This window comes from Triturus cristatus, chromosome 7, assembly GCF_964204655.1.
Source record: "Triturus cristatus chromosome 7, aTriCri1.1, whole genome shotgun sequence".
Taxonomy (NCBI): domain Eukaryota; kingdom Metazoa; phylum Chordata; class Amphibia; order Caudata; family Salamandridae; genus Triturus; species Triturus cristatus.
In genome coordinates, this window is record NC_140590.1 from 905,515,335 (window position 1) to 905,587,423 (window position 72,089).

A 72,089-nucleotide genomic window follows, 5' to 3' on the forward strand; every position below is an offset into this window, starting at 1 on the left:
TCAATAACAGTAATATTGTACTCACGAGCCATATCAGCAAAACCAGTTCTGAATACTTGGATGTCAGGCTTGACATCAAGAATAAGCAAATACACACCACTCTATACAGGAAAACCACAGCCGGCAATAGTGTCTTACATTCCCTCAGCAGTCATGCTGAGACGCTCAAATGGAGCATCCCATACGGAGAACTGCTGAGGGCAAAGAGGAACTGTAACACTGAAACTGCGTATCAAACAGAGAGCAAGGAGATGCTAGCCCGCTTCAAGATCAGAGGGTATCCAAATTGGGTGTTACGTAGAGCAAAAGAGAGGGCAGATGGGGTGCCCATATCTCTTACCATAGCTGACAAACAAGCAGATTCTTTAGAAGACAGTGAGAACAACACCAGAATAATTATGACATTGAATAGAAACTCTAACAACATCCGCAAAATACTTGCAAAAAACTGGGATATCCTGAAATGCAAGAACACGATTGGTGAAATCATTCCCAATAGACACAACATCATATAGGCAGCAACATCAGAGACATGTTAGTGCACAGTGATGTCACCATATACCCTACCAGGCATGAACATGGTCTGAAGGGAGTTTTCCTCTGCGGCCACTGCAAGGCCTGCAAAAACAGCACTTTCTTCAACAGGACCACTTACAATGGGGTCAGTAAAGAAATCAGTAAATTTTTGACATGTAGCACCACCTTCGTCATTTATGTGATTGAGTGCCCTTGTACACTCTGGTACATTGGTAGTACCAAGCTCTTGGCCAAGAAACGTGTACTTGAGCATTACAGGGCAATCACACACAATGACGAAAAATATCCAGTGGCTCACCACTTTAGGGACAAACATTATTCTAATCCAGCATTTTTTAGCTTTTTTATTCCGGAACAAATCACCAAGAACCCAAGGGGTGGTAATAGAGTGTTGAAATTGAGACAAAGGGAGTCACAATACATAGTTGACTTTCAGACCAAAGACCCGGGGGGCTTAAACCAAGATGAGGAATTAGCAATCCATCTTAGAGACTGTTAACATCATTCAATTCCTCATTCCATGTTTCTGTTTAACAGTATATCCAAGCCTTTTTTGACTCTTCGCTCTCCCATTTTGTAGATTTGTGCATATGAGTAATATTTCTACTGCATTGTTTTTAGACTTGTATTTTGTTTTTCATGTCTGTTTTATTTTTTCTTATTTGCAGGAGGAAAGGAAGGTGCCCAGACACAGGCAATCACTCTTCACGGGCAACCTACCCTTTTTTCCCCTCATCACCACTGATCACCTTTGACTGATGGGCACTTTGAGCATGAATGGCATAACACAATTGGATTGCAGAACCGTCTTGTCGTCGGACTTCTGTTTCAGATTTATATGGGCACTTGCCCAATATCCCTATTTGACATACATTATGATCACCGCCACTAGATTCCGCACATGATCACAGCCAGACTTCATAACATTATGTTTAAGATCAGGCACATGCTTTTTCTGTCTGGCTTCGCTCATAGCAAGTTATCTCACTGAGACACATTCGGCATTGTTACACTTGGGGGTCTCTAGTTGGCACAGGTATGCACTTGTGACAAATAGGGACCCTCGCCTCTAGTCAGGGTAAAGGGGTACACTCCTAAAATAACCCCTGCTCACCCCCATGGTAGCTTGGCACGAACAGACAGGCTTATCTCTGAGGCAGTGTGTAAAGCATTTGTGAACACATACAGTAATCAAGTGACAACTACAGATGGACACCACACAGGTTTTATATCAAAGATAAGTATCCTTTATCTAGATTTACCACAAGACCATTAAACGACAAAAATCCACAATACTGTTACTTTAAGATGGTAGAATTTAGCTTAGTTCTATTTAGTTATTAAATGCGACACTTTAAGTCAATGTACCTTTTAGATGCGACAGGTAGGGCAACGATGGCGGCACGCTTCTCTGTGGATGCGAGGCGCTTTAGTTGATGCAGTGCAATGCGTCAGCTACAGCGGCATCATCCAAGATGTGAAAGCAGTGGCTGCCACGGCAACATGCTTCTTCCTCAATGCGAGACTCTTTTCTTGATGCTGTGCAATGCGTCAGCTACGATGGCTGCGATGGCAACACGCTTCTTCGGCGTTGCGAGACACTTCTTCGAAGATGCGAGATGCTTCCGCTCAATGCAACAACTGCAGCGGCGACACCCTTTACGCGATGCGACGACAACAGCTCCAACAGCAGCACGCTTCTCCTCCTTGAGTCGCGCTTCCAGCTCCTTGCGACACGCAGTCCCTCAGAAGGCCCCAAAACAGTAGCAGGCACTTCCAAAGAACTCTGGGGAGCTGGGGGTTGAAGTCTGTTGTCCCTGAGACTTCAGCAGGAGGCAAGCTCTTTTCCAAGCCCTTGGAGATCCTTCACAAGTTGAGCAAAAGTACACACACAGTTCCTTTTTCCTCCCTTTGGCAGTAAGGCAACCACTGCAGGCCAATCCCCCAGTTTCAGGGATAGTTTCTCCTCAGCTTCTTCTTGGTTCCTCTCCTCAGCAGAGTTTTCTTCTTGTTCCCAAAGTGATCTAAATTCTTGGGATCAGGGTCCCAATACTTATACCCCAAAATCCTTTGTCCTCTGAGGGCAGAGGGGCCTTTGCCTTGTTTAAACCGGTTCTGGTCAGTCCTGGAGAAGTTTATTTACCTGACTCCTTCTTTCCTTTCAGAGTGCAGGGCAGAGACATCAGACGCACCACAAGGGGTGGAGCCAGCATTGTGGAGGGAAGGCACAGCCCAATTCAGGTCCCAGGTGCAACTCCTCCCTCCCATCTAGATCCAGATCTCTCTATTCACCACTGGGCCACCTCACCCTGTCTCCTGGAATTCCCCAGCCCTGTCACGCAAACTCCAGGCAGGGAATACACAGCCTAGCAGAGGCAGGTTTGAACGGTTAGACAAAAAATACCTACTTCTAAAAGTGGTATTTTCAAACACAGAATGTTAAAACCAACTTCACTAATAGATGTATTTTATTATTCTGAGTTCAGGCATACTAAATTCGAATTTCAATCATGTTCCCTTATTCAGTTAGGGTTATAAAATGTAATAATCAAACTGCCCATTCTGGCCTATGGAGATCAGGTAGCCTTGCAATAGTGAAAAACGAAAATGGCTGTAAATCACTATTAGAACATGCCACTCACACCAGGGCATGTCCTTCCTTATCCTTACAATGCACCCTGCCCTTGGGCCCACCATAGGGGTGTCTGATATGAAGAAGAGGGAAGGTTTAGGGACTGGCAAGTGGGTGCACTTGCCCAGTCAGCATGACAGTACCAGACTGCACGCATGCTCTGCAATGGCAGACCTTAGACACACTTTAACAGGCTGCTTCTGTGGGTGGCACAACCAGTGCTACAAGCCCACCTGCAGCATTTGGATTTACAAGCCCTGGTCACTCGTGGTGCACTGTACTAGGGTCTAACAGGTAAACCAAACCAACCAATCATGGAATCACAAATTCATATATTAATTTATAATAGGGAGCACTTGCACTGTGGCACTGGACAGCAGTGGCACAGTGCCCTGAGCAGCTAACACCAGCAAAAACACATAATGCAACAGCAAAAATGGAAGGGAGACCCATGCCAAGGTGCCAGGTCTAACAGGCATCCTCCATCGTGATCACGCTTTTTCACAGCGGCAAGTATACGCTTTATTATGAGTATATTTACCATTGTCATTTACTCGCATTATGCCGTAATTAATGACTACCCAGATTTTAAAAGCAGGTCACGCGGTTCTTCACTGCTAATAATTACAAGTGCCGTTTTTCATCTGTACTTACCATTGAAGCCGCGCAAAGTATTCTACTTGCACATCTTAGGAGTAACACGACATTCAAATATGTCTGCCGCTTGTCTTCAGTTGACTGCATTTTTTGCCATGAATGTCCATTGTCTATGTCTGCTGCCTAATGCTTTATCAGTCATGTTTTTGTGCACTGGTATTCACGTGAACAAGGCTTTGCAGTAAGCCGAAACGCGTAGTGAATAAAAACCCTTGGAACTTTGGGATTACCGTGGAGTCCGTTTTTCTGAGAGCGCACGTTGGTGTCTTTGGGCCATATTATCAAGGAACGGCGATAACATTATCGCCGCTTTAGCGGCAGGAAACTGCCGCTAAAACGGCAATAATGGGCTTGATAATATGCCCTTGTGAAGTCCCATAGAAGCCCAGGTTCTGGAGGCTGGGGGTGATTCATCAAGCGGGGCTGAGAAAAAAGGGGGGTCCCAAAACTCGTTTTCCCCATGTTAATTTCCATAGGAAATTTTGCGACGAGCTACAGCCCGAACTGCTGAACGGAATTACCCCAAATTTGGCAGAAAGGTAGCGCTTGGTTCAGAAAACAAGCTTTTTTTTAAATGGTGTAAATCCATTCAGTAGTTTTTGAGAAATTCAAAGAATAAGAGTCAACAAATAAATTTCCCATAGGAAACTTTGTGCAAAGTTAGGGCCGAAACTACTGAACGGAATTACTCCAAATTTGGCAACAAAGTAGTGTTTGGATCAGAAAGCAACCTTTTCTTAAATGGTGTAAATCTGTTCAGTAGTTACTGAGAAATTTGAAGAATAAAAGTTTCGATATCTGGGCGGAGCCTAAGTCCCGTGCACGAGCTTCACTGTGATTGGCTATCAACACTCCAATGCAAAAAGTTGGTGGACAGAACTGCCAAGCCAGGTCCTCCCTGGACTGGAACCAAGCAGAATGCAGAACAATGTCAAACATCCACTCCAGTACAGAGATCTGGGCCTAAATCCATAGTTTTTTTGCTCACCATGCCATTCCAGTTTGAACCCAGCTTTTTTCAAATCAGTCTTGACCCTGTGCCTCATGGGAACCGTCCAGCCCGAACTGCCAAGCCAGGTCCTCCCTGGACTGGAACCAAGCATCCTAGGACCTGTTTCGGGGTTTCACCCCTCTTCAGCCAGTATAGCTTGATTCCAGTGGCATGGAGAGCACGGGACTACCCGTCCCACTCTGGACTGGAACCATGCATCCTAGGCCCAGACGTGGGTCCCTTGCTCACTTTGCCACTGGATTCAAGATAGCCTGGCTGATGAGGGTTATGAACCCGAAACCAGTCCCAGGATGCTTGTTTCCGGTCCAGGGAAGACATAGCTTGGCAGTTCGGGCTAGACTGTTCCCATGAGGCACAGGGTCAGACTGATTTGCATATGGCCATGTCTGAACTGGGGCGGTGGAGTGAGCTAAAGAATGATGATGGATTAAACCCAGATCAGTTTACTGGGGGTGAGTGTTTGATTTGCTCAAACGCTCCGTCCATCATTCCCTTTGGTATCGCTTTGTTCGCCCTAAGATGTCAAGTTATGCCGAGACGTGGGTCCCTTGCTCACTTTGCCACTGGATTCAAGATAGCCTGGCTGATGAGGGTTATGAACCCAAAACCGGTCCTAGAATGCTTTTATCTGGCTTTAATTTCGGCAATGCACACTCAGGCTGCTGCAGCCCATCCACTCCCACTGCTCAGAGGTGTCTGTGCACTCTTGTGCGCCCAGTCTGCTGCACACTATCCACTCCCACCACCCATAGGTGACTGCCCGCTGCTGTGGAAAGAAGCCTCTCTGCTCACCTTCTGCCACCGACGTTTGTGTAAGAGGGTGCACCACGTGTCGAAGCAACTTTCTGAGGTGTTGTCGGGATGGCCACGCATATTTGCAGGTTGTACACGCGTTCAGTTGTGGCGGTGTTGGGGGGATGTCGATTCATGAATCACAGCCTGTTAAAGCAAGATATGATTGTGTGTCATGCGTCTATCAAAGGAGAGAGACAGAGAGAGAGAGAGAGAGAGAAAGAAATCGTGAGAGGAAGACAGAGAGCACAAGAAAGACAGAGTGAGAGGAAGACAGAGAGAAAGAGAGAAACACTGAGACTGAGAGGAAGAGAGAAAAAGAAAGAAAGAGTGAGAGGAAGGCAGAGAGAAAGAGATGAAGAGAGAGAGAAACAGTGAGAGAGAGGAAGAGAGAGAGGGCGAGAGAGGAAGAGAGAGAGAGAGAAAAAGGGAGAGAGAGGAATAGAGAGAGAAAGAGCGAGATAAAGGAAGAGAGAGAGAGAAAGAGTGAGAGAGAGGAAGACAGAGAAAGAGAGAAAGAGTGAGTTACAATGAAGAGAGAAAGAGAAAAACAGTGTAATAGAGGAAGAGAGAGAGAAACAGTGTGAGAGAGAGAAAGAGTGCGCGAGAGGAAGACAGTGAAAGAAAGAATGAGAGAGAGAGGAAGAGACAGAGAAAGAGAGAAAGAGTGTGAGAGAGACAAAGGAAGAGATAGAGAGTGAGAGAAAGAGAAACAATGTGAGTGGCAGAAAGGAAGAGATGGAGAGGGAGAGTGAGTGTTGACACTGTGGAGAAAATCCTCACAATTCACCTTTCTGCCACCTGCGTGTGTTGAAGAGGGTCCACCACATGCCGAAGAAACCTCCACACCCATTGTGTACATGCGGAGCAGCGGAGCTCACAATTTAGTTTGAGTGTTGAATGCAGGATGGCCACGCATCTTCGCAGGCCTGCTAGACAAAAAGCAAGATAAGATTGTGCGTCATGAGTCCATTAAAGGAGAGAGAAAGAGAGATAGAGAGAGATGTGTCGAGAAGGCCCACGGTCATGGGGGCAGCCACATGGCAGGGTGAGGGCCGCCGCTCTGGCAGACACGTTGGCCTTCACACAAGTGAACCACACCCAGAGCCCCGGCCTATTTATTCACACATCTACACTACAGTTGGATCATCCCACTGCGCTTCCGCTTACAGGGGAAGACGACACAGGTACATGACCAAGATCTTACCCACTGTCTGAGGTAACATGGATGCGCCCACTGTCCACAACACTACAAGCACCAGCAGTATATGTACACATGGAGAGGTTTGTGCTCTGCATAGTGAGGTCTGTCTAGCACATCACCGCTACACCTGGTATTGTGTGTATTATTATTGGTGGGTGACTTGCGTCCTTCACACATGTTTGGTTGCCACATCACGCAAAATTCAGCTATTGTGTGGCTGAGGAGCCATGCCGTTTTTGGACGGTTCGCTGTCCTGTTGTGCGATGCCTCGGTGATAGTAGGGGGGGTGGTCTGGGGGGAGGTCCTGCGGGTGGTGGCAGTGGGTTTTGTGGCCTTCTTGGGTGTGGGAGGTGCATGATCAGTAGCTCTATGACATGAGTTGCTCTTCAGATGTGATTCTGGGCTGGGCTCCCTTTCAGACTGTAGGTAGTCCTCCTACTTTACACCAGTAAAAGGCACATGTTACATTCCTACTGCTAACGCAGCTTATCGCCTGTTTTATTATTATTATTATTATTAGCGTCAGATGTTGCTCTCATTTGTGGTGATTTTCTTTTGCGGAAGCTATTGCTGGAAAACTGGCGATATCGGCTGTTTTCACCAGGTTGAGAATGGAATGATAATTTAAAATCACTGAAAAAACCATAGGTTTAATGAACATTATAATTAGAAATTAGCATTTAAAAAAACATTTGAAATTCAATTAAAAAACCATAGGTTTCAGGGACATTATAGTTACAAATTATCATTTAAAAAATGTTTGAAATTCACTGAAAAAACCATAGGTTTCAGGGACATTATAGTTAGTTGAACATTTCACTTGTACAAAGCCAAAGAAATTCGGCCGTTATAGTTAATTGATCGAACTATAACTCAAGCCCCCGCAATGCACTGCTGATGACGTCACATATTACATCATTTATAAAATGGTCAGTGACATCACTAATGACATCACTGATGACATCTCAAATTACATCACTGATTACATCATCCACCTGATGCACCTCCTCATACCTTAATAAAACCTTTGATACACCCACTCTAAAATACAGACTACCATTTTCGAAACAATAGAGACACCATTGCCAGTTAGTACATACTCACACACTGATTCATAGGTTTACACACACATCCACTCATTCACCCATACAGTCTCATACATGCAGTGACTCATCAATACAAAACTATTATAGGCATTCATACACCTATACAAACACTCACATACCGCCACTCATCCAGAGTTACTCACACATCTAGTCAGTCATGCAAAGAATCAATCACACTTCTATTTACTCAACTCTACAGTTATACACACATAACCTCACTTATTCATAGTGATACTAACATATACTTACTCTCTTATACAATCACTGATACAAGTACACACTCATCCATACAGCACTCTCACAATCACTGACTCTCACGTATAGTCATTTATATACTCCAACTCTCTCATGCACTGCATTTTACATATGTAGTTACTTGGACATGTGGCACTGAGATATCCATTCACTCACCAACACACCCATACACACACTCACACACCCAGACAGCTGTTTCCACATGCAGTCTTGATCCCATACACCCAGTGAAAAAAGAACTCACATATCTATGCACAAAGTCACACTCCTCCCACCCACCCACACACACACTCAGGCACCCATACAAATACTCAGGCTACCAATCAATAACCCATATAGACACTCATGTAGCTACTAGTCAACCAATGCAGCAGCTTACACAGCAATAGACAGACTGATACAGACATTCTCACAGTTTAGTCACTAACCCATGAATTCAGTAAGACGCATTTAATCACTCACTTGTACAGTCAGTCACACACCTACTAAATCCTACATCCACACACCTATACACCCACTCATTTTTCACTATACCTTGGCCAATTATTTATAAAACATATTTGACTTGGCTGAAAGAGGTTAATGAGCTTCAGGACTTTGGGGCTTGGGACCTTATAGGTATTTCGCAATTGGGAGATGTATGGATGGGGGACCACATGCGATCCTTCGATGACTTCAGACCAGATTCTCCCTGCACCAATCACTATTCTATAGGTATCTACAACTGCGGCACGCCCTACATGCACACCTTACAACAGGTACAGGTCTTCCTGATCACAGCCTGAAGCTCAGATTATGTTTGGAGACCTGGGGAAGGGTGGCATTTCCTGCATTTATCGTACACTGATCAACAATACCCCTACTTCCCTAGACCATCTGCGTGCACAATGGGAGGACTGGGTGGGCCCCTTGGAAGAGGAGGACTGGCGTGACGCCCTTATGGCCTCCAGAATGGTCACTACATCCGCGAGACTGCGCTTGGTGCAACTCTACTACTTACACATCGCATACCTCACTCCGGTGCGCCTTCATCGGGCGGGGCTCAGTCCGACCTCAGCCTGTACCAGGTGTGGCCATACCCGAGCTGACTTCCTTCATATGGTATGGACCTGCCCCCATCTGGCACGGTTCTGGAGGGACATCGAGGAAGAGCTTAAAGAAATCTTAGGGTGGGAGGTCCCCCATGACCCAAATCACACAATCCTGGGTATCACTGATGGGTTGGATTGGTCTCATAATGAGAAATTGTTTTTTACTACAGCTATGGTGGTAGCCAAGAGAGACATTGCGGCTTCCTGGAAATGCCGTGAACCCCTGAGTGTGGGGCGATGGCTGACTGGGGTGGACTGGTGTGCCACACAGGAGAAAGTCATTTACGTGGCATGTGGGTGCCCCAAGAAATATCGCAGAGACTGGGGGAAATGGTTGGGGGGAGGTCTAATCCTTAAGGGATTTTCCGATTTCTTTCTATTTTGTTTTATTAATGTATGGATACAAGGGAGCGCAAATTTGTGTACGTTATCCTATATTATTATGGTGTGGTACTGATTGGCTGGTGCATTCCTTTTATAAATCAATAAAAATGTGTTTATCCAAAAAAAAAACATATTTAAACTTTACAGAAACACACAGTCACTGGATAGTGATGTCATCAGTGATGTCATTTGAGATGTCATCAGTGATGTCATCAGTGATGTCACTGACCATGTCATGAATGATGTAATATGTGATGTCATCAGCAGTGCATTGCGGGGGCATGAGTTATAGTTCAACTAACTATAACGGACAAATTTCTATGGTTTTGTACAAGTGAAATGTGCAACTAACTATAACATCCTTGAAACCTATGTTTTTTTCATTGGATTTCTAAGGTTTTTTAAATGCTAATTTGCAACTATAACGTCCCAGAAACCTATGGTTTTTTCAGTGAATATATATATATATATATATATTTATATTACCTACTGGCGGTCGCCAGTAGGTAGTTATAGTTAGGACCCTGTTTCCATAGGAAAACCGCAACATTCTATTTGGAATAACTTTGGCGCCGGTCGACGAATCCTCGCGAAATTTTCAAAACTAATGGGGCGCTACGCTCCGCTCCTACCCTGAAAGTCTCGGGGGGATTCGTCAAGCGGGGGCTGAGATAAAAGGGGGGTCCCAAAACGCGTTTTTCCCATGCATTTTTCCATAGGACCTTTAGACACAGCTACAGCCCGAACGGCTGAACAGAGTTCCTTGAAATTTGGCAGAGAGGTAGTCTACAGGTCAAGGAAGTGCCTTTTGTAGGTTTGGTGTAAATCTGTTCAGTAGATTCTGAGAAAATAGCCTTTAAATCAATATATATATCTGAGCCAGCTTACGGTGCGCTTACGGTGCGCTTACCGTACGCGCACGCCGCCGTGCGCGAGCGCGATTCTGATTGGCTGTTAGATCTTAGTAAACATTCGAATCGGTCGAAACCAGGAAGCGGCGGCCGCCATTTTCTCTCTCGCAGTCTGAGAGGGGGTTAAAAAACAAAGGCCAAAAAAATGTAAAGATGCTGTTTAGACAGCTCCTAAGCACCCAGCCATGTTGAGGGAGTCCTCAAAGACCCCCCAAGGCCAAAAACGGAATTTTAATTTTTTCGCTAATTTCGCCGATTACGCTTACCGTACGCGTACGGTAAAAATTAATAAAAAAAAAAATATATCCATACTCTCCCCACCCCATGTGCAAATGGAGCCCGAAGTGCTCCATTTGTGCATGGCATATAACAGCTGTGAAAAACTAAAATATTACCTTTCACAACGAAGCGCATCATATGTCCTCCATGTGCGCACGGTGCACGGAACGAACTGCGTTAAGTGGGCGTGCACGCCACGAATGGCGTAAAGTAACTTAGCATTTAAAAAACCGTACAAATTCACTGAAAAAACCATAGGTTTCACACACGTTATAGTTAGGAATTAGCATTTAAAAAACCTTGCAAATTCAGTGAAAAAACCATAGGTTTCACACATGTTATAGTTAGCTGGAAATTTTACTGATAAAAAACCAATGAAATTCCCCCATTATAGTTAGTGCAGGCAACTATAACTCACGCGACCGCAATCTTCTGCTGATGCTAATACTGTATTTAGACACTTATTTGCCCATGTCTTCTTCCATTAAATTTTAGCTATACATATATTACAAATATTTTTTTTTCATAAAGACACATATGTCATCAGCAGAGGATTGCGGTCGCGTGAGTTATAGTTGCCTGCACTAACTATAACGGGGGAATTTCATTGGTTTTTTATCAGTAAAATTTCCAGCTAACTATAACATGTGTGAAACCTATGGTTTTTTCACTGAATATATATATATATATATATATATATATATATATATATATATATATATATATATATCACTGAAAAAACCATAGGTTTCAGGGGTGTTATAGTTAGCTGGACATTTCCCTCATACAAAACCCTAGAAATTCCCCTGTTATAGTTAGTTCAGCTAACTATAACTTGCGCCCTCGCAATGCACTGCTGATGACATCACATATTACATCACTCATGACATGGTCAGTGACATCATTGATGACATCTCAAATTACATCACTGATGACATCACTGATGACGTCATCCATGTGATAAATTAGTGCATCTTCTCACACCCTAATATAACCTTTGATACACCGACTCAAAATTTCAGACGGCCATTTTGAAAACCATAGATACTCCAATACGAATAACTACATACCCACTCATTAACTCTTAGGTCTACATACACCTCCACTCACTCACCTGTACAGTCACTCATTCTTACAGTCACTCCGTACAAGACTATCATATGCATTTATACACCTACATAGACACTCACACACCACCAATCATCCATAGAGGTACTCTCACACCTAGTCAGTCATTCAAATAATTAATCACACTCTCATTTACTAATCTACGCAGTTAAACACACTCAAGTTCACTTACTCATAAAAATAGCACCACATTCTTGATCATTGATACAAGCACACACTCATCCATACAGCCACTCTCACAATCACACACTCTCACATATACCCTCTTATATACTCTTACACGCATATATACTGCCTTTCACATACATAGTTAGTCACACATGTACCACTGAGATATACATTCAATCCCTAACACACCCATACATAGAGTCACTCAACCATACCGTTTATCACAGATGCACTCTTAAAACCATGCACCCATAGAATCACCCACTCACACATCTATGCATAGAGTCACACACACCCTACCCACACAAACACTCAGGCACCCATACAGATACTCAGACAACCAATCAATAACCCATATAGACACTCATATAGCTATTTACAAAACCATGCAGCCACTTATACACCTACACACAGACACATACAGACATTCACACAGTTTAGTCACTAGTCTGCAGTAAGATACATTTAATGACTCACTTATGGAGTCAGTTGCGCACCTAGAAAATCATCCATTCACACACTTGTACACCCACTCATTCTTCCACAGGCCTTTCACTATAAATATATAAAACATATTTAAACTTTACAGAAACACACAGTCACTGGATGACGTCATCAGTGATGTCATCAGTGATGTCATTTGAGATGTCATCAGTGATGTCATCAGTGATGTCACTGACCATGTCATGAGTGATGTAATATGTGACGTCATCAGCAGTGCATTGCGGGGGCGCGAGTTATAGTTAGCTGAACTAACTATAACAGGGGAATTTCTAGCGTTTTGTTCGAGGGAAATGTCCAGCTAACTATATCACCCCTGAAACCTATGGTTTTTTCAGTGAATTTCAAAGGTTTTTAAATGCCAATTCCTAACTATAACGTTCATGAAACCTATGTTTTTTTCAGGGAATTTCAAAGGTTTTTCAAATGCTAATTCATATCTATAACTTATCTCTGAAGATATCATGTTTAATGATTTTGATTGGATTTCTATATTTTTCAAATTCAGTGTGTCAATTTCATTAATTACATTTTTTTTAAATACTTTTTTATCACCCTTTTTTAAACTTATTTTTTCAATTAATTCTTTTAAAAATTAAAAAATATTATTTGAACTTAATGGGTTTTTCAAACATATTTTTTTATATTTTTCAAAATATTTTTTTAACTATATGTGCAAAACTTTATTTTATGTATATATTTTTTCAATGTTTTTGGATGCGCGCACCCTATGCGCACCGTTCTCGATCCCTACGTGATAGCATCCGCGCATGGTACGAGTTGGGTATGTGTTTAGTGCACGATCGCAATGCGACCGGTACGCGACTCCCAGCCTATACGCCACAAGTTCGATGTACGTAACGCGACGTTTACGCGCCTCCGCGACGCGTCATCTGCGTCTATGACACGGTAGGTGCGCGTATCCCGCGAAATATTTAACATTTAAAAAAACATATATATATGTATTTCATGTGAATATTACTTGAAGACAAACTCTAAACTAGTCTTAAAACTAATATATTTTTACATCTAATCCTATATTTCTTTTTAATTCAATTTCGCAGATGCGCGCTGGGTGCGTGCTGCGTACGCGCAGGGTGCGCGGATTCCATGTGACCTGCAAAAAAAGAGATTTGATTGGTTCATTACACTTCCTATTCTAACTATTGAAAGACCCCACCCATTTCAATCATTCTTCTTTGACCTTCTTTAGAACACCATCATTTTTTAGACTAAGTTTACGCTTAGCTCTAACTTTTTTCAACCAAAAATGGCTTCAGGGCAGCAGGCATCACCTGCATCACCTCATAACTCTGGGGATGAATTTTTGCCGGAGGCACCACTCCAAAAACGTTTTTCTTCAGTGGTGTGGAAATTTTTTACTTTTCCCGAGGGGCAGAATAAGACCAATGCCACCTTGGCCACGTGCTAGATTTGCAAAAGAGTCCTATCGAGCGGGGATCCTAACAAGAAATACTCTTGCGGCACGGCAAGTATGATGAAGCACATGAGGACCCTTCATCCAAACAATCTTGCGCCATCCACCTCATCGCAGCCGAGCACATCAAGAGTGCATCCATCAGCCCAAACCTTGGACATCCGTCCTCAATTTCAATTTTTAAAAGTGCTCCGCACTAAGTGCACTGCAACTTTGTGCTATGGTGAGCAGTCGATCGATCTGATCTGCCGCCGCCAAGAAAGTCACATTTGCTATTTTGTTTATTTTTTTTTATTGTTCCCTGAAGTTCATTGTTTGGTTTCTCCTGTTTTTTTTGTTTTTTTTTTGCAGAAAAACCAAAAAAAATTACAAATTGTTCAGAAAACCCCCAAAAAATTATAAAAGAAGAAAGAAGAAAAAAAAAGTTCTTGTAAGAACTAACTTTCCTGGATTAAAAAAAGAGCTACATTTCTTTGTTAGTGTTAGTGAATGTATGTGTAGTATGTAATTGTCTGAATGAATGCATTAGTAGCGTATGGTGAATGTTTAAGTGCAGAACTATGAGGAAGTGCTGCAGCATCACACAGTAACCTCTTTAACTGCAGTGTGCTGTAGTACTTCCGAAGCACAGGGATGCAACATATGTACATAAATATGTTGCAAATCTATGCTTCTCTCTGCACGGCTGCTTAAACTGCAGCCATGTGGTGACACAGGCAGCCTTGCACCATACTGCAAGGATATCTGTGTCATGTGCTGTTTGTTTTTCTGCAGGAAGACACACCTTCCTACACAAAAACAATGAGAAAATGCATTTTTGTCCTACAATGTATGCTAAACATTTCAGCATGCATTGAAGATATAAAAATGTGGAGAAATGAAAACAATTCTCCTTGTTGTACTTTCCTACACCAATTTTAGAATGGTGCAGCATTCACACACATATCGAGATGTATGATTTATGATAAATCTAGACATGTGTCTTGTTCTATGAGTATTAAGTGCAATCATGCACAGCAACACTTATAGAACACCCTTTCAACACAAAGTGGTATGCATGATGAGGTTATATTTACATGGAGTATAAAAAGTGCCCAGAGTGCCTTTTCCTCTCTTTGTAAATATAAAAGAGTATCTTGCACAATAATTATGTTACAAAAAGTGACATATTTCCGTTTTTAAATTTCCTTGCAAGTGATAGAAGGTAAGCACAGAGTTTTGTCTGCAAAGATGTTCAAAGAAGAATGATTGAAATAATTGCGGTCCTTCAACAGCTAAAAAGGTGAAATATTATGAACCCCTCAAATCTCTTTTTTTTGCAGGTCACATGATATCTGATTATGGTCAGATTTCTAAACTACATAAACAGAGTGTTTTTAGAAACGTGTTTCAACTTTGTAGCTTCTTGCAGGCCTCTTCATTCTGCATATTGAGACTTAGTTAAACTTACCTTCACAGTAATAGGAATAAAAAATGGTATACATTTTTTTCTGTTTTTCATTCAAATATAAATTCATATAAATTGCTTATTTTAAAATTTGGATCTGTGAAAGAAAAGGAAAAAAAATTATAACATGTAATAAAACATTTTATACAACACAGCATATTTTCCACAAAGTAATTTTTTTGCCTTTTTTGCTGTTCTCAGAATATATTAAATTTCACTAAAAATAGTGATTTCAATAGTACTCATCACTTAACAGCGGGCAAAAATCTCAAAGATTGTTAAAAAACCCAACATGCCATTCTCAAAATACAAATCACAGAAAAATAAAATGCACACAGCTAACAACATTTTTTAACTTTAACTCACAAAAACTGTAAATGATGTCGCTATAAAATATTCACCAAATCTAAAGTTGAATTTTTGGAGGATGCACCACGCCCACAACGTTTTCCTTTAGTGATGTGGAAATTTTCTACTTTTCTCGAGGGGCAAACAAAGACCAATACCACCTTTCTCATGCACAAGATTTTCAAAAGAGTTCTGTTACGAGGAGATCCTAACAAAAAATACTCATGCGGCACAGCAAGTATGATGAAACACCTAAGGACCCTTCAGCCAAACAATCTTGCACGAGAAGAGTGCAAACAGATGAGAAACACTCCTGTTCTGCATCTGTAAAAAAGAATCAAAAATAAATGTATAATAATAACTTTCAAAATTATACTATTCCATTACTGTACAAACACATTTTATATAAATACTGACTAAGAAACTATGTCCCTGAACCACAAGTGTGACGATGGTTAAAACACTACATGCATAGTGCATACTACTTTGAAGGTGTTCATGCCCTAAAGCCTACCTCACTAAAACTCTACATGCTAACTGACTAAATGATTACAGTACTATAAGGAGACACACTGGGTGAGTGACAGGGTGTTTGCTAGAAGAGTATGAATACTAACTAGGGAATTGAAGGTGTGAAACACAACTGTGTAGGTGATTAGAGGACTGCATCCATACTGCATAGGCATTTAAAGCAGTACATGTTCTAAGGTCTGGCTCACTGCATCACTACTTGGGTACTGAATGAATGATTAGAGTATAGCAAGGAGAGTGCCTAGGTGAATTTATAAGTGCTAGGCTTTTCGCACAGGGAATGGATTAGTACTTGGTACTGGATGGGTCACTAGAGGAGTGCAAAGGCAGTGACAAGATGTTTGCTGGACTGTATGGATACTGACTAGGAAATTGAAAGTGTGAAAGACAAGTGTCTAGGTGGTTAGAAGACTGCATGCATAGTGGATAGGGGTTTGAAGCAGTCCATGTGCTAAGAACTGGCTCAGTGCATGAATACTTAGCCACTGACTGAATGATTAGAGTACTGCAAAGATAGTATCTTGGTGAATTTATAAGTGTTTGGGTTTTGGCACAGTGAATGGATTAGTACATAGTGTTGAATGGGTCACTAGAAGACTGCAAAGGGAGTGACAGGGTGTTTCCTGGAAGTGTATGGATACTGACTAGGGAATTGAAGGTGTAAAAGACAAGTGTATAGTATGTTAGAACACTACATGCATACTGCATAGACATTTGAAGCAATCTATTTGGTACTTAGAAACTGACTAAATAATCAGACTACTTCTAGGACAGTGCTTAGGTAAAACTTTTACATTTTCAGTCCTGCCACAGTGAACAGAATAGTACATGGTACTGCACCTTAGTGTCAAACCCTGACTCATTTTATCAATGCATAAGCAAAGGCTAGCTTCTAATGCTACTAAAACTTGACAACATGACAGGTTTTAAAAGAGTTATCTGCTAAAAAATACACGATGTTACCAAATGTTTCTCTCACAGTGGTTCCCAAATGCACCCAGACTCACAGTGTGATTCTAGACAAGCACCACTATCCCTAGGAGTTTACCAAAACTCATTCACTACAGTGCAAGTGGTAAGGGAACTGCACACAATCTACATATTTCAGGACTGCACTTTTCTGTCAAAGCCTAACTCATTTAATCAAATCCTAAGCCATAACTGTCTTCTAATGCTACTAAAACTTCACAACATGACAGGTTAAAACAGTTATCTGTCAGCAAATACACGATGTTACCAAATGCTTCTCTCACAGTGGTTCCCAAATGCACACAGACTCACTGTGTGATTCTAGACAAACAACACTATCCCTTGCACTATACCAAAACACATTTCTTCATCTAGAAGGAGTACTACATTTTAGTGTAGAAACATAACTCATTACACAAATTCATAAACAATGACTGGTTTCTAATTCTACCAAAATATAAAAACAGCACAGTTATCTGTCTGCAAACACATGAAAAACACAAATGCTTATCACAGAATGGTTTCTACATGCACACACACTGTCAATAAGATTGTAGAGAAAAAAAGTACTCCCTACACTTTAACAGGAGAAATACATTAGTCTTATTAAAATCAAAATAGTCTACATACATCCCCTCACAATTAAATAACTGACCTTTTTGTAGATTAAGAAGTATATCAGTCACACACCAGATTTTCTTTTACAGAATATCTGCACTGTGCACCTCTCAGCAAAATCAAAGAATGGAAAAGATTCCCTTTCATTTTCCACACATATACATGTAAACATCAAATCACAATCCTTCACACATAAATTCAAAAGCAAACACACATTTCTATTGGTTAAACATTTCAACCCTTTGCAAATGAAATACATTTCAACCCTTCCCCCAATCTGCCTTCTGCCTGTTACCATAGAAACAGGTCATGGAACACTGCACTGAGCACACAGGTCACAAGTTCAGCACACAATGTTGCTAAACAAGACAGCAAGTGTGCTTGACTTTTCAACATATCAGCTTATCATGTATAATGTTCCTTACAAACTGTTTTTGTTAACCAATAAGAATCATGCCTTTAACAGAAATATACACCCTACCTTTCAATGTAGAAAGTTGTAATACAACCAATGATTTCTTGTCTTTTTTCAATTTTTTTCCCTTGGATCCGCGCACCCAACGCGAGAGAATGCGTGCACCCAACGCAATAGGATGCGTGCACCCTGCACGCAATTCGCTGTTTAAAAAAAAAAAAAGGGGGGCCCCAGGGGGTCCTTCTGGGACACCCTAAGCACCTCTAGAGGGTCAGTGTATTTCCACTCTGCCCCCTTTATATATTTTACACACTTATTCCCCTTCCTTCTTCAGCCTCGCTTCTACCATGGCAGAAAATGGCCACCAACAGTTCCTGGTTTAGAATGTAGACAAGACACTCAATAGCCAATTAGCATTCAGCGCGCGATCGGGAGGCTGCACGCTCGGTTCGGGGAGGGTGCGCTTACGGTGCAGGTAGGGTCCGCGGATCCTCCCCGGCCATAGATATATATGTACTTTTAACTCTAATTTTCTCAGGAACTACTGAACGGATTTACACCATTTATGCAAAAGGCACAAGTCTGAACTGAGGACTACCTCTTTGCCAAATTTGGTGTCATTCCGTTTAGCGGTTCAGGCTGTAGCTGCGACAACAGATCCTATGGGAAATTGCATGGGGAAAACACGTTTTGGGACCCCCCTTTTTTCTCGGCCCCCGCTTGACGAATCACCACAAAACTTTCAGGGTAGGAACGGAGCGGAGCTGGCCAAAACTTTGGATAATTTCGTGAGGATTCATTAACCGGCGCCAGACTTATTGGGAACAGAATGTTGCGGATTTCCTTGGAAAATAGGTCCTAACTATAACTATCTACTGGCGACCGCCAGTAGATAATATACATATATATATATATATAGATATATATATATATATATACATATATATATATATGTAAGTGATCATGTGCATTAACCCCTCATTGCTTTCCATTACAATGTGTTGCTAGACTGCTAGACTAGTAATCTTCATTCTCATTTGATGGTAACTTTTGCAAGCCATGTTAATATATCTATATTTACATTTTCATATTGTTTGAATTTGGCATTTGGGAAAGCCGTTTTTTTTAGAGTGTTGCACAAATAAAACATCATGCTTTATTCTGAAAACGGTCTTTTGATGTGCCTCATTTTAAGAGAGTGAAATCCCTTTACATGTGTTTTTATTACTTTGCTGTGTGTGTACCCACTTGTGGGAGAGCTGTACTTTCTACTATTTTGGAGGGCGAAGCAATACACTGAGACACATCAAAGCCAGTCAGAATCCACAGTTCAAAATAGGAGTACAATACACTTGTCTGATAACCTGTGCTTACCCTCAGGTAGCATGATACCGAGCAGTCAGGCTTATCCTCAGGGCTCGAGTGTAAAGTATTGGCACAACAACAACCCTTGCAACACACTGTGTTAGCTGCAAAAAACACACACGCTGAAATCAAAACTAGATACACATTGTATGTAAACTCTATAGTTAAACACAATTGTCAAACTTCTCTTAATGAAATCAAAACAAAACACACGTTGTATATGCACTTTACAGTTATATGCAATTATCGGACTTTCCCATTACAAAAAGGTCAAATAGTCACCAGTCTGTGACTACGCCTCACGACCAAGCCCCTCAATCCTTGAACTACACCAGCCAACTATACAAGTTGCCCCGACTGGTGCCCTGTTGACTAGACAGTCGGAAGTACTTAACAATGGAATAAACAGTTATTTACTTGCGTCCATCTGGATTAGACCTCTAGACACCTGACAGCACATGCAGATGCGTGATGCAAGATCTCTATCTCCCATAGACAAAAGGTTGTGACCGAGGACGCTGGCGTGCTTCCACGTTTGGAGAACAATTTTACCCTCAAGAGGTGTCGTATATTTCCTACACATCTAAATAGGATCTGCACATTTAGACACCACAAACTAAGGGATTGGTGTCCAGACTGATTCCAGACACCCCCAAAGTAAATGTTAGGCTTTAGACCAGCTAGCACACAGAGACACCATAAGCCCCCTCACCTTACCAAGGTGATAATAGTTTCTGGCAACTATCGAACATGACAACCCTTGATCCTTCAGGGATCCTGGAAACAGTACAGTACTTTTTGTTCAGTAACTCGTGCATCTTCTCAGAGAGATATACAGACTAAACGACGGGGACATTTTCATTAAGCATTTATTGAATCAGTGTCATTCTGGTATAAAATACGTGTGCTGCGACAAACATTAGACTGAAACAGATATATACGATTGCAAGCACCGACAAAGTGAATAAAAGGTAGAATTCTATCATGGTGCTAAAACAATGAATGTATGTAGGCATATTGATACATAGCAATAATCAAGGGTACTCCTAAGATACGAACCCTAGCTAGGTGTACCTAAGTGTATCTAGCATGTATGTAGGTGTGAAGCCAAGAATCTCCCTAGGAAAGAGCCAACTTCATTACATGATGAGAAAGAACTAAGGACCCGATCTTGGTCTTGAGTTAGACACCCAGCAAGGGATGTCAGACCATTGCATGCTGGAGTTTCTGTGTGTAGGGACTCCAGAGTATCATGTGTCAGCATGGAAGCTTCTCCTCTGGTTCACCCAGCGAAGATGTGGTACCCAAAAGGTACCCTCAGGGGTTCTACCTAGATGTGTCCTCCAAGGATGACGATAGCGGTGACTTTTGTACAGAGTTATTAGACAGAAGATGGTAATACTGCTGTGTGGTACTAAGAATCCTCATGCATAATAAATGCAGTTACTTTTAAAAGAAAACCACACAACATTTATTCGGCACATAACTAGGCAAAAGGTCAGTGCCAGAGCTGTTATGTAGAGCAAGGTAGGACAAATGTAGGTAAATGGTCCTGCAGCTACCTAGGCCTATATTTGGGTACATTGTGGCTCATAACAGCGGAGGTATGACCTACCATAGCACTGACAGTCAATGACTGGTGTGGGGAAGTCTGGTCGTGTTAGGAAAGCTGTGGCCAACGCAATTAAAAAAGAAGTGAAATCACTTTGCGGTTTGGAAGCATCTCTCGTACAAACGGAGGAAGATATTTAATCCATTATTGTGAATGGAGAGTGCGAAAGTGACAATGACGTGGCAGAAATGCCAAAGAAGGTATTAACAGCAGGGAAAAGGAAAAGGAGCAAGAGAAATGAAGAAACCTTACACAGCAACATTGGAGATGACTATCCCATAGACATTTGGCTGATGCTTGCCTCCTATATACGCCCAGAATATATCGTGAAATTTGCTCTTATTTGTAAGAATGCCTGGACTGTTACTTGCACTGCAGCATTTTGGATGAGATTGTACAAAAGGCACTATCAAATTACTGCTCTGCTTCCAGTCCGCTTGAGGCCAGAGTGCATTGAAAAACTGCGATGTCTGCGAGCATGTGTGATCCGTTCATTGTTTCATATGTATGAGCCGTTTACTTCTTGACTGGGAAAAAGACCTACAATCCCGGAATCGAGCTTATTCTAAATGGTTACTTTTCTGGTGCAGAAAGACTATTGGGATTCGGCAAGAACCAATGTGGGAGTTTAACTTCAAGTTCCAAAAGCAGTTTCCTAGATCCAAGGAAAACAGTCATCATGTACTGCGTCCTCCATCTAGATATGAGGAAGTGCGTACTAACCCAGATCAGGACTGCTGCCTGCTGCAAGTCACCATCCTCAATTTTATATTCATACCAGTTGTCATGGGCATGACATTATCCTGTCTCCCCCTGTTCTTTCTGAATCTTGAAACTCGTCCGGCGGAGCCCGAACCGCATGGCCGATTCCCGGTGGAGCTGCACCGACAGCTATAGGGAAGACTGGCCATGGCACACCGCTTTGGCCGTCACCTACCCAGCCGGACTTCAGACATTTGTCTTGCCTTTTTCTACGCCGATGTCTCCTTCCAATGGACTCCCAGCTCCCCCTGTTCTTTTTGAATCTTGAAACTCATCCGGCAGAGCCCGAACCGCATGGCCGATTCCCGGTGGAGCTGCACCGACAGCTATAGGGGAGACTGGCCCTGGCACACCGCTTTGGCCTTCACCTATCCAGCCGGACTTCTGACATATGTCTCGCCTTTCTCTCTGCCGCTGTCTCCTCCCAGCTCACTCTGTTCTTTTTGAATCCTGACACTCGTCCTGCCAATAACTCCTGTATTGAGTTTGTAATTGTTCCGTAATTAATGTGAATTTTTCAGTAACTGGTAACACGCTGTTTCCTTATGTAAAGCGCTCTGATGCCTCCGGGTCTAGCTAGTGCTACATAAAACTCTCTAAATAAAATAAATAAATAAATGACCTCAGACAAAGGCCACAATATCAGGCACTGTGGTACTCCTGATCAGTAGTCTGAAGACAGTCTCAGATCCCATCTCAGGTTCTCCAAACATCCCTTGGGCACCACATGCTATGGAGCACAAGCGAGCACGGGTCTCCTGATTGTAAGTATGGGTCCCTCACACTCTGCAAGCTTCCCCATGCACTCCTCAAACTCCTCCCATCCCGGAACCTCAGATGACTGCTGATCTTTGTGTACACACTCCTCTTGCACTGCGAGATGATGGTGTTTGTCAGGATGGTCCTTTTCCCAACCACAATCCCTTCCATTTGTCTACATCACACCCAGTGTAGTGAGACCCTTTTTGTCCCTGGGATCTTGTGGATAGGAGGCCAGCTCACCGGCCCTTGGAGAGTACTTCGAGACCCAGGCCATGACAGTTGGCATTTAGCTGGCAGCCAGAAATGTCCAGGCAAAATCCACTGAGTGATAGACCTCTTCTTGGAGAACGACAAGCTCCAAGCCACCACAAGTCTTCGGATAGTCCAGTTGCAGTCCCTCCTGCACTAATGATTCCTTGTGTCAAGGTCCCAGTTTCAAACCAGAGTAGTATGGTTCCAAATCCAAAAGTGTCTCTTCTTTCAGAGGCCGAAGCCCCAGTAGTTATACCCACTATGGCCTTTGAAGATATGATGAGATCAAAAGGCCACCTTTGAAATGCACAGGCCATCTCTAAATTGTGTCCTGTCTGCCATCCCACACCGGGAGGTTTGCTCACAATCTTTAGTGGGATAAAGACCCTGCCCCTTTGAATGCAGGTGCCAATTCCACCCCCACCTAACCACCACAGAAAAGCCCCTCAGAGTGAGAAGTCTGCAGTTTCCTGTGAACCCCTAGTTTATGGCCCTCTATTAGGAATGCACAGATGTGGCTACCCCTAGCTCCCAATTGTCAATTAGGAGACCAGCTGCCAGGGACACAGAGCCAAGCACAACAAATTGTTCACTTTCCCAAAGTGATATTTCCATCACCATAATGTTCAACCCCCTATTACTACCAGAGAGGGTTCGCAGTTAATAACTCATCAAAACCAAAAACGATACTGTTACTATTCTGCCTGTAGGAACTAATGCTCGACAACTTTTCCCTACACCACCTCCGCTAATCCAATGCAAGAAGCATTGTACCGAACACACCATATGGTGTAATTCACGACTCGTGCAAGTAATGCATACACACCTTCTTGTGCAACCTCTTTCCAACACCTCACCCTGTCACCAGGGAGAACTCCAATATAGCAGGAGGTATGCAGATCCTTGGGGCGGAGCTTTCTAAATGCCAAACCGAGGAACAGTAACCAGTGCACAAAGACCCCACCAGGCGCAAACCATTTGGCACAATCAATGAGCTACCTCCATGGATGGCACAACCGAGTCAACAGGCCCACGGAGGCACATTCGAGGTACATGCCCCTGGTATAGGTCTTACCCCATGACAAGGGACTTACAGCTAACTCCAATCAGCCAATCATATATGCACTGCTACACAGTATGTATATAATGAGCACAGCGTTTTGACACTGCACAGCAGTGCCAGACGCGCTCATGTCCTAAGGCTAGCATCCGGATCAGCAGGAAACTGGGAAAGAGAAAAGTCAAGGGAAAGCACCCTGGAAAGGTCAATCTCCAACAATTTCTGACAGGTAAGGGTCTTGAAGTCTCTGATGAAGGGCATTCCACTTAAGACACAAGCCTTAAAAACATTGCCTTTCACAACTTATGGCTAGCTATGGTAACAAAGCACCTCCAAGCCCTCAGGTTCACAATCAATACATTTTAGACATGCTCTATAACTAAAATAATCTTGCCCATGGTAATTTCTACAATAATGTCTGGGCATGGCTATGCTTCTACATTGGGCACAGGGCATGGCTGATGCCCTTTTCCTCCTACTAGCTCCCAGAAACGGGTACTTCCTGCCTCTGCGCTCAGAGGGCAGTAGACATAGAGCATGGTCTGCACTCTATGCTCAGTAATCCTGCACGGACTACAAATTGGGCCCTATACACTGCTAATGTTGCTATCAATTAGACTTCACATGACTAAATGACTTCTTAGACTTGTCAAAAAACGACCTATGCTGTAAGTGTGTGAAACAGCAGAGCTTCCTTTGTTGATATCTGCTCACACCACATCCATCTTCTTAGCCCTGAGATGCTCCGTCAAGGGCCCTGCCAGATGCCGGCCTGGCCGGGCCTTTTAACATGATACATTAAAGCCCATTCAGTTAATGGGCCACACAAATTACTTTGCACCCCTCAGAATTTGATTGAAAAGGAAAATAATGTTCTTTATGTTAGAGAAAATTCCTGTGCGCACCTGACTTTCTTTCACAAAGTAACTAGCTATGATATGTAAACGTCAGTCGTTCGCTAGTTATATGTCAGGTTTTGTGACTAGCTCTGTTCATGATTCAGCCCAAAAATCTAAAAATGGAACAAAATACATCAACGAATGTTCCAGTGAATCACTTCTCCCGAATTTCAATGACACAGTGAAAGAAAAAGGTTTGCATCTATTTAAAATAAATGCAAAATGTACTGAAAATGGGTGCGCTTCTCACCGAAGTTGCTTTCCTAATGTACCAGGCGACCTTGTCTTCGGCTTAAAAGTGCCCGTTGAAAAACGCTCTGTGAGTCAGCATTGCGCATCTATGGCCTGCAGAAGGGAAGGCCCTCCTGACCGTCGTTTTCTGTGGGTGTATCTGTTTGTTTTACAACTTGAAAGCATAATCTACCTTTTTGAAATTCAAAGAATATATTTAGTAGATGAAGCTCAATTATTTAACTGAACGTTGCTGCAGGACCAATGATGTAAAAAAAAATATGTCTAAGAATAATTATTTAATTGGAACACTTAGACTACATTTTCAAGGGCTTTAACTCCCAGATTGCTCACAAATGTTTCACCATTATGTAAAAGGTGTCTGCTACATGGTACACACAATGAAAGGTATACATACAACGTTTACAAGGATGAAAGTCCATTGAGAGTGTGCAGTCCTACACCCAGGAAGCAATGGTGAGCTGTATTGGAAGCTGCTATGACATAGGGGCTCTCCATTAAATGTTGGAAGTAAGTGGAAAGAGAGAGCCCAGGCAAAGGTAAAGCATTGGGGGTGTGAAGCAGAGAGGGAGGGTAGTACAGTTAAACGCAGATTAGTATTCCAAAATAGGTTTATTCTTACAGCTTAAAGCCCAGCAAAGGGGACAGCATAACCATGGACTGCTTCGGTTAAATCCTATACAAGGAATCCCCCCCATAATACTCTTATCACTAAACTCTAAGGGGCAGATTTATGTTGCACTTGCGCCACTTTGGCGCCGCTGTTGCGTCACTTTTGTGACGCAACAGCGGCGCAAATCCTGCGCCATGGTGCGGGGTATTTACAACGTGACGCATCTGGGAGATGCGTCACGTTGTAAAGCCCTGCGCCACATGTAGGCGTTCCAGGGCAGGTGGGGGCGTTCCGGCGCAGGAACGCCTCCTAAAAGTGGCTGAGTGAAATCTACAAGATTTCACTCAGTCACTTTTAGGCCCATGCTGCGTCAAAACCCTGCGCCTGCTTGAAGCAGGCGTAAGGATTGACGCAGCATTTTAAAGATAGGGCCCCCCAGATCATTGCTGGAGCTGCGTCGCGCTTGCGACGCAACTCCAGCAATGCGCCACTTTTCGGCACAGATGCGTCACGCATCTGTGCCGTTTTTGCCCCATGGTGCGCCGCATTATAAATGCGGCGCATCCATGGTGGCGCAGCTGTGGCGCATAATAACTGGCGCATCCCTGCTGATATGCAGGGATGCGCCAGTCGTCATAAATCTGCCCCTAAGTTCTAGTTCAATTAACACTATGGGGGAATAATGGGATTCAAATTTTGTTCAAGGTATAACATTCAAATGCAACACATATTTTCCCTTGCAATAAATGAAACAAAATAAAACTATAACAATGTTTAAAAACATAGGCTTAAAAAATGTTGACACAATCAACAACAAACGTAGTCCTGAAACCTAAGGGGTTGTTTGATAACTCGCCCAGGTCTTCTTCCCTTTACTTCTATATGTTCATGTGAATCTGCTTTATATATTAAGAACCTCTCTAAGTTTTGCATCATGTTCACTTTTGGACTCCCCCATTACTAGGATATCATCCTGAAAGAATATTACCTTTTTTACTACCCTGAACAATTCAAACATTAATTGTTGGAACATGGCGGCAGTGGACGCAAGTCCAAATGGTACCCTAAAGAATTGAAAACACCCAAAAGACGCGATGAATGCTGCCAATCTACGACTGTCTGAATCTGGTGATATGCAGATGTAAGGTCGATATTGGTAATCCATTAGAGTATAAAACTGTAACCAGAAGGAGTTTCTATTAGAAGTATTTGGCATTAAGGAGGAGGAGGGTAATGGTAAGGGTAGGGGAAGGGGAAGGGGATAGAGAACATTTCTTGGTAGGATGTTAGGGGCATGTAGAGTGTATGGCTAAACCAAATGATAATGTATTCTGGGCTCTGCTAACGACCCAATAAAGTGGCCTTTTTCTAAATACCAGGGGGCATATTTACAATAACTGGCGCATCCCTGCATATCAGCAGGGATGCGCCAGTTATTGTGCGCCACAGCTCCGCCACCATGGATGCGCCGCATTTACAATGCGGCGCACTATGGGGCAAAAATGGCACAGATGCGTGACGCATCTGTGCCGCAAAAGTGGCGCATTGCTGGATTTGTGTCGCAAGCGCGACACAGCTCCAGCAATGGTCTGGGGGGCACTATCTTGCTAATGCTGCGTCAATCCTTACGCCTGCTTCAGGCAGGCGCAGGGTTTTGACGCAGCATGGACCTAACAGTGACTGAGTGAAATCTTGCAGATTTCACTCAGCCACTTTTAGGAGGCGTTCCTGCGCCGGAACGCCCCCCCTGCGCAGGAACGCCTACATGTGGCGTGGGGCTTTACAATGTGACGCATCTCCTAGATGCGTCACGTTGTAAGAACCGCGCACCATGGCGCAGCATTTGCGCTGCCGCTGCGTCACAAAAGTGACGCAATGGCGGCGTAAATGAGGCGCAAGGGGCTTGTAAATCTGCCCCCAGGAGAGTAAGAAGCTGTTCCTTCCCATCTGTCTAAGGACAGATATCCACTGTCATGAAAATTGACACAGACCGTTGCACGACAGGGTTGCCAACAGTCATTATCTTTTGGAAATCTTAGACAAGTAATATTTGTACAAAAGTGCTTGCTCGCTTTCAGTGGAATCCAGTGGAAATTGCTTTGGTTTCAGGGTTTCATTAAGATTTGATTCAGATTCTGGATTCGTATTTGCGATTATTTTTGCCCCAAGGACCTATGAAAAGGAGAGCATCAAATATTGTGCAGCTCCTGGTTTGGCGGAAGTCACGTTTCTGTATAGGTGGCGGCCTGATAGTTATTAAATACACACACTTAACTTCAGCATCGACCTCAGCCAAAATGAGTGAAAGGAAGATGGATAGTGAGCCAACAAGGGCGCTGCTTATTGTACACACTGGTTGCTGGTTTCCATTGGTTGGTCCTTTATAGTCGAGGTCTTATGTAAACTTTCTGACTCAAATTGTCCAGCGTGGGACTGGCAACTGTTGGCAATGAAGGGGGAAACAAATTCCTCCGTCCTTAATGAAGAAGAGTTTTGAAAATGAGTAGTCTTGAGTGCTGAAAGGAACATTTAACATGACACCTTCTCCAAGCCATAATGAAGAAGAGGTAGTCCAAAGGCATCTGGGAAGTTGCATAACTCAAAGTGCATCATTCAATAGGAATGGCTCGAATCTAGCCTACAACTGGTTTGAGAATGGTTGGACTTGGACCTTTTTGCAGGGTTATCGCTAAACTTTTTCCTTCTTCCTCCTATTTTTTCCTGACTTGTGTTAGAATAAAAAATGCCTTAGCTGTGTCCTTTATATATTGTTCTGCATAAGTTAGCATTTGCAGCACCATTTTATGTGTGGCATCCATTTTGATCCATGAGTAAGACCTCCGACCCTCAGTCTAGGTCCACTCTCTCCCCGCAGCTCCGATGTGCCGTCTCTTGCCTCCAGACCCTGACCTCCTCATTGGGAGGTTCGAGGCTGCTGCCTGCTCCTGCGCCTGCTGCCCACTCCAACTGGGACAAGACTGCCTGCAACCACCGTAACCTTTCTCAGCCATTTTTTTTTCTTCTTAATTTTTCCCTGTTGTGCCACTGTTATTGTGCCCATCTGTGTCTTGCTCTAATTCCACCACTATTTTTATTTTCTCGTGCCTGCCTGTTCCTTTCGCCTTTCACCGCTACTGCCCCTGTGGCCTCTCCCCCAGAATTCCCCCGCTCCCATCTACCAGCCTCTCCTCTCTCCCACCTCCCATACTTAATGGCAGCCGCTGCGTGGTTGTGCAGCGGGCACCCACAGCGGGCGCACCAAAGGCAAGCCCGTCTGCGTCTGTCTGTGACCCGACCGTGGCCAGCGCGAGGAACCATGGACCTCCCACTACCTATCGCTACGACACAACCACCCTCCTCGCACTTAACCCTAGAAGACTTAGAGAATGCCAACAGGCCTACCCGAACACGACCCCTGGCCAGTTCTCCTGCCTCCACTGCCGCCAGACCCTCACCACCAACCCGGCCTCCAACACCGCCGATGCCAGCACTGGTGATATAGTTATAGAATACCAGAATAAAGGCAGGACAATTGCCAATAAGCTGGGAAGTCAGGATTCAGCTTGCCTGACCTTGAAATGGCGGCCGCTGCTGACGACCAGAGCAAAAGAAACTGAGCATTAAGGAGGAATATTCTTTGGGGACAATCAGAAATCAGACAATTGTACCTTTTATCTGTACCTTTTGACCTGATGCGTTGTTTCATCGCTGCCTGGACGACCTGGGCATTTCTAGAGCTCGGAGAGGCTCCATAATGAAAAACTAATCCACAAAATGGAAGGTCCAAAAGGAAAGGGGAAGGGAAAGAGGACTAGGAAGTAGAAACAGACAAGGGCACCCTGCCCTCAGATGTGCTTGGTAGCTAATACAGCGGCCATATTGGACTGTCTAATTTTTAACATCATTGAAGGGAAAAGAGGATTGGCAGGGAAAATTAATATTTTGAACAATAATCTTGCTATTTGATCTAAACCAAAATCAAAAGAATAAACCAAACCTTCCTAGTCAAGCTGACCAGATATATAGCCGGAATAGATAATAACAGCTAAGGGAGAATTAACACTAAAGCACCTCACACCAACATGCAAACATGGCCGTTAACAAGCTAGAAATAGTGGGCATAAACGCACACGCAATAAAGTATCCTAACATCCTATCAAAGAATGCAGCCAAAAAATTCAAACACAAACTATTAAGAACTAACCCGGACACGCTGATATCTGACCCCTCCGTTAATCTAGTCAATGGCACTATTGTAAATGACCTGATCTTCTTTACCAGAAAAACAGTTAAATGGCGGATTGCCATCACAGAGATGCTTAACATAAACTCAACGAGGAATATACCACACGGCACAAGACTTATGATCACACCGTCAACAAGACTTAGAGCGAACCTATGCATAACAATTTACAAGAACGGAATTGTGCTCATACAAGCAGCCAACAACGAATTAGAAAAATTCGACAACATGTTCCTAACCTTAAAAGAACATGTAGAGACATCAAACTCGCAACAACACCAAACTCCACAAATAGCCAACTTAGGCAACACCAACACTTCCACCACAGACATCACAATACCCAGAGACCTTCAGGAACCCCAACACAAAATACAACAAAAAGACACTATTGTGACAGGAGGCTCAATGGAAGGAAAGGATAAAGAAACAACAGAAATATCCACACGCTATACCGAATCTGATCCGTCGACGCTACGGAGAGAAGAACTAACATCTCCCTCACATGCTGGGACACCGTCTACGAGTAGGCCAATCCTCGGGAATCTGGAATCAAACGACAGGGTAGATATCACCCCGTCCATATCCCTCTCTACTACAACACAAATGACACCGAGGTCTACGCGGAAATTATACCCCACGAACATGGTATTAAGATCACAATACACAGAGTACACATCTCACACTGCTTGTAGAGGAAGTACAGTCAACCGAACTAAAGACAAAAAGAACAGGAAGTCGGAAACATTAACGGATCGAAAACGATGGGACGCAAACCACGAATCCCGAAATAATAAACGGCTGAGCACGCCCAATATTTCACCCCAGATACAGAGGGAAACTGAAGACCTTCAAATACAAATAAGCAATATGTCACAAAACATTTTAAGCACACTGCAAGTGATGGAAAAGATACTTGAAATTACTGTTAGCACGCACTACAAAGTTGAACTCATCCAAAAATCAGTACATAAATTACATGAAAAGAGCAGCAAGACGGCCATGCCTTTATCAAATAGGCATAATAGACCTGAAAGATATCTGAAACATTATCTTTACTCCAAACATATGAAGCCACAGACCACAGCAGAGGGGGGAAAATTAAGACAGTCTGTAGTGTTCTAGGTTAAAAGAGGGAGGTGATGTAACATTCTAGAGTGGGTATATGTCACCTGGCTATGTCATGCTGGGTGATTGTATTCTAGTATGGAATGTACTTGTGAGAATGTTACTCCTTGAACACTGTGTCAGTTGCTCTTGGGAGTTGAAGGATGGGGTCTCTTGGATACCTTCTACAATAAAGAACCTGCAATCTTTTCTTCATTGGTCTTACCTTGTTTCTGGATGTCCAATTCCTCATTTTGGCGACGAGGGTGGGATCAACAAGAGACCCCAACTCACTACCGCTGTGTTTCCAGTACCCAGACGATCTTTTCAAAGAGTCTGATCCTGTTCAAGCTTGGATCGCTTCTCATCACCGCTGCGTGTGTTACAGCCATTCAACGCTTTTCTTCTGTTGGCGCCTGGCTTTCCCGACGACCGAAGGCACGAGTAAAGTTTTATTTTTTTTTATTTTTTTTCGTTTCTTCTGAAGCCTTCGCACTGTTGCCTAGCAACCAACGAGCTGCTCACGTTCCTCTACGCTCTCCTGCAACGTCATTTTCAAGCGAGTGCGCAGTCTCAACGGCCTTCGCGCTGTTGCCTAGCAACCAACGAGCTACTCACGTTCCTCTACGCTCTGCTGCAACGTCATTTTCAAGCGAGTGCGCAGTCTCCACGGCCTCCTACATGGTTGCCTGGCAACCCATTTCGCCTTAAGTCCAGCGTGGTGTCTTCGCTTCCTCCGGTTTCCTGACAACCGAGTGAGCATTCTCCACAACTTCTTGCAGTGTGCTCACCTTCCTATGATGCCAGGAATAATCTCAAGGTACTGTTGAGCGTTTTATTTGCTTTGGTAACGCTGATCTGCACAGCTTTACAGTCTTTCACTGCAGATCTGTTTCGTGATAGTTATCAGCAACGCTGATCTGCACAGCATGGTTGTCTTTCTCAACGCTGATCTGCTCAGCTGATTGTTTTTTTTTACTTCTTCATTTGCAGATCATTTTCTGTTGTATGTGTGTTGGGTCTTTTCCTAATTAGTGGCTCAGGTCACGAGGTGTTATTTACAATTACCTTATTGTACATGGATGGAGACATTCACGATTGCTTGTGGTGTATGAAAGAGAGGTAGTGTTGTGTGACTACCCATTTTATATTTTATTTTGGTTATTTGCTTTTCATTTCTTCTTGCGACCATGCAAAACGTCACTGCTCCTCCTTTCTTTCTATCTTCTCCTGGTGATCCGACCATACCATGGATAAAATGGAAAAAGGTTTTTGCCAATTATGCCAGGGTTTGTGGTACATCTCTGAGTGCAGAGAGAAAGTCAGCTCTTTTCTTACATTGCCTAGGCTCAGAGGGCCAAGAAGTCTTTGAACACCTTCCAGACCTACCTGATGGGGACTCCCTCAATGAGTATGAAATTTGTATTAAGAAAATGGACTTACATTATCTACCAAAAATGAGCATGGTTTTAGAAAGATATCATTTTGGCAAGCGAGTTCAAAGGCATGATGAAACTGTGGAGCAGTATGTTACATCATTGCGCAAGTTGGCTTCCACTTGCTCGTTCGCTGGTAGTTTGGAGGAAAGACTTAGAGATCAACTTATGTTGGGTTCTTCGATTGAGAAGGCGAAAGATGCTCTTTGGCAGAAAGATAATCCACCTTTGGAAGAAGTTATCACCACATTGAAAATGCACGAACATTCTAAAGCATGTTCGGAAGCCATAAAAAAGGGTTCGGACACTGACAAAAATGCTAACACTGATGTCAAAGAGATCAAAACAAAGTCTTCTGACAATTCCGACAAATTGGTCAAGTCATCTTTACAATCTGGTTCAGGTTCCTCTAAAGTCATACCTCAAAACTGGAATCCTAAATTTTCAGTGAAGTGCTTTCGGTGTGGAAATGCAGGACATGTAGCTAATTTCAAAGACTGTCCTGGATGGAAAGCAACATGTTCCATTTGTAAAAGAAAGGGTCATTTTTCTAAGTGCTGTAGGTCTAGCAAAAATACAAAAAATGTGAGAGAGGTAGACATCTATGAGCAAGATGAGGGTGATCTGATCGTATCTCAAGTATGCGATCAGGCAACAGATGGACCTATAGAGAAGGTGTTGATTAATGACAATCTTGTAGATATGTTGTTCGATTCTGGGGCCAAGATCACTTTGGTGCCAAAAACTTTCTATGAAAAATATCTAACCACCAAAGTGAAACTGTTTAAACCAGATATTATCCCTAGAGGTTATGGTGGTCAAGTTATAAATCTTTTGGGATATTTTTTGGGAACAATAGATTTTAAAGGGAGGATCACAGCAGGGAAGATTTATGTCTCAATGAAAGGGGACTCTTTAATCAGTTGGTTACACCAACGTGATCTTGGGGTTTATTTAGATCCCAATGAATCTCCTTCGGTGTGTTTGAGGGATCTATCCACTGTTGCTTCCATTTCTGATAACAGTGTATGGATAAGTAAGTTTCCTAAAGTCTTTGAAAAGAAACTAGGGTGCCTTGCAAAGTATGTACATCTCATTAAACTAAAAAAGGATTCTAATCCTGTGGTGGCTAAAGTCAGGAATGTTCCTTTATTAGTAAGAGGCAAAATGAAGGACGAGCTAAAAAAATTGCTGGATAGTGGGGTCATTGAAGAAATTGAAGCTACGGAGTGGGTTTCTCCGGTGGTTATGGCCCAGAAGGCCAACGGAGAGGCCAGGCTATGTATTGATTTGAGAGAACTAAATAAAGCTGTGGTTGTAGATCATTATCCTCTTCCAAACATTACGGAAATGTTATCCTCGTTAGGTGGGGCCACACACTTTTCTACACTAGACCTATCTTCGGCCTACCATCAGGTCAGACTCCATCCCTCGTGCCAAGATTTGACGGCCTTCATCACGCCGTTTGGCACTTTCAAATTTCTTAGAATGCCCTTTGGTTTAATATCGGCTGCATCAGTGTTTCAAAGGGTGATGGAGAATACTTTACGGGATGTTGCTGGAGTCAAAATCTATCAGGATGATATCCTTGTTTATGGGTCAAGTTTGGGAGAACATAATGAAAGGGTAAATCAAGTTCTCTCTAGGTTGGAAGATTCTGGTCTCACCCTCAGGTTGGATAAGTGCAAATTTGATGTAAAACAGATTGAGTATCTGGGGCATGTAATTTCTGGGTCAGGGATCAAGCCAAAACCCTCTCTGGTAGAGGCCATTTGTAAGTTGAATTATCCTACAAGTAGAGATGAACTCACAAAATTCTTAGGGATGGCAGAGTTTTATAACAAATTTGTCCCTGGTTTTGCTCAAAATACTGAAAAGATCAGGGCGTTACTAAAGAAAGGTTGTGAATTCATATGGGATGAATCTTGTAGTGCTGAGTTTGACTTGATTAAGGGTTGTCTGAATAGAGCTCCTAATCTTTCCAGTTTTGATCCTACTAAAGATTCCTATGTTATGACTGATGCTAGCTCCAAAGGACTGGGTGCGGTGTTGCTACAGCCTGGTGAAGTAGGGGACAATACCATTTTGTTTATATCTAGGCCTCTTAGAGGGGCAGAGTGTAACTACTCGGTGGTTGAGAAAGAGGCCCTAGCTGTGTATTGGGCGGTTCGTAAACTGAGGAAATTTTTGTGGGGTAAAGAGTTTGTTGTAGTCTCTGACCACAAACCATTGAAGGAGGTTTTCGGTAATAAAGGTATTGACCGTGTGTCACATAGGATAAGGAGATGGGTTGTAGCGTTGCAAGACTTTGAATTTGATGTTCATTATTTGCCAGGGGCTAACAATATTCTCGCAGATTGTTTGTCAAGGCTTGGTGGCTCCACAGTTTCTGATGAAGGTGATGATGAGGAAGATTATTTTCTTGGTGAATATTCTGGAGAAGAATGGAGTGTGTGTTTAGTCACCCAGGGGGTGGTTAGTGAGGAAGAATGGAGTGCTGAAATGAGGGTTGATGCTGTTCTTCAACGTGTTGTAAGTTTTGTCCGTGATGGGTGGTGTGAGAAACGTTTGTGTGATGAGGAGATTAAGGGTTTTTGGAATGTTAGAGAAGAGTTGTCTTTTTCAAATGGGCTTCTCTTTAGAGGTAGTAGACTGGTTGTTCCTGGTGCAGTGCGCCAAAAGTTAGTTGAGAATGCACACTCCAGTCATATGGGCATTGCGAAGACGAAGGAAAGATTGAGGGAAGTTTATTGGTGGCCTGCAATGGACACTATGGTTGAAAGATTGGTGCGCTCGTGCCCTCAGTGTGCGGTGAGTGACAAAGTTCTTAAATGTAGGACTCAACCCATGGTTATCAGGAAGCAAGCAAATGGTCCTTGGACAGATATAGCCGTTGATATTCTTGGGCCGGTTAAGGTGAAGTCTCGTGATCAGTATGTTTTGGTCTGTGTGGACATGTTCTCGAGGTGGCCAGTCATTAAAATAGTAAACAGTGTTGATTCGGCTGCAGTTATTAAGTTTCTTGATGATCTATTTGCTGGTGAGGGTTTGCCAGCATCTGTGTTGACAGACAATGGTGTGCAGTTTGTGTCCAGGATTGTGGAGGAATTTTTCAGTGAAAGAGGGATTACACATAAACGGGCTGCTTTGTACCATCCCGAGTGTAATGGTGTTGTTGAGAGGTTTGTGAGGGTGCTCATGCAGTTGGCATTAATATCTGAATATGACTGGGAGGAAGCAGTCAATAAAAAAGTATATGAGTATAGGGTCACGCCTCATTCCTCTACTGGTGTATCTCCTTTTACTTTGTTTAGAGGAAGGGTGCCTAGCACGCAGGTGAATCCTCTTTGGGTGACATCCAGAAGGTTGGAAGTGGGTGGTGCTATTGACAAAACTGAAGGTTGGAAGGATCGTGAAATGGATAAAATGATAAAGAGAAAGGAGTTGTATGACACTAGAAAGGGTGTAAAAAAAACGGTTATTCAGGTTGGTGATTGGGTCAGGGTAAAGCTGCCTGAAAGGAAATTTGGTAGGTCAAAATTCGGTCAACCAATTAAAGTAATCAGACTTCTAGGTAATGCTGTCAGAACCCAAGATCATAGAGTTTGGAATCTTAACAGGGTTGCAAAATGTCCTTCTAAATGTGTGGAGGAAAGCTTGTCTTTTGCTTTACCAGTTCCTTCTCTTCCTTCACCTCCTGTGTCGTCAAGGCCAGTCAGGTTGAGGAGAGTTCCTCAAAGATTTCAAGATTAAGGCTTATTATTTGTTGCTGTGCATTTTTATTTTGTGTATTGGGTTTGTTGTGTTGGTAAAGAGGGAGGTGATGTAGTGTTCTAGGTTAAAAGAGGGAGGTGATGTAACATTCTAGAGTGGGTATATGTCACCTGGCTATGTCATGCTGGGTTATTGTATTCTAGTATGGAATGTACTTGTGAGAATGTTACTCCTTGAACACTGTGTCAGTTGCTCTTGGGAGTTGAAGGATGGGGTCTCTTGGATACCTTCTACAATAAAGAACCTGCAATCTTTTCTTCATTGGTCTTACCTTGTTTCTGGATGTCCAATTCCTCACAGTCCCAATTGATTCGAACAGAACATCCAGACATAAGGAAAGGAAACCCAATCCTAACAACCTTCAACAAATTCAGCTTACCAACAACTCACAAGAGATTAACCCTAATAACTTAGGGAAGCCTATGAAATGCCTACTGCTCAATTGTCGGTCCGCAGTAAAACATGCATCAGACATAGCTGCTCACATTGCTAGCCAGGAAATTGACCTAACTATACTTACAGAAACCTGGCTTTCAGAATCCTCTTCTCCAGTCATGGATCTCCTGGTGCCCCCACAGTATAACATCGTTAGATTAGATAGACAAAAAAAGACTGGAGGTGGTATTGCATGCATCCATCGATCGGATATAGAGGTCAGCAGTTTTCATTCTGACCCACTCGAATCCTGTGAATATCTAGGTCTCAAAATAAGATCGGCAGAAAATCAAAGATGCAACATGCATGCGCTTTACCACCCACCAGGTATTAACAATGTCACCTTCATAGACCAGCTAATGGAGATCATCACGGCGAACTCTAACTCTCACTCTAATAACATTTTCCTAGGCGATTTTAATCTACATTGGGACGATAATAATGACAAACACGTCAACGCATTTAAAGACTTTTTAAATGATCTAAACCTTACCCAAGCCTGCACACTGCCAACACACTCGAAAGGAGCAACGCTAGACTGGATAATATCGCGAAACAAGGAAACATCAATACGCTCAATTGTACCATGCGACTGGTCAGATCACCATGCCATTACCTTCCTAATACCCTCCATGAAAAAGAACAAAACCACGCAGCCCACCAAAACCAAGAAGTGGATTCGGGACACCAGAGACTCTAATACCGATAGTCTAATAGAAAGATGTGAGAAGGACTTAATGCCGCCAAACAAACTGCACAATGTGAATGATCTAACGGAACACTACACTACATCAATAACGAACATAGTCAATTCGACCATGCCACTAAAATTGAAAAGTGTCACTGAGAAAGAAAAAAATCCATGGTTTAATGGAGCATTAAATGAAGATAGGCGAAAATTAAGACTTGCTGAAAGAATCTGGAGACAGCACCCGTCATCCCCCACGTTGAAATCTCTCAGAAAAATCAGAAACGAGTACAACAAAAAGATCATGAACTCGAAAAAGGAATTTATTAGATCGGAACTGGACAACACCAAAAACAGGCCACGGAAATTATTCGAGATCTTAAAGCAACAGTCTAATAAGCTGGCAAAATCGTCCCATGACTCTACTAAAACACAGTTGAGTTGTGAAGAATTCTCAACTTTCTTCACCGAAAAGGCCAACACACTTGAAAGAGAGCTCAGGACAGAAGCCAACAACCTTCCCAATCAACCACCCACGATGAACAATGCCATCACATCAATCAAAAATGAATGGTCAAAAAACAAAGCACAATGGGATACCTTCAAGCTCTACGACCAGAATACCATCGCCAAAACGCTATCGGATATCAAACCTAATAACCACTATAATGACCTACTCCCCCATAAATGCCTAAAATCAATCAGCCACATAGTCATCCCAATATGGACAAAAATAATAAATGCCTCTTTATCTCAAGGGATCCTTCCAGAATGCCTTAAAACAGGCCAAGTCGTCCCCATCATCAAAAAACCCACAGCGGACCCAGAAGAACCAAACAACTTCCGCCCAGTAACCAATATTCCTATACTAGCCAAACTAATTGAGAAATGTGTACAAAATCAACTGAACCATCACATCGCAAATTTCAAGCTGCTAGACGACTGCCAGTCTGGATTCAGAACAGGCCACAGCACGGAAACAGCGATCCTTCATATTGTAGACGATGCGCTACAGGCCCTAGATCACAATAGAACATGCCTACTAATCCTTCTTGACCTGTCATCAGCTTTTGACACTGTAAATCATGAAAAACTACTAGCCAGGCTGCATGACAGGATGGGGTTATCAGGAATTGTGCTGAAATGGTTTGAATCCTTCCTCCAGAACAGAACGCAAAGATTCCTGGTCAACCAGACACTATCCAAATCATGCCCAAACTCAATTGGCGTCCCTTAAGGATCCACACTCTCTCCATCGCTCTTCAACCTGTATGTCGAACCCCTTACAGAAATTCTCAGAGATGCAAGAATAGCGTACCACATGTATGCGGACGATACGCAGATATACATAAAGATCAAGTCGCTGGAAGACATCAAATTAATGAATGAGGCCTTAAAAATGTCTTTACGTTGGTTAACTAGCAATCATCTGAAGATAAATGCACAAAAAACTGAATTCCTATTAATCTCACCACCAAAGAATCAGACAGAAACGAAAGAATGGACAGAAACGATCACAGCACTAAACTGCAAACCTACGCTAGTCGACTCAGCGAAATCACTAGGAATCACACTGGACAAGAACTTAGACATGAAAGCCCACATTAAAGCAATGGCAAAAAGTGCTCGATTTCACTTGAACTACATTAGAAAAGTGAAACCATTCATTTCTATGACAGACCTCAAATTGGCAGTCCAGTCATTAGTTATTTCAAGGATTGAATATGGATGTACAACCTTAGCAGGTCTACCTAAAACTTCCACAGCACCACTAAAAGCATGTCTTAATGCAGCCGCAAGACTTATAACCGGATCGAGGAAATTTGACCACATTTCCCCACACCTAAAAGCATTAAACTGGTTACCTTACGAAGCCAGAATTCAACTTAAAATGGCATGTATTACACACAAAGCGCTCCACTTTGGAACACCAAAATATTTGGCCAAGAAAATTGAACTATCGGGGGGAAACAGACCTGCCAGGAGTGCTAAGGAGATGCTGCTGAGACCACCGATCTTCCGGAAGAAGAAAACATATGGCAGAGCTTTCTCCGGAGCAGCCCCCAGAATTTGGAATTCACTCCCTCCAAACATTAGGAAGATTCCTAACACAGCAACATTTAAGAGGGAAGCGAAGATCTTCCTGATGAGTAAGTTCCTTTCGTAAATAAGACGGCTCATCAGAGCACTATGATATAGATGCTTTCACAACAGTCATTCGGAATATGTAAAGATAAGCTCATATACGCATATGATTCAATTCCTATTGAAGCGCACAGACGTAGAACGCTCAGAAAAAGACGCTTCGAATCATGCGTATTTGGATATCCCAGTTCACTTGTACAATAAGCAGTTTCCAATACGTGATTGGGAAAATTGAAGTTAATCGTTCAGGGAAATAACAATATATATGTGATTACTGACAACACACGGTAACCTAATCCTGTCATTGTATTTTTCTTTCTTTTGCTTGTTAAATAATGTATAGTTACATACCTAAGCTACCTCATAGCCGTGTAAATCGTCCTGCTACTCATATTGTATTCGTGCTCAATTTACCTTTTGTTATTGTGAAGCGCTCTGATACCCAAGGGTCACGTTCGCGCTATATAAAACTATATAAATAAAAAATAAATAAACCTAAAATACAGCCTCCTCAACTTACGATCCGTACACAAACACGCCATGGAAATCTGGAACCTACTCGACTCTCTCTCGCCCGACATCGCCTTCTTCACAGAGACCTGGACCAACGCGTTCTCCGCCCCCGACATAAGCACCGCCATCCCAGACGGATACAAGATCCAGAGGAAAGACTGCCACAACCACCCAGGAGGGGGCCTCGCCATTGCCCACAAGAGTACCCTCCACCTCACCACCTCTAGCGAAACCTTCCCTCTGCCGGACACCTGCATTTTCAGATCCAGACCACCCCCAACGCCACACTCCGAAGAACCCTCATCTACAGACCCCACAGCCCCAGAAAACCCTTCACCACCACCATCACTGACTTCATCACACCCCACACCATCGCCTCAACAAACTACATACTCATTCACCTCAGCAACCCCAACTCCACTATCCTTTGTGACAACCTCGCCAGCATCGGACTTAAACAACTCGTCAACACACTGACCCACAGAGCAGGACACACCCTCGACCCCATCTTCGCGGCAGGAAACAGTGTCCAATTCACCCACACAATGCAGCCGCCATGGACCGACCACTACTGCGTACACTTCGCCATCAACAAACCCAAGGCACTAAAACCAGCCCCACGCCCACCATGAAGGAACTGGAGCAAGGTTACAGATGAGCAACTTAACTCAACCCTCACCCGAGACAACCATACCTGGGCACCCGACGCAAACGATGCAGCCAGAGAACTCCACGCCTGGATCTCCAACTGCACAGACTAGCTCGCCCCGCTACGCAACCCCGACAGACAACGCCCCAGGAAAGTTGCCTGGTTCACCACCACTCTCCAAGAAGCCAGACGCACCTGCAGACGCCTGGAGAAGCACCATGACAACCGGAAACCACACCTCCTACAAGGACGCCATGATGGATTACCACAACCAGATCAGAGCCACCAAGAGGAACTTCATCCACAACAAAATCCTGGCCAACTCCACCAACTCCAAGGAACTTTTCAGTGTCATTCAAAAATTCACCAACCCACGCAGCGAAGCCACAGACATCACCCCATCCCAAGACCTCTGCAACAAGCTTGGAACCTATTATCATCTCAAGATCAAAAACCTCTATGACAACTTCATCCACCATCTGCCAGGCACCACAGACGGCCCCCCGCCCCCCAGAAACACCAGCCAGCCCACCATCTCCAACTGGACACCGATCACGGCAGAAAACACCGCCTCAACCATGAAAAGCATCCACTCGGGGGCCCCACTGACACCTGCCCCCTCACATCTACCACAAAGCCATGGCCGCCATCACACCCGAACTACAACGCACCATCAAAACCACCTTCAAAACAGGCACCTTCCCAGACGAATGGAGGTGTGCAGAAGTCAGACCCCTGGTCAAGAAGCCCACAGCTCACCCCACCGACCTCAAGAACTATCGTCCCATCTCGCTCCTTCCCTTCGCAGCCAAAGTTTCAAAGAAAACAGTCAACAGGAAACTGACACGATTCATTGAAGAGAATGCCGTCCTCGACCCGTCCCAATCCGGATTCCGAAGCAACCACAGCACAGAGACCACCCTACTTGCCACAACAGACGACATCTGCACCCTCCTGGACCAAGGACACTCCACAGCCCTCATCCGACTCGACCTATCTGCGGCCTTCGACACTGTCTCCCACCGCACACTAGGCGCCAGGCTACACAACGCAGGAATACAAGGAACAGCCCTGGACTGGATCCGATCATTCCTCACCGGGAGAACCCAAAGGATCAGATTCCCACCCTTCCTCTCTGACCCCACAAAAATCACCTGCGGAGTCCCATAGGGTTCATCACTGAGCCCCACCCTCTTCAACATCTACATGGCCCCCTCGCAGCCAATGTCCGACAACACGGCCTCAACATGATATCCTATGCCGACGACACCCAGCTCATCCTCTCCCTCACTAAAGACCCCAACACTGCCAAACTCAACTTCCAGAAAGGAAAGCAAGACGTCGCAGCCTGGATGGCCAACAGCTGCCTGAAGCTCAACGCCGAGAAGACAGAAGTCATTGTCCTTGGTACCACCCCTTCTGCATGGGGCAGCACCTGGTGGCCGACCGCCCTCGGAAGCTTACCTACCCCCTCAGACCACGCCAAGAACCTCGGCATCGTACTCGACTCATCACTCACCATGAACCGTCAGGTTAACGCCGTCACCTCCAGCTGCTTCAACATTCTCTGCATCCTCTGCAAGACCTTCAAGTGGATCTCTCCTGAGTCAAGGAAGACAGTCACCCACGCACTCATCACCCCCAGACTGGACTATGGAAACACACTCTACACCGTCATCAACAAGTCCGTACTCCGCAAACTCCAGACAATACAGAAAACCGCCGCCAGACTCGTCCTTGGCATCCCCCGACACGAACATATCAGCCAACATCTGCGAAGTCTCCATTGGCTCCCCGTGTAGAAAACAGTCACTTTCAAAATACTCACTCACGCCTACAAATGCCTACACAACAACGTACCCAAATACCTCAACGACAGAATCAACTTCCATGTACCCAAAAGAAACCTCCGATCTTCCAACCTCGTACTGGCTGAAACCCCGCGTATCCACAGAGCCAGAGCAGGTGGAAGATCCTTCTCTCACATTGCAGCCAAGACCTGGGACGAGCTACCGGCAGACATCAGACGCGCCCCCGCCCTGAACACCTTCACGAAGACTCTCAAGACCTGGCTCTTTAGCTAAACATATCTGCGGACCCCCCCTCAGCACCTTGAGTCCCTCATGGGTGAGTAGCACTTACAATTCCCTGATTGATTGATTGATTGATTGATTGATTGATTGAATGAGCGAAACTAATATCTCTCTGCCTCTGTGAGAAGCAGCTTTGGTCATTTTTGTTTTCTCCAAGGTTGGGCCTTGCTGTACTAATGAATACATTGTTCTTATTAGCGGATACCTTTCCCATTAGATATAGGTCTGCTCCCACTAGTCCAGCGATCGGAACAGACAGAACGACCTTGGCATAGAGATAGTGTGTGCCCGGTCTCAAAACTTATCCTTCTGTACCTCCTTTGTGTAGCTGCCTCCATTTGGAAATTTCCAGTCTGGGCGTGCCTTCATTGGTTCTGAATCATACATAATGTATCACCCTGTTTTCACCTCTGCAGCAATCCTAAGAGACTGGGAAGATTGTGCTCAGCTCCCTGAATAAATACTTGGTTTGTATTCTCTACAGTCTGGCCGACTCTTCATTTGTATGGAAGGCAGAGAGGTGGTCGCGAGTGACCCGGGTGGCCCTAATCGGTTCACTTCCTTCACTGGTTGTTGTTGGTTTTAGGACTCTGGACACTTTGCCACTGCCATTCAGTGTTAACGTGTGTATGTTCTCTTTGTAAATTGTGAACATGATTGGTTTTCCATGATTGGCATATTTGGATTTTCTAGTCCCTAGTAAAGTGCACTGAGTGTGCCGGGGCTGATAAATCAAATACTACTAGTGGGCCTGCAGCACTGATTTTGCCACACACATGAGTAGTTCTGAAAAGGTAACTCAAACCTGCCACTGAAGTGTCTGTGCACAGTTGTTAACTGCCATGTCGACTTGGCAAGTGCACCCACTTGCCAGGTCCTAACCTTCCCTTTTCTTATATGTCAGTCAGCCCTAAGGTACCTCCTGTGAGCAGGGTGCAGTATATGTGAAAGATAAGACATGCCCTGATGTGTGTGGCATGTCTTGATAGTGAATTACTGCCAATTTCGTTTTTCACTATTTCAAGGCTACCGGGTCCCATAGGATGGAATGGGGAGTTTGTTTAGAACATCTTATAAACATAACTACCCCTGGAAACAAGATAGGAAAATAAGGTTTAGTATGCCTGAACTCAGAATGTTAAAATGCCTCTTTTAGTGAGGGTGATTTTTACATTCTGTGTTTGAAAATACCACTTTTAGAAAGTAGGTATATTCTTGCTTAGCCATCCAGTGTGGATTGACTGCCTGGGTTTGCGGTGTCAGGGGCTGGGGAGGAGCAGTGACTCCAGAGAACCTGCTGAGTCAGGGCTGGGCTGAATTGGCCTGGGTTGCATTTAGAGTAGGGGGAGGAGATTTCGGTTCACCTGAATGAGCCTGGTCTGTTTTCCACAATGCTGTCTCCACCTCCTGCCAGGTAGCTGCACCAGAGAGCACATAACTGGTTTTGACTGGGTACCGGGCTTCTCTGCACAAAGAGAATAAAGACATTTTGGGGTATAAGTATTAGACCTAAAATCCCTGAACTTTAGACTACATCTGGAATCAAGAGAAACCATTGCCACGGACACAAGCTGGAGAAACTGAGGAGAAGTACTGCTCTTGCTGTGTGTCTGGGGTTGGCCTGCAGTTGCTGTTCCTGCCAAGGAAAGGAGAAGAACTTTGCTGTGTGTTGTGTCCCCTGATGGAGGAAAGTCTCCAAGGGCTTGAGTAGAGCTTGCCTCCTCTTTTGAAGTCTCTGGAACACAAAGACTTCACCCCTAGCTCCCCTGAACCTCCTTGCTGGGAGGTCTGACCTGCCAAGAAGTGCCTTTGACTGTGTGGGGCCTCTGGAGGTTGTTTCTGCTGCTGGGAGCTGGGAAGCATTACAACAACAAGAAAATCAACGCATCACTCTTCTTGCGACAGTTTTTGTAACGCAATGCCGTGGTGCAAGAAGAATCTCCCCGCACCGCCGCGCCACTGCTGAAACCGATGCAGCGCCTGTCACCACTGCAAGAATTAACGCATCGAGGGATCATGGCTGCAGAAATCAATGCAGCGCCCCTCGACGCCATTGCATCGTTCGCTGATGCATCCTGGATTTCCACGCATCCTCCCTGTGTGGCAAGTTTTCCCCTATGCATCACCCTCGTATCCGAGTCATCTCCAAATCGACGCATCACTTCCCCCTACAGATCGGACCCGACGCACCGCTCCCCTGTGGCTAGCGGAACTGTCGCATCGCATCCACAAAGGTCACAGGAATTGACACATCTCTTTGTTTTTGACGCTTCCCATCGCTGCGGCTGTTGGGCTTGGTGAATTCTGTCGCAACAACAGGTACTTTGAAAGAAATCACGCATCCATAGTTTTCTATAGACTCAGTTGCTAAAACTTTTGAAACTCATTTTTCTTAATACTTGTATGTTGGATTTTTGTCGCTTTGGTCTTCTTAAGTTTAGATAAAGATACTTTATTTTTCTAAACTGGTGTTGTGTCCATTTGTGGTGTTATCACTGTGTTACTGTGAGTGTTGTTACGAATACTTTACACATTGCCTTTGGGATAGGCCTGTCTGCTCATGCCATGCTACCAAGGGGTGAGCAGGGGTTATCTAGAGCGTGTATCCCCCTTACCCTGACTAGAACCAAGGGTCCCTATTGGGACAAAGGTACCTACCTCTGTCAACTAGAGACCCCCCTTTCTAACAAGAATTGTATTGAGTTATTATCCATACTTTGAAATTGTTGATACTACTTGAACTTACCATACATATTTTTATGGAGCTGCCTGCTGCTTGTGGTGCAGATCGGAGCTTCCGAATCCCCTCTACTTCCATGGACGGAGTGATTTCACAGTCACACGCGCACACACACATCACACGCTGGTGGGGCCCATAACACCAACATTCATCCTACCACTCTATCCGTGCCATGTATAAGGGGAAACACTTTTCCAGTCTTAACCAATCTGCATGTACCCTGAGGTCAATGGCATCAACTAGTTGCTATAGATTTGGTGAAACAACTTAACACTCTAAATATTCAATATACATGACAATGAAATAACCACCCGACACAGTAATTTAAACAGAATATTGTTTATCTAAAATTGTAAGAAAAGCCAATTTAAATGCAAAGTCATGTTTCCCATATTTACCTATTCTGGCTAAAAGTCGTTTTCTAAGTCAGAACCGGTCCTCAGCAAAATAGTTAAAGTTTTCTAGCCGCCATGTAGAGTCACCGTTCTCTCCGTCAGCATCGGGACCTCTGATCATTGGTTCGGGAAGAAGTGGCAGTAGACCTCTCTAGTCTACTAATATTTATACCAAATTTACATTCCAAATGTTGCAAACATATCTTTCAAAACAGTCGATTGGCGGAAATTATGTCGTCTTGGTACATTAGGTTACAACGATGAATTTTCTCACGTATTGATAGTTTCAAATTATGAATAGAAATTAGAAGTCCATAACTAATTTGTTACTTCTACGGATGTCTCTTTAGGATAAAATGTATCTCATCCATGGGACCATTATAAGTTCATCAGGTCGGATTTTTGATTTGCAACAATTCTTCACGTTCAGGGGCATCTGGCATCACTCCCAGATTTGTCATCATGTTCATGGCTTTTCAGTTCAATCAGAGGACAGGGTCGCAGTCAGTGCAAAGCCTCTTTTCATATTTTCATCTACTCGAATGCAGGCTGCGGGTGGTGGCCATTTTACAGCAGGCCCCAATGGTCAACTTAAGCGAAGAAAACACAAAATCATAATTACTACATGGAAATTATTATACAGTGTTATTCCCCTGCTAATACCCTTATGTGTATGTATTTATTTAGCCATTTGCGACATCAAAAGCCATTAATGCATATTAATTATAAGCGCAAAACACAATAACATCACATAAGCAACATCTATTCTGTCAATTTGCTCACCAACTTAGTTCACTTATTATTTTAGCCATGCAATTGCATTCCCACGTGTAATTCTTCTGTTAATAAGGTTGGTTAGACAAGACTCGACAAATCTTTAGTAATTACTAATTAATCAGTAGTACTTTTAATAATGACATACGAAAATGAAACAGGTATTTGGTTTTAAAGTAAAAACCCTGCTCCAGCAATCCCCCCTTTGGTGATATCTTATCACCGCAAAAATCAAAACCCAAAAAAATCAATTTAATTTCCCCTTTTTGAAGAAATTCAAAATGTCTTCTTGTTCATTTTTTTTAAAACTCTTGTTTCCTTATCATCTTCTCTTTTAGTTTCTATATACATACTTTCTCTCAATTCTAATTCTATTTCTTGTGGATCTCTTTCTGGTTTCTTTTGTCTCTTTTTAACATTTTCTCATGTTATTTTCTTTTTATTTCTTCAGTATCTACAACACATACACCCTAATCTAAGAATTAATAATGCAACAATTACACACGTTAATGGAAATAATATCTTACCAGAAATGGTATTACCTATTTTTGCTACAAAATTCTTAATAGCAATCATCTTATTAGCCATTTTAGTCCAGATACTTTCAGCTTCCAGTGGTACTAATTCTTCATGCAAATCAGTAATATTTTTGATATAGACCTTTAGATCTTTGCTTTCGTCAGGAATGTAAGTGCAACAATGTTGAACTTTCAGCATTCCACAGACTCCACCCTCTTTTGCCAATAGAATGTCACGGGCAAGTCGATTTTGCATCGCCATAGCGCGTAAAGCAACCATTTCAGTATTTACCAAAAGAAAGCCTCCAGCGGTGCTTGTTGACAAGCGATCCACCACTGTTGACAGCTTCCGAATGCCATATGCATTCAATGAAATTCCCACTGCTGGTATTAAAGCTCCAAAAATATCTCCTACAATTTCTGTCCATGTTTCTCTTCTATAGCGTGTTAATGGAGTAGTATGTTCAACATTTTATACTCTATCCATGTGAAAAATCTTTAGAAAGACCAGGCCAACATAACATGTGCCAAACCAATGGTCAGGCAACCTGTAATAAGCCTTGTTCCCACAAATATAATACACTCCCGGAAAAACTGGATCTTCTCCTCCTCTAAATCCCCATCCGGTTGCAATAAAGTATGTATCATGGCACTCACTAGTCCCTATGAAATAATAATCATACTGGGATCTCTTCCTGGTAATGCATAGTTTGCCTTTCTGTGATGCATCTATAGCCATAGTTGGACTGTCTCCATTTTTCAACTCTTTTTCTTTCTCAATATCCCACACTGTTTCACTCATTTTATGCCCTTCTGCCTTCTTGTGCATGTTCAACCTTCTTCTCTCAACCATGTCTAGGAAAGTTTTCTCTTCTTCCTTTAAACTGCAGGTTAAATTATTTCTATAAACATATTCTAATGTTAATTTTCTAGTTTCTATAAAAATCTCACTTAAAGTGTTAGCTTCTTTAGCAGGATTCAGTTTCTTTATTCATAGGCAGTTGCCCAAGAATATTACCTACATTAGACATGTTATAATCTAATTTCCCTAATTGATAAAATATACTAATCAACACACTACATGAAATTTCATACGTAGCCGGAAGGGGATGATAAGTCACCCCTTCTGAAAAAGAGGCAGGTAATTGCATACAGACGTAGCAATCCCTTACATCCATTGTCCTTACATATTCGTACAATAATTTTGAAAACACATTGCTAGAAAAATCATTAATAGACCTATCCTTATGTATATATACATTGCTAGTTCTAGTTGGAACTATCTTTTGTGAACTCTTCCCTATGTTAGTCATGTTCTCAGTATGTCCTCCTAAAGTGTCTATATTTACTCTAAAAGAGATCAGTAGAGCAAGCACGCTCCAAAGCAGCATTAATAATCCTGTACAGCAGCAGCACATCTTGCACCATCTTTTCATGAAGGTACATCTACTTTGATTATTCTCAGTGTTAGCCATCTTGTTAATTTGACCGTGTCTTTTGACTTAGCCTCTTCTACTCCACTACCGAACTTCTTAGGGCAGCAAGTACCCACCAGATTATTACAATCTATTAGTTCTTAATTTACTTCTTCACTTTCTTTTTCAAGTGACTTCCTTGGATTTATTCAATTTGGATTTTCATCACTCTTCACTCTTTCCTCATCATCATCAAACTGTATTAGGTCCTGAACATCCGTCTCTTCTCCAATGTCGGACAAGATAACTCTCAGGATTCCCACTGCTTCTTCTTCTTCAACCACTTTCAGTAAAGCCTCCTCTGGACTTCATTGACTGTCTGCCTCTTCACCTTGTTCAGGCAGTGCCACATACGTCCATTCTGGTGACTTATACCTCTGGTTTGGTTTTCTGATTCTTTTAGTTCCTTCAGATATCTTTGTTTCCTCTTCTTTCGTTTGGTTTTGACTTGACACTTCATTCACCTGTTCAGCTTTCGAAGAGTTAACTCGTGTCAGTCGATATCTCAGTCTCTTTATCTTGTTGGGCCAAAGATCTCCTTTAGCATTTCTCTTTTGTTTTCCCTCTTTATTGTTTCTCTCTCCAATCCAAGTTCTCTTTCTCAGAACTCGTCCTCCATGTATCTCATTTTCACTTTCATCAGATTCTGTCTCAGTTGCCTCTTGTTCATCAACAATCTTTCCTTCTTCAACAACTTCCTTTTCTCCAACAGTCTCTTTTTCGTCCAATTGAGATTTCCCTACTTTTGTCCCTCCTCGGGTCTCCGACACGCAATCTTCTTGCTGTCTACTTGTCCCTTCCCCTAGCTTGTTGTCGATGTTCCCTACACCTCCTCGGGGTTTTTCCGCAATCTGTCCCTCTCTTTCTTTTTCTGTCCCTTCTTCCTCAAGAATTATCTCAGGTGGAACTTGTCCAATTTTCTCATTTAATTTAGGTGTCACCTCTGTTGGAATGTTCTTTTCTTTTCTTTCTTTCTTTTTGTGTTCGTCACTGTTAGTTGGGACTTCAGGCACTTCTTCAGAATACGCACTCATCTCTGAAGTTTGCAATGTTCTTTTCACAATTTCTTCTGGTGGGACGAAAGTTTCTCTTGACTCACTTTCCCCCCTTTCAGGATTCTTTTTCCGTTTTACTGCCTCATTGTCTGCATCATCACTGGAATCTGATTCTTCAAAGTATTCTTTTCCAGTGCCGTCACTTGGGTTTGGAACTCTCAGAGTGTGACTTGCATGTATCCAATTTTTCACTCCAGCACACTTCACAGCACTCGTTGTGGTCAGAATGACTTGTCTTGACCTTCCCCACCTTGAAACCAGGCAATTCCTTCTTCTGTGGACTTTTATTCTTACCCAGCCCCCTGGGCTCAGATCATGGGCTGGTTTCTTTTCAAGTGTGGTGGCGTCTTCTCCAACCTGGTGAAACACAGAATGAACTGCGTCAGCCAGGCCTTTACAGTAATCCAAAATCATGTCATCAGTTATAGTCATCAGCTTGTTGACTGGCACAAACGCATGTCTCATAGCACGTCCCTTGATAATTTCATGTGGACTCAAACCTGTTGTTCTGTCTGGAGTAGACCTAATTGTCATCAGGACTAGAGGCAAGACATCAGGCCATTTCATTCCTGTGGCCAGGCACATTTTGCCAATTCTGTTTTTGATGGTACCATTCATTTGTTCAACCACACCAGAAGCCTCTGGTCGGTAAGCACAATGTAGCTTCTGCCGTACACTTAATGCTTCACAGATCAAACCCATGATTTCATTATAAAAATGTCCTCCTCTGTCTGATTAAATGGTCACTGGGAACCCATACCTTGGGATGAATTCTCTTAACAGTAGCTTGGCCACTGTTATCCCATCATTTCTTCTTGTTGGAAATGCCTCCACCCACCTGGAGAACAAAAAGACTACCACCAGGACATACCTTAATCTATTGACTTGGGGCATTTCGATGAAGTCTATTTGCATTCTTGTGAAGGGTCCTCCCTCCCTACCTATTGTACCTAGGCTCACCACTGTTCTCTTTCCAGGATTGAATTGCTGACATATCAGGCATCTCTGACAGAGACTCTCTGAATTTTGCATTATACCAGGTCTGCTTAAAGGCCCTTATCATAGCATCCCTCCCAAGGGGCCGTGGCCATGATACATCCGTGCCATTGTTGACAACATGCTATTGGGCATGACTGGTCTTCCATCCCTATAGACCCACACGTGGTCTTTTTCCCTTGGTGCACAACCTGCTTTTACCCAATCTTTCATTTCCTCATCTCCTGCTTCATCCTGCAACTGTTTTACTTCCTCCCATGTTCCCACCACATTAGTAAACATTAAGGAACAAGAAGACATTTCCCTTTCTTTACTCCGGTTAATGGAATGATTATTCCTTGCACAATACTGTGCTATGTCATTGGCAAATTTGTTCCCAAGGGTGACGAAAACATCACCTTGACCATGAGCAGTACATTTTACAACTGCTAGTTCTTTAGGCAGCTGTATCGCCTCAAGCAATTTTCCAACCACTTCAGCATTCTTTATGGGAGTTCCACTCGAGGTCAGAAAACCTCTTTGTAGCCATAACTGGCCAAAATCATGGACAACTCCGAAGCCATACTGGCTGTCAGTCATTACAGTCACTCTCACATTCCTTCCAATCTTGCAAGCCTTCGTTAATGCCACCAATTCTGCCACTTGAGCGGATTTAACTCCTTTCAAAGGTGATGCTTCCACAACTCCTGAAACTGTACACACAGCATATGCGGCACTCAGTGTTCCTTCATCCGTTCTCAGACAAGATCCATCCACAAACAACACATGATCACTCTCAGGCAATGGTAGATCTCTTATGTCTGGTCTTGGTTTTGTACAGTAATCAAGCACATCCAGGCAATCATGATCAACATCATCTCTCACTCCCACACTTTCAGCATCTGGCAACAGCGTCGCTGGATTCACATTCACACATCTCTCAAGGCTCACATTTGTTGCACCAAGAATGACTTTCTCATATTTAGTCAGCCGACTATGAGACAGGAACTGTGTCCGGCTCCTTGTTAAAAGGATTGCCACATTATGAGGTACGAATACCTGTACAGGATATCCCATTATAATTCCCTCACTTTGTTCCAGACTTCTGCATGTAGCAGCTACTGCTTTCAGGCAACCTGGTAAACCCACAGCTACTGGGTCAGGTGTTGATGAGAAGTACGCAATTGGCCTCCTCAGACGTCCATGTTTCTGGATTAACACTGAAAGTGCACATCCATTTCTCTCACTACATTACAGTTCAAATTATTTTTCGTAATCTGGCATTCCTAGGGCAGTAGCTTCACATAGCCTGTTCTTTAATTCTTTGAATGCTGCCATTTCTTCTGGGTTTAATTCCAATGGGTCTTTCACTTCACTTTTAGTCAATTTAATCAGTGGCTTGGCAATTAAGGAAAAGTTACTTATCCACTGACGACAATAACCAACCATTCCCAGGAACTTTCTCACTTCTCTTTGTGTCATTGGGGCTCTCATCCCTCTGATGATTTTGATCCTGTCAATGGTTACTTTCCTCAGGCCTTTCTCAATATTATGTCCCAGATACTGGACTTCTCTCTTGCAAAATTGCAATTTGGCTGGAGACACTTTTAATCCTCCATCTGCCAAGTGATTCAGTAAAGCAATGGTGTCTACTTCACAAACTTCACGTGTCTTTGATGCCACAAGCAGGTCATCAATGTACTGGACCAAAACTGAATTTTCAGGCATTGTTAAACTCGCCAGAGATTTCTTCAGCAATTGATTAAATATCGAAGGGCTCTCTGTATACCCCTGTGGAATTCGGCACCATGCCAAAATTCGCTCTCCGAATCTTAATGCAAAAATTGGCTGGCTGTCATGATGCAACGGGATTGAAAAGAAAGCATGGCACAAATCAATTACTGTGTACCATTCTGCATCATGGGGAATCTGATACAAAATCACTGATGGATTTGGCACAATGGGACAGCATGGCACAACAATTTTGTTAATTTTTCTCAAATCCTGTACTATTCTGAACTTTCCATTGGGTTTCTTCAGTCCCATTATAGGTGAATTACATGGGCTGCTCAATATTTCCCTTAACACCCCCTGCTGGATCATTTTCTCAATTATGGGTGTTATTCCTTCAATTATCTCAGGTGTCAGTCTGTATTGTGGGATGTTTGGGTAAACTATTCCATCTTTTACAGTAATTTTTACTGGATCTACATTTCTCATCAGGCCTACGTCTTCTCCAGTAAAATCCCAAACTGCTGCTTTTACTGTCTGTTTTAATTCTGGGGGTAATCCATCCGGATTGAACACAGAATACGTTCCCATAGCCTCACTTTCCCTGTTATCTAGAGTCATTCTGTATAGGACATCCTCATCTGGTGTCTCAAAGGTTATTCCATCTGGGGTACAGAAAATAGTGCAATTCATCTTGCACAGCAAATCCCTGCCTAACAAGTTCACAGGACTAGTGTCACACACCACGAATCGGTGCATGTCTGAGAATTTCCCTATTCTAACCCTTACTGGTTCAGTAAGATGAGTTTTGATCTGTCTGTTGGACACCCCAACTACTTGGATTGCTTCATCCGAGAGAGGAAGATTCTTTATATCAGCTGACCTGACAGTTGATCTCGTAGCTCCTGTGTCAACTAGAAAAGTAACACTTTCACCATTGATTTTTCCATCTACAAAAGGTCCTGCCTGGTCTATTTCTAGAGTTGCGCCAAGTACGCACCCTTCCTCCTCTCTTCGGTACCGTCAAAAGTCTCCCTCAGAATCACTTCCCTCATTCCTTAGCCAATATTGTGATACAGTGCTTGCGCGTTTTGGCTTGTTTACCTGTTCTTCATCGTAGAACCCCGAATCCTGGCTGTACTTCTGGGATCCTCTGCTTTGTGGCAAGGGCAGTTTTGGCACCTGATTCTGCTGCTTAACAGCCTTCTGCTCTTGCTGCTGCTGACCACACCCCTCACTCTGTACCTGTGAATTCAATGATGGATTGTCATCGTTAGTAGACGGTGGATTCTTACACTCGGATTTCCAGTGCCCTAATTTTCCACAGTTGTGGCAGGGAAACCTTTTCTTTGCTTCCTCAATATTGCATTTCCCTTTTCCTGGGCCAAATCTGAGTTTATTTCCTGGGTTATTTGCTTGTTCAACCAACTGAGCTTCCTGTCTTTCTGCAACTTTCACCTGTGCCCACATTGCCTTTTCTTTCAGTTTTCTTTGCTTTGCCTCAATCTCATCACTGAAGTATTTTGCATGTCTCAGGATCTCATCAATCTTTTTGCTCTGCCAGTCTACGGTATGCTGCCTTATCATTTCACTGATTTCAGGTCGCAAGCCATACACAAATCTATATACAAAATGGCTCAGATCCTTGTCACCCAGATGTTCATCTCCACTGAACTGTTTGAAAGCCAGTATTAGTCTTTCATAGTAAGCATGGACTGATTCTTTCACTTCTTGATGTGTTCGATCTATTTTAACCCAGTCTGTTTCCTTGGGGGTACCTTATTTTTCAGGAAAGCCATAACCTGCTCATACTTTTTCATGACCTCCGGGTCTGGAGCTCCTGTCTTTGGATCTCTTGGGTATTCTTTAGTGGGCCAGTCTATGACTATTTTACATTCTGCCCACAAGTCTGCTGGTACAATTATATCAAACAGACTATTCAGGTCGATCCACAGCACTTTTGACAACTTCACAAATCTGTCAACCTGTCTATACCACTCGACGGGCTTCTCTCTCAGTCGAGGGAAATCATTCGTAAATTCCAAAATATCTTGTCTGGTCCATGGGACATGTACATACCCTCCTCCTGGAATCTCCCTCATGGGATAGGCTGTCACTGTTTTCTCCTTTTCTTTCATAGGGAATGTTGAGTAAGTTCTGTCTGCTGCATCTTCTCGTTTTCTATACCATCTATCTTTCCATCTCTCCACATCTCCCCATTTTCGCAGCAAAGCAATCATCTCCTTAATCTGCCCTGTTCGGCCTGCATTATTCAGATTCTCGATGTCCTTATCTGTAAAATCCACTCGGTAAGGCTTTTGTAAAGCTTTTACCTTGTCCATATCAATTCCCATTTCACTGGCCATTCCTTTCAACCTGGCATGTATGTTCTTTGCTCTCCAAGTGATGCTTTTGCATAAAAATAGTATTTCCCCCTCCTGATAATTTTTCAACGCTTCTGTAGGAATTGTTCCTACAATCAGCTCCTCCATTTCCATATGTAGTCTAGCTACATCAATTCCCTGGGATTCCTTTTCTTTCCTCTGCAAAACTTTCAGCCAATCATTCAAATCTTCAGCAGTTATCCCCGTGGATTTTTCTGCACCCACTGGTTCTGTCACTCTTTGTGGTTCTAAGATCGATCCTCCAATCATTCTGTTCCCTTTAACACAACCGGAATTCAAACCTGAGTTAGTCTGCACATTCAACTCTCCTCCACATATGGTATGTCTCCACTGATTTTCTCCTGATCTCCACTGATTTTCTCCCGTTCTCATTTCTGTCTGCTCTGGAGGAACAATCAATCTGTTGCCTACATATGGAACTGTCAAACCACCTTCACCAATCCTCTGCTTCTCGGAAACAGGCATAACCGGACCTATTGTTACAGGCACCGTAACTGCTTCAAGATTTTTAGTCAGTTCTCTGATTTTCTCTGTCAATTCAAATGTGGTTCTTGCTAGCTCTGGTCTTTTCATCCTCAATTTCATTTTCCCTTTCTCTCTCTCTCTCTGCAAGCGAACTACTGCTTTTCAATTCAGGGGTCATGGCTTCTGTCTTTATAATCCGCAGGGTGTCTCTCATTGGGGTAACTGATGTTCCTACCTCTGGTTCTCGTCTATACGGGGGTGGTCTTTTGTAGAACATGTCATCTAAGACATCATCATCAGACTCATTCGCCCCATACCTCCTTGTTTCTACATTCTGTTCTTTCTCTGTACACTTTTTCCCTTCTGTCTCCTCTGCAGTTCTTACAGGATATAATCCCTCAGTCATACTGGCATCTCGCCATCTTCTCATCCGGTCATGATGAGTTTCGCGATCATACTTTCGCCCGAACATATACCTGTAGTTTCCTCCACTCCTCTGCTTTTCTCGCTCATGCATTTCATCTTCCCATTCAGTCAATGCCTCAAACTGCGTCGGCCTAGGCCGAGGCTCTAGACTCATCATCCTCTCCCGTAAGTTTCTCAGTATGGCCAGATTAAATGAGCCATGTTCCGGGAAAGCTAAAACTCCATCCTCTTTGGTATACTTTGCCCAGTTGTCTAACCAAATACAGGTATGATACCCATATTTCGCAACCATGAAGGATGCGGGGGTTCTTATCGGAGGAAGTAACTGTCCTTCCCTAGTCACAATATCCTTATCCTTGTCAAACCAGTTCTTAACCTTACTAAACAAGGATTTCTTTTTCTTTTCCTCAGCGTGGTAATACATTTTCTTATTTTCCGCAACCCTTCAGTCTTTTCTACCACTGTACAATCTCCTGTCCAATTGCAGCGCGACTCACACTAGCGCACCAATCCTGGAGCGTCTACGTCACTGACTCAGTCCACGAATCCCAGCGCGACTCACACCAACGCACCAATCCTGGAGCATCTACGTCACCCTGTATGTCTCCCAATCCTTGCGCGGTGTACACTAGCACACCAATCACCATGCTTCCACCGTTCTAACCCACTGTCCAATCACAGCGCGGTCTTCCTGACATCAGCAGTCGCTGCAGCAGCTTCTGCTCTTGTCTCCTGTCTCTCTCGTCTACCCCTCCTTTACAAAACTACTCGGTAGACTTTGTTTCAACTTCTACGAGTCTGTTAGTTACAACATACAAACATCTCCATTGTCTGCTTCGCTAGCCACAGAACAGTAAAATAAATTTCCCACGAGAATTCCGCCTTTCCCGAGAGCAGCGCTTACCTCTGCCCTACTATGGAATCGTTACTTCCGTTGATAAAGTAGCACATCACTCTACTCTACCCTTCAAGCAAGCACCAATTAACTGTTTTCTCCGGAATGCTCCTATGAGTTTCACAATTAACCAGAATGCCTTCTCATTCACGCACTTTCACACCAGAAAATGTAGTACATTCACACAGAATCCTGTCTTTTCCGAGAACAGCGAACAGTCTGTCCCACTACAGAATTATATCACACGTTAACAAAACAGCGCTTACCTCTGCTCTGTCTGTGTTATCGGAATGCCATAAGGATCCCTGATACCTAAGACCAGAACTTCACAGGTAACCTTCGCTTTCATATACACTTCTTTCACACAGAAAATACGTCTCTAATGGCAACTCACGGCGATGCTACCTCATCGAACCCAGACAATGGGACGCGCAACTTCAATTGTCACACGTTTTCCCATGTCTTCATACAGGGCCAACAATCCCGCCTCTTCCGAGAGCAGCGCTTCCCTCTGCCCTACTACGGAACTGTCACCGACTTCCTACGTCCTAGAAGCCGTACACACTACATAAAACTCAATACGACTTCAACATATAGTGTTAGTACATATATCAATATCAATCAATAATCAATAAGCTTATATACACGCAAATTCACCAGATCAAGACAATAGTTAACCATCATTCTGCTACCAAGAAACTGGTGCAGATCGGAGCTTCCGAATCCCCTCTACTTCCACGGACGGAGTGATTTCACAGTCACACGCGCACACACACATCACACGCTGGTGGGGCCCATAACACCAACATTCATCCTACCACTCTATCCGTGCCATGTATAAGGGAAAACACTTTTCCAGTACTTAACCAATCTGCATGTACCCTGAGGTCAATGGCATCAACTAGTTGCTATAGATTTGGTGAAACAACTTAACACTCTAAATATTCAATATACATGACAATGAAATAACCACCCGACACAGTAATTCAAACAGAATATTGTTTATCTAAAATTGTAAGAAAAGCCAATTTAAATGCAAAATCATGTTTCCCATATTTACCTATTCTGGCTAAAAGTCGTTTTCTAAGTCAGAACCGGTCCTCAGCAAAATAGTTAAAGTTTTCTAGCCGCCATGTAGAGTCACCGTCCTCTCTGTCAGCATCGGGACCTCTGATCATTGGTTCGGGAAGAAGTGGCACTAGACCTCTCTAGTCTACTAATATTTATACCAAATTTACATTCCAAATGTTGCAAACATATCTTTCAAAACAGTCGATTGGCGGAAATTATGTTGTCTTGGTACATTAGGTTACAATGATGAATTTTCTCACGTATTGATAGTTTCAAATTATGAATAGAAATTAGAAGTCCATAACTAATTTGTTACTTCTACGGATGTCTCTTTAGGATAAAATGTATCTCATCCATGGGACCATTATAAGTTCATCAGGTCGGATTTTTGATTTGCAACAATTCTTCACGTTCAGGGGCATCTGGCATCACTCCCAGATTTGTCATCATGTTCATGGCTTTTCAGTTCAATCAGAGGACAGGGTCGCAGTCAGCGCAAAGCCTCTTTTCATATTTTCATCTACTCGAATGCAGGCTGCGGGTGGTGGCCATTTTACAGCAGGCCACAATGGTCAACTTAAGCGAAGAAAACACAAAATCATAATTACTACATGGAAATGATTATACAGTGTTATTCCCCTGCTAATACCCTTATGTGTATGTATTTATCTAGCCATTTGGGACATCAAAAGCCATTAATGCATATTAATTATAAGCGCAAAACACAATAACATCACATAAGCAACATCTATTCTGTCAATTTGCTCACCAACTTAGTTCACTTATTATTTTAGCCATGCAATTGCATTCCCACGTGTAATTCTTCTGTTAATAAGGTTGGTTGGACAAGACTCCACAAATCTTTAGTAATTACTAATTAATCAGTAGTACTTTTAATAATGACATACGAAAATGAAACAGGTATTTGGTTTTAAAGTAAAAACCCTGCTCCAGCACTTGTGCCACAGATATGAGGGTTTGAGCAGGATTTCACTGAGACTTGTGATTAATCCTCACCAGGGTATGTTCATTAAGCTGGTATGGGCTGTCCCTTTCCAAATTATTTTAAACTCCTTTCTGACAAAAAATGAAATGCTGTTGCTTAGGCATCAAATTTGCACAAATGTATATCTTTAGTGATTGCTTTCTGGTTGTGAAAACAGTGTTGTTTATAATACAAATAGGAAGATTGCCATCCCACTGCAAACTATTTTAGGCTCTATGTTTGACCACTGAACCTTTTGTGGCTACACGTATTGCAAATACTCCAACCGCTAGGTGTGGAACATACAAACTCAACACCATGAAATCCACTGTCTCAACCTTCATAGTCAAAAGTTATAGAACTGAGAAATAAGGCTATCACCCATTTTAAACTTAGGGGCAGATTTATATCGGACTTGCGCCACTTTTACGCCGCCGTTGCGTCACTTTTGTGACGCAGCGGCGGCGTAAACCCTGCGCCATGTTGCGCCCCATTTACAACGTGACGCATCTAGGGAGATGCGTCACGTTGTAAAGCTTGCGCCACATGTGGGCGTACCTGCACAGGGGGGGGGGGGCGTTCCGGCGCAGGAACGCCTCCTAAAAGTGGCTGAGTGAAATCTACAAGATTTCACTCAGTCACTTTTGAGCCCATGCTGCATCAAAACCCTGCGCCTGCTTGAAGCAGGCGTAAGGATTGACGCAGCATTGTAACCATAGGGCCCCCCAGAGCATTGCTGGAGCTGCGTCGCGCTTGCGGCGCAACTCCAGCAATGCGCCACTTTTACGGCACAGATGCGTCACGCATCTGTGCCGTTTTTGCCCCATGGTGCGCCGCATTGTAAATGCGGCACATCCATGGTGGCGGAGCTGTGGCGCACAATAACTGGCGCATCCCTGCTGATATGCAGGGATGCGCCAGTCGTCATAAATCTGCCCCTTAGTGGGGCAGATTTATATCGGACTTGCGCCACTTTTACGGCGCCGTTGCGTCACTTTTGTGACGCAGCGGCGGCGTAAACCCTGCGCCATGTTGCGCCCCATTTACAACGTGACGCATCTAGGGAGATGCGTTACGTTGTAAAGCTTGCGCCACATGTGGGCGTACCTGCACAGGGGGGGGGTCGTTCCGGCGCAGGAACGCCTCCTAAAAGTGGTATGCAGGGATGCACCAGTCGTCATAAATCTGCCCCAATGTTTGCTAGTATGTAGATTTATGAAAATATATTGATCTGGGCATAACAGCCACTCGGACTCAATTGCTCTGCATACATAGCTACAGATCTTGACCCCAGGGCAAACCATAGTCTGACCTCCAGGGCAAATCTGTATGCATGCTCATGGGAACGACCATGCACTAGGACCACCCAACACTATTTGATCAATCTGGGTATGAATAGCATATCGGCCGACTTAGAACTTAGCCAAAGCTAAATACAACAGGACATTGTTAGAGGACCCTGATGTGTCACTCAGGAACATTTCTTCTGACAGCCAGGCCATTTAGGTGATGATTGGTAAATGCTCACATCTAGCCATGTAACGTCTGGTGGGTAACATGAAATGGCGAGTAGGCAAAACCCAATGTGATTAGCAAAGCACCAAGTAAAGCGTGGTACAGGGAGGGAGAGGCTTGCAGACAGAGTCACCTCCCAGCCCCTGTGCACTAGTATATAGCTAGTTTTGAGCTGCCCTCCGACAGACTTTTGTTGGGACCAAGGAGGGATTCTTGGGACTGTGTGTCCCTACTCAGCTCTCCGTGAACTTGCTCGGTCATTTCTACAGGCAAGGTCAGGAGCAGCAGCAGTATGTCATGTGAGCAGAGCCACAGCTGGGCATCAAACATCATTTACCTTGTGATAATGGAAGAGGTCCATGTTCAGGAAACACCGTACTAATATCACACATATCTGTGTTAATGCAAGTTTCCAATTAGTTGGTCTTGCGGGTTAGCTTCTACAAAAAGTCCTGAATTGATGGACAGCATTTGCATGACAATTCGTGACTTGCCGTGTCTATAGAATGCATATTGGGTGTGGTGCCACCCTAACAACAAGCAAATACAGTTTTTGGAGCAAGTTCTCCTAGGAAAATATATCTTTCCACCAGTCACAATCACAGAAAAAAAGATCTTGGAGAGAAAATTGAGGCGTGGGATGTGACTCCCTGTTCCTTCTCTTCCAGGAGCAGCCATCATTCATATTTCATTTAATGTTTTTACTAATAACATGTTCACAATCACCTGGTAGGTCAAACAACTTGCATGCCCAAGGTGATCTCCATCAGTTTTTTGGGAATCGAATTTACAAATCCAATGAAAATAATGGCCATCACCTTTTCAACAGACCACGGTAATCACCCTTGGATGCAGCAGCTGCAAATAGCCAAAGCCTGTGCAATGAGGTGGAGGAGGCTATTCTTCAAAACTACATGTTAATGGGATCGTTTGTGGGTCTCCATAATCTCAGAGAACACCAAGGATATCCCCAATCATACTAGTTCTGCAGAATGTGGGAACTCTTTGGAGCGAGGCTCACTTTATCTGACAAAAAGGCAAAAGCAGATCTGAAAGGAATGGCCTAACTGTACAGGTGGAGGGGACAAACATCTTTACAATGTATATATTTATATATTTTATTCTAGGAAAACCTGGAAAAATGCAAGGGTGTGAAAGCTGCAAGTAACTCGGCTCAAAACTAGGAAATTGGTGCAGAAATACCAGTTTTCACAGTTTTTATGCATTCCCAGCTCCCACACTCATGATCGCGAGGAAATCCTGTGCCTGTGAATTATCCGTTTTCGCAGTATCTATGATTCCTAAATGTTGGAATTCCCAGCCCCTAACCGAGGGGCATATTAACAAGCCAGGAGATAAAATTATCGCCGCTTTCGCGGCAGAAAACTGCCGCGAAAACGGCGATAATGGGCTTGATAATATGCTCTATGGAATTCCAATTGAAGACCATGTTAGACGTCATTCACATCTAACATGGGCTTCAATTGGAATTCCATAGAGCATATTATCAAGCCCATTATCGCCGTTCTAGCGGCAGTTTTCTGCCGCTAAAGCGGCGATGATTGTATCGCCTGGCTTGTTAATATGCCCCCATGTATCATGTAATGAACACCTAAATGAAATTCCGATTCCTACGTATGCAGAGCATTGCTTTCCTACATCTACAAGGCCCCATTGCAGGATTTACTTTCTTGCGACAAAATACATTTACCTTCTACGGAGCTTCATACCCAGAAAACGCCAGTTTGCAGTACGAATATGCTGCTATATGATTTATTTGTTGACAAGACATTTGCAGCAACTGAATTATAGAAACATAAAATGTGTCCTTTGGCAATGAATGTTGGTGTAGTCACACAAAACAAGCACAATGAACTATTAAAATAAACAGAACGCGAGTTCGTTTTTCATTGCAATTGTGTTCTACCTTGTCAGGTAAAGTTCCTAGAAATTCGATGTAAAATGTGAGCTAGATTTATTTCATGGACTCTCATCGTAAGAGCAATAAAAAGGGCTTTCTTACAGTACAAAAGCAGTCTTACTGGTGTCCTGGAAGCCTCGGTCATGTTTGAAACTGTGAAAGGAATTATATAATGTATTACATGTATATACTTCTTCGAAGTTATTGTACTGCGACATTTAACTTTGAACTTCCAGTCTATCCTCTGCAGCACAAATCAGTCAAAGCAGAAACTGCTCTATGAAATTAGGGGCAGATTAACAAGCCCCTTGCGCCACTTTTGCGTCATTTTTAACATGGGAAAAGTGACGCAAAAGTGGCGCAAGGGGCTTGTAAATAAGCCCCTTAGGGGCAGATTTATGTTGCCTGGCGCATCTCTTAAAATCAGCAGGGATGCGCCAGGAAAGATGTGGCACGCAAGTTTACCCTTGCGCCACCCATGATGCACCGCATTTACAATGCGACGCATCATGGCGCAGGAATAAACAGATGCGTGCCGCATCTGGGGCGTAAAGTTGGCGCAGTGCTGAAGTAGTGTTGCGTGCGACACACAACTCCAGAACTCTTCCAACTTGCCCTATCTGTAACGTGGTGCGTCAAGCCTTACGCCTGCTTCAAGCAGGCGCAGGGTTTTGACGCAGCAGCGTTGGAAAAGTGACTCAGTGAAATCTTGTAGATTTCACTGAGTCACTTTTCAGGGGCGTTCCTGCGACGGAACACCCCCCCCCTGCGTAGAAATGCCCACATGAAACCTGACGCAGGTTTCATGTGGCGCAGGGCTTTACACCGTGACGCATCTCCATAGATGCGTCACGATGTAAATAGGGCTCAACGTGGCGCAGAGTTTACACCGCCGCTGCGTCACAAATGTGGCACAACGGCGGCGTAAAAGTGGCGCAAGTCCAACATAAATCTGCCCCTTAGTATTCAATACACAAGCGTAATGGAATTGTTGCTTTCACAGAGGACTACTACGTATTTCTTCCAACAGTTTGAGGTTTATGTATGGAAAACACAACCCCTTCCATTTTGCCTTTGCAAAAAATCATAAAAGATATTATACATTCATAACCTGTCAGCTTTGGCCACATTACAGAGTGCTCAATTATGCTATAATCGAATAGCTGCCCGGAGTAGGCCACATAATGACTTCCTGATTATCCGCCTTTTAAATGATAAATGAAATGAATATATAACATTCCCCCTGCATACAGTCTAGTTAGCATTCCAAATGAAAATAGATCTTGGCTATTTCTGCTCAGAAAAAACTATTGCATTGTGATTCCGGGCAGCAGCAAAGGTGTTCCTCAAACCAACATGTGGTGCCGTGGAACATGCATTGATGCATTGGAAATGCAGGTGTTCTGCGATCTGTCTTGGAACCTCTGCCCTAAACTGTCCTTTCCAAGCTCTCAAGGTCTCATGTAGGGAAACAAAGTACTTAGGGAGTTTCTCATCTGACTCTGAAACTTGTTTCTTAGCGATGTGATGCAGATGCAGCACTGAAGCTGGAATGCATTATTTATCGTAATTACTACTGCAGGTCTGTACAACATCAGCAGCCAACAGTGCAAGATTAGTGCCAAACAAACAGTGACGCGCTTGCCCATAAATACGACATACATCAGCTATAATTGTAGGCATACGAGGGCTACTTGGGCAACATTTATTTTCGGTGAATCGCTTCCCCGAGCAAGGCAGCCTTTCAATAATGGACATAAATTTATGAAGCTGCAGGATGGCGCAATGGATTGGCAGAGGGATTTAGGACCAGCTGTACTGCTGCTGCCAAGGCAAACAAGGAAACAAAGATTTAGAGAAGCTTGGTGGAACCATAATGCATCTGTGATGCACTTCAGAACACATTCAGAGCAGGCAGTAGATCATTCTGCGAAGCACACGCTGTGATCCAAGGAGAATTATTAAATGACTTAGTAATGATTCCACAATAACATTGCTGGCAATTAAATGTGTTGTGGATGTGACACTATTCCTTTGTGAGCTGAGCTGCCAATAGTGCCGTCAAGTGGCTGTGGACGGAACTGTCATCTTTTTTTACTGACATTTAGAGACAGCTCGCATAAGTTAGATGGTTCTAATAGTAGTTGCCAAAAGCTTTAGGTAAAAATCCATTGGCAAATATGAAATTGAAGAACAGTGTACTGTGACAGTTACAGCATGTTGTCACATAATCTTTTCTCTGCTCAGGATTTTGCCACCTCATCACTGTTTGTAAGTGGGTTAATAAAAGTGGTAAATGTGCATCTACCACTGGCAATAAGACCACTAACACAGTCTAGAGCTCAGAATAGGAAATTATTCCCATGCTCGACACTTGGTACTTGGCTGTGAGCAGGCACGCTTAACTTATGAGACAGGTATGTAAAGCATTTAAAAACACCAATTCAGTAAATAATTAAGACACAGCACACAGTAAAACTATCATACCAATTTATAAAAATCGAAATATTTTTACCTTTAAAATGACACCTAAACTAAAAAAAAACAATCTAGGGAACCAGAGATGTGAATTGTTAAAGATTTAGCAATATAGAGCACATAGAAATCTATAGTGCCTACTGGGACATCTGGTCATGCTAGACTGGGACAAAGTCAAAGTTTCTTGGCCGACTGCAATGGAGCTAGGCTATCCATCGCGGTAGGCCTTGGTATAAGTTTTACCTTTAGATTTAGAAAATGTTCTGGTGCTTTTTCATCCAAGGTCACTCGATGCTCTTCACCAGTCTGGGTTCGGTGAAGGGCTCAGCTCTTTGCTTTCTATGGAGCTAATGGTTAAACTCTGGAAGCCAGACCTCTGGAGCTTTTCAGCGGGTAGAACCATAAGGGCAGGCTGGCTCATGGTTGAAGGCCACCAACATGGCTCTCGCGGTTGAGTTTATCTCCCTCAGAAGCTTTTTTCCAAAGTTGCTCCAAAGTTCTCCAGACATCTGGAACTTCTTCCTGAAATTCCTCTGGGGGTCCCAAAGTTTCAAAAACACAAAACATGGGTCTGGAATCTCAAAAATGGTCCTTGAAAGTTTTGGACTTCAGATCCCACAATCCACTTGGACAAAACCTTTACAAATCAATGGGACGCACTCCAGGCTGGGGATACTTGGTGGTGATGGTCAGGTGAGCTCCTCAGCACCTGTAGCTTGCAGGAAGTTTACTTGTAATTCCTTGTGAAGCAAATTAGGCCCACGGGCAATAGTTCTAGATTGTGCAGCAGGTGCAGTCAGTCAGAGTGCAGGGCCTGGTTATTGCAAAGTTAAAGTTCCAGCATGGATCCTTCTTCTCTTAGTCTCTACCCTTCTCATATACTTATTCAGTGTTATCTGGGCCAAGCAGGAGGGCACTCCTGTGTAATGAGGTCCAGGACAACACCCCATAGCATGACCACATCCTACAAAGTGTGGCATGATGTTCTCCCAGAAAGCACTATTCCTCCAAAATTCAATATGGCTGAAGTCTTAGCAGAGGTGAAATAACTAGTTAAGCCAACCCCCAGGATGGCTCATTTCCCTAGCTCTCCTCCCCCTAACAACTGCAGATTCCTTCCTGAGGCCTGCCATCTGACTGGATTCAGAGTAGGGGTGGGCGGAATTTGCGGAATTAACCTTCGCAAATTATCGCGAGAATGTTTAAAATTATCGCAAACAAGCAGAAATATCGCGAAGATGCGGAAGTTTTTTTCCGGCACGTTCGCGAGATTTTCTGCATGGTTGCGGGTCGCCAACTTACCCATGTGGTTGCTTGCGGGCGCGGCCATCTTGTTTTGAGTTGTTCTCGCGGTGCATGATCGCGAGAAGAAAGACGTGATCGCGCGACGCATGACGTCACTGCGGGCGCGAACTGTCGCGAGACAGCGCAAATGGCTAAAAACAATACAACATCTCATGGAGAACGCGACCGGATCAAGAAAACTTGTCAGCGAACGCAGGGATTCAGGTAAGGCGATCGCGCGCGCGCGAGAATGTATCATTTTACAGCGCGAGCAAGAAACAAATTATCGCCAAGCTGCGGAAACCGGAATTTTTGACATTTTCGCGCTCTCCGCGGAACGCAAAAATGTCAAATTATCGCAATTTCCGCGAACGGAACGAAATTTTTGCCCAGGCCTAATTCAGAGGGGATGAGAGTAGATGGACCTGGCCTTCTCTACCTCTCCCATTCTTCCTTTGAAGCTCATGCTTTACGACCCCCACCCGATCTGGCCTTCCTCTGTAGCAGAACCCTCTCCTACCCGATAGCCTCTTCCCCTTGGTGCAACTTATCAGTTCATCATAGCAGCCTGGCTAATCCTGTTAACTCTGGCCAATCAGGAAAGAGGGTAGGAAGGCTGAATTTAGGCTTACAGACAAGAAAGTCTTATAACATAGTTCCTGTATATTTTAGAATAAATTCAACAATAGCATATTCTCCTAAGTCTTATGCTTATAGTTACATACCCTACATCCCTGTTACACCTAGAGGAGACTTTAGGGGTCCAGAATATGCAAAAATAATGTATATCCTCATTCCACACTGCTCAAAGCACAAAAGTCGAATTTGGGAAGCACTTTACTACAAATGGAGGAAGGGAAATAGGCAACGTCTCTATCCCCAGGTTTATAAGGGCCCTCCTTATAACTGCTTGACCCCTACCCATGGGAGACCTAGGGGAGACTATGGGGATACCTAATATGTCAAAATATTGTAGTTCATCAAATTGTAAGTTCCCCTACTACCAAAGTCAAATTTGGTCACAATTTACATTTTAAAGAAGTGCTGCAACACAGGGCTGCTTACCTCAGGCAGTCAGCAGTGCACACATGCAAGTGCAGAAAGAACTGTTGGCCGCTAGACTATGATGGGCTATTATATACTACGGACTTAAATATAGTTTTAATTCCCCTGCCCTATTATGTACTGGGGACTTATAGGGTAGGTGGTGCCAATCACAGGGGCACCCTAACAAATAGTGCACCCTAAAGTGTGTGTGTTTTCACCATAGCACTGGCCCTGGGACAGTCAAAGTCAGTTATCACCAGTTCCAGTCAGCAAAAAACGAATGGTGGTCTTACTGGAGATGATGTTTATCAGACTCTACTATTTATGCTCATTGGTTTGAAAATAGTTGTGAGTAGAGTTAAGGGTCATCCAAACACTCTACCATGCGCACCCATCATCTGAGAGAGAAGTCTGATTGTAGAGCCCAGTCCTTCCCTCCTCACACCCTACTATGCACACCTATAATGACAGTGAGAGTTTTCAGCAGAGAGGCCAGTCACTCCACATACTGTACAATGCACATCTGTCATCTGGGAGGGAGGTCTGAAAAGAGAGGCCAGTCCCTTCCTACAGCCCTCTATGCACACTGGTCATCTGAGGGAGAGCTCCGAAGGGATAGCCCAGTTGTTCCCCACACCCTACTAAGCACACTTATCATTACACAGCGAGGTCTCAACAGAGGGACCAGCCCCTCTACACACCCTACTATGCACACCCATCATTGTGAGAGTAATGACACCTCAAAAAAAAGATTGCTGGTGAGATGTCTTGACCCATATCCTGTTTTGTTACAAAAAAAATAATTTTAATAAAATAATGTCAGAACACAAGATATATTATAAAGTAATTCTACCATGCATAAACTCCCAATAAGAATTAATGTACTTTTAAGTAAACGATCTGAGAGGTTCACTGAAAAAAACAAAGGTTAAAGTAATGTTATAGTCGGGTGAATTTGTCAGTGTGACCTTTAATGTTTTGAACTAAAAAAAACACAGATATTCACCAGTTATAGTTAGCAGCGCTAACTATAACTTGTGCTTACGCAATGCATTGCTTATGACACATATGACATCACTCATGACATATTCTATGACATCACTTATGGCATCATTGATGATATCTCAAATTAAATCATTAATGACATCACTGACATCATCCAAGCTTTGTTTCCCTGTATATTGCTGTATAATTAGCTATGGCTTCACAAGTAGCATAGTTCACATTAACCATCAACCACATATATATGGAAAATCCTCATTGAGTATGATGTTAATCTTTCCTAGGAAAAACACCACAGCCCATTGAAAAATATGCACTAAGAACAGTGCACACTCTCTGCGACAGCTGTCAAAAAAGGCATTCACTAAAAATACCAAGATCTGAATATGCTAAACATTCTACTACCTGCACCATTCGTATTGTGGTGAAAACGTAAAAGCCCATCTTCTGAAGGTAAACAAGCACACGTACATAGGTTGGTACCTGGTGCACAGTCTTCTATGCTAAATAGAAATTGTCATGCTGATATGATTCCTTGCAATAACTCAAGGCTGCTTGCAATACTTAGTATGTAGTATGTACAATCTTTGCCCTGATGGAAACCTTTTCTGCAGTACCAAAACACTTATGTGCAATACAAGTCTACAGTCACCTGTACTCAGAGTTACTCTTGAATACAAAGATTTATAATGTGTTCAGTACCTCCACACAGCTATGGTGCATTATGAGGACGTGCATTTTCTGAATACTTACACCCATTATTGGGACCCAAACTATACAAAATTAAGTGGAAAAGTAATATGGTAGTTATCTGCCACAAGCTAAATGATAAAACGAATGAGCACACTCATTGGATGATGTCATCATTGATGTCACTGATGTCCTTTGAGATGTCATCAGGGATGTCATAAATGAGGTTATGAGCAGCAGTGCATAAGTAGTGGATTTCTGTGGTTTTTTAAGTTCAAATCATTAATGTTCACACTGAATATACCTAACTAAATTGTTACTTTAACATATGTTTATTTAGTTAACACACACACACATACATATATATACATATATTCACTGAAAAAACCATAGGTTTCACACACGTTATAGTTAGGAATTAGCATTTAAAAAACCTTGCATGGGAGGAGCCTAGCGCGCAACCAAGATGGCCGCGTAGGTGCGAGGCTCCCGAGGACCTCCGCAACCTCCTACATTTATCCTGAATTCATCCTGCCTCGATTGAGGGGACTGTGTTGGTGAGCCTGAGCTGAGGTGGTACCCGTTTTCCGTTCTCGAATCGGACCCCGGGTACCGGAGTGAGCACCGATTGAAGTTTGCGGCCTTCTTCTCGCCGAACCCCGGATTTGCGTTGGGGGGTGACCCAGTGGCAAAGTGAACAACAACGGCGGGCCGGGCCTGGCGAGTCGCGTACCCCGCACTTTCGCTTTCTCACCGTCTCTGCAAGTGGGATCGCGGAGCCCTTTGTGTTGGTGTGGCCTCGCTGGGGGACCCTGCCTGCCTGCCTGCTGTGGCCCACCCCGCCGATCTGGGGTGGCCCCCCCGGAGCTCGTGGCCCTGATTGCCTGCCCTTTACGGCGTTGCTGGTGCGATTGTGGGATCAGCGGCGATGGCCACGAAACAAGATGGGGATCGGTCAAAGACCAAGTCGACCCGGCGTGGCACCGTCCATCAGGCCAACAGCATGGACCGCTACACCCTCCAGAGGGGATCTCCCGGCGGACCGCACAAGTCCCCTGAGGGCCCTTCTGATGCCCCGGACTTGCCCACGGATCTGACTCTCCACGACATCATGGGCGCCATTTCCGAGATGAAGGCCTCGGTGGGCCAGCGGTTCGACATCCTGGCACAGAAGATCGACGCGGTCCTTGTGGACGTTGGCCTGGTGAGGGCCGATCTTTCCAAGACCAACGATCGAGTTGATTCTTTGGCCCAAACCGCATCGGGCCTTACGACTGAGGTGGCGGCACTACAGCTGGAGGTACGCCGGCTAAGTCAGTCGAGCGCACTTATGGATCGGCGCCTCGAGGATTCCGAGAGTCGGGCCCGGCGGAATAACATCCGAATCATCGGAGTACCCGAGGGACGGGAGGAAGCGGCGGCGGATCTCTTTGTGGAGGACCTGATCGCTACCCATCTCCAGCCTCGGGGACTGAGTAAATTTTTTGCTGTGGAGAGGGCCCACAGGGTTCCCGGGGGAAGGCCGAAGGTCGGAGCCCCTCCGCGACCTCTCATTGCCCGGATTTTTAACTTTCGGGACAGAGACGCTATCCTGCAAGCTTCCAGATTACATGGGCCGGTTAAGCTGGAAAATATGGAGGTGAATTTCTACCCTGATTTCACCCAAGCGGTCCAGAAGCAAAGACTGAGCTTCCTGGGCGTCCAACGCCGACTCCGGGACCTGAACTTAAAGTACGCCATGCTCTTCCCGGCCAAGCTGCGAGTGGAGGTGGATGGTCGCACGCACTTTTTTGATCGTCCCGAAGCGGCCGGGGACTGGCTGGACACTCTGTCTGGGGATCGTGATCGAGATGGCGGGGGGGGGGGGGGCGGCGGGAGGAGACGGCCCACTGGATCGGGACTGAGGGGTCAATATTGGGCCTCACTCTGGACGAATAAGATGCTACTTTCGATCGAGCGTCTGTCTTTGTACATTCCCCTCCCATGGAGGTTGTGTGGGGTCTAGAAGGGGTACTCTTTCCTCCTCTAGGGGGTCTAGCTAGTTTCATTCTATAGGGGCGACAGGCACACTGCAAGTTGGGGGGGCTGTCCGGGCTCATGCAGGGGTGCAGGGAGGGGGGAGTTTTGTTGGAGTGGGTGGGTTGGGGTGGGGTGTTCTTTTACACCACAAGGCAAACGTATCATTGTGTTACCTCTACAGTGCTCCCTGGGGGACGAGTGATGACTTCTGTTTATGATGGGGGGTAGGGGACTGAGTTTGTTGTCCTGGAATGTTAATGGACTGGGGGACAGGATAAAACGAGGTGTGGTCCTGCAGTTCTTGAAGCGAATTTCGCCCGATATAGTTTTTCTGCAGGAGACGCACCTTATTGGCAACTCCTTTTGCGCTATGAATCGACGGGGCTACCGCCTTGTGGCCCATTCGGGCTTCACGTCTGGTTCAAGGGGTGTGGGCATTATGGTTAAAAACTCGCTCCCGTTGGAGATTGATGAGGTGTGCCATGACGATAGGGGACGTTACGCGGTTGTGGTGGGCAGAATGGAGGGCAGAGTGGTCGTTTTTGTGTCAGTATATGTTCCACCGGGGCTGCAGACGACCACCTTTGCAGACCTGGGGCGCCTCCTCCTTGGCCTTCCGGAGGGGATTCTGGTGGTGGGGGGGGATTTTAATGCTGTAGTTTCCGGAACTGTGGATCGTCACCCCCCTAGGGATCTCCCCCGGGCCCAAGCGTGGTTATCCGGCCTCTTGGATACCCTGGGGCTGGTGGATTGTTGGCGTTTAAAGCATCCCACGCAGGTACAGTACACCTTCCATTCAGGGGCTCATGGTAGTCTCTCACGGCTAGATTATATCCTGGTCCCAGCGGCTTATGTGGGGAGGGTGGGAGAGGTGCGCCATTTGGCACGGGGTATTTCGGACCACTCCCCGCTCTTGTTGCACTTTGATATTTTGCCGAGGGGAGAGGGTAGAGTGGCTCCGATCAACCCCTGGTACCTGCGTGACCCCACCATTCGCGCAGAGCTGATTAAATCCCTTAAGCGCTATTTTGACGAGAATGTGGGGTCTGTGTCATCGGCGGTCTCACTGTGGGAGGCGTTCAAGACAGTACTCCGAGGAGAGGCCCTGTCCCTTATTTCCCACTCCCGGAGGCGCGAGCGGGA

The 72,089-nt window shown here is 43.9% G+C and overlaps 1 pseudogene; it reads left to right on the forward strand.

Moving 5' to 3' along the window:
• The first annotated feature begins 21,420 nt into the window (after window positions 1-21,420).
• On the forward strand, window positions 21,421-22,297 carry LOC146810824 (transmembrane protein 183A pseudogene; annotated as a pseudogene).
• The last annotated feature ends 49,792 nt before the right edge of the window (window positions 22,298-72,089 follow it).